Below are 72,089 nucleotides of genomic sequence, written 5' to 3'. Positions count from 1 at the left end.
CGAGTCAAAGTAGAACGAAGTTGAGTAAAGTTAGTAGAGTTTGTCAAGAACCGGCTTCTTCGGCTCGGCTCACCAAAAGGAACCGGCTCTTTCGGGTCCTAAACGGCTCTTCAGGTTGTTTTTGCTTCTTTAATCCCAACATGACCAAATATTATGTAAAACTATGCACAAAATGACTTAAAAGAAGGAGGGAATAGAACAAAAAAGAAAAAAAATACCAAAATGAAAAAGTAGTGAAAAGCCGGGAAAAAAAGAAACAAAAGGAAGAGAAAAAAAAGAAAGAAAAATTTAGAAAAAAGCCAGAAAAAAGAAAAGAAAGAAACGTAGTAAAAGAATAAATGGAGAACAAAAGAAAAAGTAACAGCTCGGAAAAAATAATCACAATGAGACTTTTTTTAAAGGTAGAAAAAAAACACGGAAAAAAGAAGAAAAAGTTTGTGTTGCATTTAAATAATTTCCAATTGTATCAAGTGAAACTTGTTGCCAACATTGTACTTCCACTCAAAAATGTGATTAAGTACAGTTCTGTATCTTACAACCGACTAAACAAGCCCCCAAAATGTTAATATTATGCGACAAAATATATCAGGAAAAAAAAATAAATGGATATCTTGTAAGATACAAACGACATTTGTAAGCCGTACAACCTTTGCAATAGTACATGAGTCAATTCATTCAAAAGAGAAAAATAATTTTGCATTGCCGGAAACTCAGCAAAATGTAACGTGATGTCAGGTTTTGGACATGTTTGATAATGACTAAGTTGCCACACTTGGGATTGCTGTTGCTCACTGTTGTTTCAAGCGTTGCTCACCGACTTTGTGTGAACGCTCAGACCCGTAAGGAAAATTACAGGGAACATTGATCACTGATATGCTTCACCTGTGCCTGTTCCATTGGCGCCAACTTCCTTGGACTCTGATTGACTCTCTGTCCCTATTCAAACCCACTCCGATCTGTCCTCTGTTGTCACTCCGTCTGCGAACCTCAGTTTACACTACGCAAGCCTTTTTTCGACCCTGACTCATTCCTGTTTTTGCTCCTGTCTGTTTCCCGGCTTCGACTCGTTTTTGATCTTGCCCACGTCTACTCTCCTCTCCTGGCTTCCGACTCGTTGCTGATCCCGACTACATTTTTTGCTCTCCTGTCCCGGCTACTGACCCGTTTTTTTGCATTCCCGACACCGCCATCGCTCGCCACGGAAGTCCCACTTCCGCGTTCAGAGCGACCTGCTCCCCACGACCAGCGATCACCGGATCGTGTGTGCCATCCTTTCCTTTCTTCCCAATAAAACTGAGAGAAACGTAACGCAAGTGGGTCCTGTCTCAGTTTTGGTCCTGACAAAAATAGACTCTAATCTAGATAGACCCTTGTTTATCTTTCTCATTTCAGGCGGGAAAAAAAAAGGGCCGCAACGCATGACAAAAATTTGCACTCTCAGCCCCTGCTCCCAGCAATAGTGGACTGGGGATAATGGATCGCGGCCAAAACAGAGCAGTTCATTTTGGGGCAGGGCACAATGACAAGCTTCAGCCAGACCGTAAAATAAAAGTCTTGTATGAGAACGTCACGCGTTTGGGTTCTGTTTCTGATACTGTCACTTCATTCCAAATTCACACACATTTCAAACCTTTCAAACATTTTCAAGGATTTAAAGCATCCCGTTTGTTAAATTTTTTGCTAAAAAGGTGAAGGATTTCATACATTTGAATATTAAGGATTTTATACGATTAAATACAAGTTACATTTGTTGAGTTTAATGCAAGATATTCACAGACTGGTTTTTTTTCAAGGTACATAAGAAGGTTAGGCTGTGTGGAATGCATCAGACGTATTTCTGATAACAGATTCCTGCGAGTGCTGACGGAGAAGGCCAGACGCACAAGGACAGACATTGTGACTTCCTTCGGCGAGGAGGTGATGAAGCCCAGGGGGGGCTTCACTGGCACGCCCATGGGAGGAGCCGGCGCGCCATTGTGCGGGTAGAAGATCGCAAATAAGAAGAAAGCTAAAGGACTTGAAGAGAGGCTTCACAGAGACTCGAGCAACACTAATTCAGCCATATTCGATGGAGTTCACTTAGTTAAATTGCTAAAGAAATTAAATCTGCCCCCGTGTGGAAATTCCGGTCTCTTGTTCATCTTTTCCATCAAGAAACGAGCTTGCATTGTTAGGTGAATGTAGGTTGTTTTCAGTTAATGGAGTCAGATAACTAATTCGAACAATTTGGTAAACGCTACATTTTAATATTTAATTCCTAACAAAGGCAACAAATCTCATCTCATCTCATTAGCTGCACCGCTTATCCTCAGTAGGGTGGCGGGGGGTTCTGGAGCCCATCCCAGCAATCAACGGGCAGTGGACACCCTGAACTGGTTGCCAGCCAATCGCAGGGCACACAGGGACAGACAACCCGCTCGCTCATTCACACCTAGGGACAATTTGGACCGGCCAATCCACCTGAAATGCATGTCTTTAGAAGGAAACCCACGCAAGCACGGGGAGAACATACAAACTCCGCACAGTAAGTCCGGTAGCTGGATTTGAACCCACACAGGAGGTTCCCAAGACCTTAGAACTGTGCCGCACACGCGCTGACCACTGCGCCGCCGTACTGCCCGGCAACAAATCAAATCACACAAAAATATGGAGCTAAAAGTAGGACAAAACCCGGCACGATAGGCTCAAAAGACTCTCCACTAATCCTGAAGTTGTTTCTCCCCATTTTGAGTTTGTTTCTTGGTGAACTTTTGAAGCTTTTCATCCACTTGGAAGGCTTCATTCCTCCTCATTTCCAACACACTCGAGCTCCTTCTCTGGACCTTCCGATGAGCGTCTCTAAGACATCGGCGGGGTCAAAATCCCCCCCTAATCGGATTTTTGTCCCCCCCCCCCGGGCCAATTGTGAAAATAAAGCCGCATCCCTCCCGATCAAGCCAATTTTACAGTCGGTGCTCGGCGCTCTACCGGCTCAGCGTCTAAATGCTTCGTCGTTATCTGCCATTTTTTTTTTCAGGATGTTGCGGAGAACCTCGTGGATGTCTCAGTGTGAGGTCCGTGCTAAGCTAATGCGGCTCAGCAGGGGGCGGAGGATAGAGAGGACGCTCCTTTCGGAAACGACAACTGTCTGCATCCGTGTTCATTCTCGGAAGTGGACCAAATAAAATCGGTAAAAAAATGTGATAATATGAAATTTCTCTCTAAATTTGAATCAGTCATAGATTTTAGGAGCAATGTGTTCAAGAAAGAAGGAAAATACCGTTTTTTTAATAGCAAACTACTTAGTTATCTCTACAGCAAGACTGCTAGCAAACTATCATTGAATGAATGGCATGGTGTCAGGACCAGGACAGAAACAGAACCCACTCGCGTAACGTGACTCACAGTTTATTGGGGAGAAGAGAAACGAGCTCACGCTCGATCCGGGGATCGTTGGTCGCGGGGAGTAGATTACTCGGAACAAGGAAGTGGTCAGAATCAAACAGATCGTGGCGAGAGAAAAACATGAGTAAAAACACAGGAAAAACCAGAGATTCACAGGGCTTGGCAAAACAAGAGCTAAAACACAGGAAAAACGGGCTGTCAAAACAGACTTCGCAGAAGCTCCGACACCAGGAGACTCACAGCACAGCGTTTAAGTAGTCACAGGGAGTAATCTGTCAACGGGTTTCAGCTGGTGTCCATGGGCGGGGCCAATTGGGCGCCCTGGCAACGATGACAGAAGCTGGCGCCACACGGCAGGGCCAATTGGGCGCCCTGGCAACCGTGACACATGGACTGTCCAGAGTCCGGATCTCAAGCAAAAAGAGACCCTCAGGAAAATCTTTGGTGACAGCGTTGTGGTCAAAAAACCCACTACAATTAATAAACTAAACAACTTGATGTTGCCAAAAGCCAGGTGCCTTTCACAAATGCTGTACTTGTATATGTATGTATCTCTCTCTCTCTCTCTCTCTCTCTCTCTCTCTCTCTCTCTCTCTCTCTCTCTCTCTCTCTCTCTTTTTTTTTGCTCTGGCTTTTTGCTCTCTCTCTCTCTTGCTTTTTGCTCTTTCCCTCACTCTCTTGCACCTTTTGCTCTCTCGCTCTCTCTCTTGCTCTCCCCTCACTCTCTCTTGCTTTCCCCTCTTGTTCTCCGCTCTTTCTTGCTTGCGTTTTGCTTTCTCTCTCTTGCTCTCGCTTTATGCTCCATCTCTCTCCCTCTTGCTTTTCGCTCTCTCTCATTCTCTCTCTCTCTCTTTGTTGCTTTTTGCTATTTCTCCCTCTCTCTCTCTCTCTCTCTCTAGCTCGCACTTTTTGCTCTCTCTCACTTTCCCCTCTCTCTCTCTAGTTTTATCCTCTCTCTCTAGCTTCATCCTCTCTCTCTCTCTCTCTCTCTCTCTCTCTTTTTTTTTTGCTCTGGCTTTTTGCTCTCTCTCTCTCTTGCTTTTTGCTCTTTCCCTCACTCTCTTGCACCTTTTGCTCTCTCGCTCTCTCTCTTGCTCTCCCCTCACTCTCCCTTGCTTTCCCCTCTTGTTCTCCGCTCTTTCTTGCTTGCGTTTTGCTTTCTCTCTCTTGCTCTCGCCTTATGCTCCATCTCTCTCCCTCTTGCTTTTCGCTCTCTCTTATTCTCTCTCTCTCTCTTTGTTGTTTTTTGCTATTTCTCTCTCTCTCTCTCTCTCTCTCGCACTTTTTGCTCTCCCTCTCACTTTCCCCTCTCTCTCTCTAGTTTTATCCTCTCTCTCTCTAGCTTCATCCTCTCGCTCTCTCTCTCTCGCTCTTGCTTTTCCCTTCTCCCTCTCTCTGCCCTTCTCTCTTTATCTCTAATCTAATAGTCAGGCCCCCGAGAGAATGTTCTATCGTGTGGCCCCAGAGTTAAAATGAGTTTGACACCCCTGGTCTTGATTATGTCTACGTGAATGCACAGAGTTGCCACCACGTGATTGGCTGTTCGGAAAGGAAGTGTTAACGAGAATTTGGACAGGCGTACCCAGGGTTGGGTAGGGTTACTTTAACTGGATTACTTTCAATGACTTTTGGATGACTCCAATACCAAATATGCTAATAAAAGACAAAAGAAAGTAAATATGAATCAAATGATGACTCACAACACGTGGTAAGCTTTCTCTCCTGGCTTTGATCTCTTTGATCTCCGGGAAAACTAACATAATGAAACAAAATGATGATCATTTTATTCACATTTAGTTTATTTTGTCTTTTATTAGCATAGTTGGTATCGGAGTAATCCAAAAGTAATTGAAAGTAATCCAGTTAAAGTAACCCTACCCAACCCTGGGCGTACCTAATAAAGTGTCTGCTGAGTGTATACCAGCAGTAAAACTTTGAGGTAGAGTGAGCACGGCAGCAGGTGAAGAAGAAGAATACGCTCGATCAACGAGGAGGAGCGCCTCATTATTCGACTCTGTAGCTGATTAACACCTGCAAAGGATGCAGGGGAAAAAAAAGCCGCAGACAGGTTTTAAGACGGCGAGTGAATCACAGGTTGCGTGCCGAGAAGCCATAAATAACTCGGCGCGAGTGCGAAATCATTAGCGTCGTTAGCGTCGGGGCGCTGTCCTTCAAAAAAAGCGCAAAAAAGTCTTTCCCTGACGGGGAAAAGGTCAGAAAACCACTGCTGTGAGGACAATGAGACCATTTGTCCACCCGAAATGTTCCAAGAGACTAGGGCAGTACTGGGCCGCACACAAAGAAAGAAAAACATCTATTTTCAGGCTTAAGCGTAAGATCTTATCTCTACTTTTTCAACCAATCATCCGAGTACCAATTTGTACAATGTTTTTTTGGGGGGGGCTGAACACTTTCCCATAATGCTTCATGAGTAAAAATAGTGTGATGATGAGATCAAATCAAGTGCCTTTTCTTATGTCACATACATTCGTAACAGTCAGGTGGTTAAGGATAAGGCTCCGTCACCGCCGCGATCCGGGCTCGCTTCCCGTTGCATCCAATGTTGGTCTGGTGATCACACTGTGGAAATAGGCTTCATTTTATGATTCTTATAGTCGTTATTACTAATTTCATTATTGGGCCGAGCCGGGAGAATATTGTCCGTGGTGGTCTAGGGTTAGGGTCTTCTAATGTGGGGCCCGCGGGTACCAGGGTGCCAGTTGAGCCGATCGCTGACCTGTACTGAAAACAGTGCTGGGTCATTGTTACTTTCTAGGAAAACAATTGTTTTTATTTGGTTGACTGAGTCTATTTAACTCTTGTTGGAGTAATTAACCTGGTATTAACATGATAACTTTTTACAAATTCAAATAAATAAATTCCAGTTCATGTGCATTATGGACCAAAAAAATCTATTTTAGTATTGATAATTATCTTTACGTAATTAAGAGAATAAAATGAGAATCTATACATAAGTTAAACACATTTATTCATTCATCTTTGTACTGATTTATTTTACTGGATTACAAGAAACTTAATTCCTATTTATGGGTTTTATAAAGCAAATGAGCTAAAAATGCAGTTTTTAGCTAACTATCTGGCGATCTATAATTTTCATAGCTAGCTATCTTCCTTTTTAGCTATTTAACAAGCTATCTAAGTAGCTTTTTACAATTATTGCATGCTATCTAGCTAAATATTGGCTTCTTATTTAGCTTTTTTAGCTAACTATAGCTTTACAGGTATCTATCTTCCCCTTAAGCTACTAAGCAAGCTATCTAGCTAGCTTTTTACATTATTGCATGCTATCTAGCTAACATTTCATCTTTTTTTGCTAGTTATCGAGCTAAATGTTGGCCTCCTATAAAGCTTTTTTAGCTAACTATTTGGCTACCTACAGCTTTATAGCTAACTATGTTCCTTTTTAGCTATTAAGCAAGCTATCTAACTAGCTTTTTACAATTATTGCCTGCTATCTAGCTAACATTTTTGATCTTGTTTTACTAATTATCAAGCTAAATGTTGGCCTCCGATCTATCTTTTTTTAGATAATGATCTGGCTACTTATAGCTTTATAGCTATCCATCTTCCTTTTTAGCTATTTAGCAAGCTATTTAGCTAGCTTTTTACATGTATTGCATGTTATCCAGCTAACATTTTTTATCTTGTTTTCCTAGTTATCTAGCTAAATGTTGGCCTCCTATCAGGCTTTTTTATTAGCTAACTATCTGGATACCTATAGCTTTATAGCTATCCATCTTCCTCTTTAGCTATTAAGTAAGCTATCTAGCTAGCTTTTTACTTTTATTGCACACTATCTAGCTAACATCTTTTATCTTGTTTTGCTTGTTATCTAGCTAAATGTCAGCCTCCTATCTAGCTTATTTTAAGCTAACTATCTGGCTACCTATAGTTTTATAGCTATCCATCTTCCTCTTTAGCTATTAGGCAAGCTATCTAGCTAGCTTTTAAAATGTATTGCATGCTATTTAGAGAACATATTGTATCTTGTTTTGCTAGTTATTTAGCTAAATGTCGGCCTCCTATCTACCTTATTTTAAGCTAATTATCCGGCTACCTTTAGCTTTATACCTATCCATCTTCCTTTTTAGCTATTAGGCAAGCTATCTAGCTAGCTTTTTACATTAATTGCACGGTATATATGCCAACATTTTCTATCTTGTTTTGCTAGTTGTCAAGCTAAATGTTGGCCTCCAATATTTTTTTAGCTAACTATCTGGCTACCTATAGCTTTATAGCTATCCATCTTCCCCTTTAGCTATTAAGCAAGCTATCTAGCTAGCTTTTTACATTTATTGCATACTATCTAGCTAACATCTTTTATCTTGTTTTGCTTGTTATCTAGCTAAATGTTGGCCTCCTATCAAGCTTTTTTATTCGCTAACTATCTGGCTACCTATAGCTTTCACATTTTATCGTGTTTTGATAGTTATCAAGCTAAATTTTGGCCTCCCATCCATCTCTTTTAGGTAACTATCTGGCTACCTATAGCTTTATAGCTATATATCTTCCTTTTAGCTATTAAGCAAGCCATCTAGCTAGCTTTTTACATTTATTGCATGCCATCTAGTTAACATTTTCTATCTTGTTTTGCTAGTTAACTAGCAAAATTTTGGCCTCCTATCTATTCTATCTGGCTACCTATAGTTTTATAGCTATCTACCTTTTTAGCTATTAGGCAAGCAATGCAGCTAGCTTTTTACATTTATCGCATGCTATCTAGCTAACATTTTATCTTGTTTTGCTAGTTATCAAGCTAAATTTTGGCCTCCTATCTAGTTTTTTAGCTTTCTGTTAGGCTATTTAATTGGAATTTAATTTTTTTAGCTAACTTTTAAGCTCCCTTTTAGTTTTTGTACCCGTGACTTTTTTAGCTAACCAGCAAGCTACCTTTTTAGCTATTTAGCAAGTCATATGGCTAAGTGGCTATTTTAGAAATTCATATCAAATTGGGTGCGAGGATTTGTAGCTCCACGCTTGAAAAGGTTGGAGACCCGGGCTGCCTCGCTTGAAGTTCTGAGTCGGAATTTCATCCCATTTGGCGAAAGTATTTTCGAAAGAACCAAAAACCTTCCAACGATGAATGATCGATCAGATCAAAGAAAGACGCTCGGGACCCTAAAAAGCATATTGGACGCGTTTGTCACCGGCTTGTGGGCATCGGAGGCAGTTGTTGCCATGGAAACCCGAGTCCATTTCGGCCCGTATTTCACACACCGCATCGGAATGTGGATGGATAGGATATTTTAAAACTGCTGAAGGGCATGTGAAGAAAAGGAGAAATACTTTTTCAGACTTGTATTATGTCACAGAAGTGAGTGCACCCCTCACATTTCTGCAGATCTTTCCTCATAATTGAACAACACTGAAGAAAGATTTCTTCGACACGTTGAAAGGTAGTCTGTGTAAAGCTTATATAGCATTGTCCATTTATTTTTCCCTTCAAAAAAACTCAAAATATAGCCATCAATAACTGAAACCCTGGAGACAAAAGTGAGTGCACCCTAAAGTGAAAGTTCCTGAAGTGTATGGTCTGAGTACCTCCAGACTGACAAACTTCCGTGGAAGAAAAATTATCCCAAAAACAGTGCACAGAAACAAAATCAACATTCAAAATATCCTCTAATATTCCATAATTTACATTTATTTTCATGTTTATCATGAGAATGCCCTCAGAAATGTTTACATTGCTGGCAATACCAACAAGGTACCCATTACATGCCGTCCAGCTTTCTTTCTTTCTGTCTTTCTTTTTCTCTTCCGTTTGCTTGATATTTAGCTAGGTATCAAGCTTAATGCGTAAAAAGGTGAAACATATTCAACAAAAACAAAAGACAGTGTATTGGGTAGCAAATCTAGTTAGCACCATGGCTAACAAGCAAGTTAGATAGCGTGATAAATAACTAGCCAGCTAATCAGCTCAATATATAGCGAGCTAGTTTTAAAGCTAGCAATATCATCATCTTAATAGCATGGTATGCTAGCTGAATAGATCACTAACCACCTTGACAGAGTGCGCAAGATAAAACCGGCTACTTTGCTAGCTAGCTAACCCGTTAGTTTGATAGTTAGCTAGATATCAAGCTCAATGCGTAAATAGAAGGTGAAACATCTTCAACAAAATCAAAAACAAAGTTTATTGGATGGCAACTGATCTAGTAAGCACAAGAGATACCAAACCCCAAAACTAGCTAGCAAGTCAGATAGCTTGAGAAATAACTAGCCAGCTAAACAGCTCAATTTATAGAAAGCTAGTTTTAGAGCTAGCAATAATAACTCGGTATGCTAGCTTAGTAGAACACTAATCAACTTTATAGAGAGCTTAAGATAAAACCGACTAGGTTGATAGCTAGCTAACCCATTAGCTTGATATAAAGCTCAATGAGTAAATAGAAGGTGAAACATCTTCTACAAAATCAAAAACACAGTTTCTTGGATAGCAAACGATCTAGTTAGCACCGGAGCTAGTAAGCCCCATAGCGTAACCAGCAAGCTTGATAGATCTTTTAAAATATAGCGAGCTAGGTTGATAGCTAGCAAGCTCATCATCTTAGCTAGCTAGCTAATTTATTTTGGTTTACAGCAGAAGCCCGATCTTTATCTTCCCCCAAGAACTGAGTTAAATAAAAATAACCGTACCCTTTAGCACGGCTGCCAATTTAGCTTTTTTGGCTATGCCCGCTTTTCAACAAGACAAAGATTATCTTTGAGCGCTTTGCCAAAATGTCGTGTATAGTGGTTAAAAAACATGAACCGTGTGGCTTGGCGAGAGAGAACGGTGGCTAAAATAAACACCAGCGCTCAGGGGATTTTAATCAAAGAGAATAACGGTGACTATCTCTACCGGCCAACAAAGACCGAGCGGTTAATTCATCTCTTGTCAGCCACATAAATAAATCTCTACGAACAAAAAGAACAACCCGATACTACTTTTTTTTCTCTATGCCTTTTTAATTGTAATGTACTAGGTTGTATTTTTAACAAATAGTCAGAATATTGGCTTGTTGAGAGTTTAAAAGACACATTAGCGTCATGCTAATCTAGGGCGAAATTCCAACTTTTTAAACCGACAAACATTTATTTAGAGGAAGGTTCATAAAACGATAATTGATTGCGAAATATTTTTAACCCCTTAACTGAAGGTATTCAAATTAGACTCCAAAATAAACGTGTGTAACGCCACTCTTGATTCATTCATTGAGAACTAGAAAGAGAAGTCAAACATTTATTATTCTTTCACAATGTCTAAAAAAATGGTCTGAGTAAAATGCATGGTTGCAAGGGTTTTTATGGCTGTAAAGTGGTCGTCTCCGAATGGCCATTTTTAGAGACGCTTTGACATATCGTTAGAAAAAATGTGTACGGTATTATACAATTTGTGTTTTTTTTTGACAAGGTACCAGGTAAGGCTTCAAGCAATTGTCTCATCTGTTTTTTTTTGCTAAGATGCCTATGTCACACTCATCTGCAGGCATTTGGTTGTAAAAAAAATCAGGTGAGAATTAACTTAAAATGTATAGCCAGTCCAAGATCATTTACAATAGCTTGTGGCTAACCATAGTGTCACGGTTGCCATTGCGCCCAATTGGCACCAGCTGCGGCTCATTAACAGATTGGCTTTCCTTCTATTTAAGCTCAGTACTCTCACTCACCCTTTGTCAGTCCGTCAACGGACCTTTGCAAGACGTGGGTTTTGACTCTGTCCGGTATCCCGTTTGTGTTAACTGTCCGGTTTCGATCCCATCTGTTTCATCCTGTTTTGATTTCGTTCTCCGGTCTCCAGTGTCTGGTATCGTGCCAGTCATTCTCATCCTGTCTGATATCTGTCTCCAGTCCCCTATATCTGTTATCGATCCTTTCAAACCCGTTCTGTCCGGTATCGACATTATCTGGTATCGCCTCGTGTAACTGGTATCGATCTCGTTGGTCTCTTGCTTTCTGTTGTTCCACGCCAGACGTCTTTCTTTTTTTGCCCAGCGATCGCCAAATTACTTGCGTTTTGTGTTATTGTGCATGACTGCCCCATTTCCCGTAAATTAAAAGCTTGCGTGAGAAACGTCACGCATTTGGGTTCTCCTCCTGTTCCGGTTCTAGACAATTAGGTGTTTAGTATATTTATTAATCAAGCAATCCGCCATTTTTGATTATCAGCCCCAGTCTGTGGATGGATAAAATAAAACTCTTAAATCGATTTTCAAGTGGCAAATTCATCCAAATAATTCAATTTGTCGCCCAGCCCTACACTCTAAAAACACTTGGGTTAAAATAACCCAACAAACGACCCAACGTTCTGTGTCGTTTTTGCAAAATGCGCCCACAAAATATGTGTAGGTTTACCTTTTTGTACAAGGGATTTGTGCAAAAAAACTAAATAATACAATAATAATAATAATAATGATAAAAATTATGTCATTTATACTCAACAATTAGGTCATTTTCTCTAGAAGAATCCACAAAATTGGGTCCTTTTTTGCAAAATGATCCAAAAAAGATGGGTCATACTGACCTAATTATTGGGTTGGGGCCAACTTAAAGCCAGTGTTTTTAGAGTGTATGCTAATGCAGGGTTACATGCAGTCATCATGGAAATACAAAGATATATTAAAATCGCTGAAAGTTAGCATTATAGTAAAAATCTTATTGAAAATATTAGTATGTAACAAATTCATGTGCTGATTGTTTGCATATACAGAGTGAGGCACGCAGTACTTCTGCCTCGTGGGAGCAAACAGTCCGATCTGGCGCATAGAATTTGTGATAGTATTGGTAAGCTAACTGCAAATCATGCTATCCACTCGTTTTTCTTGTTGCAAGGCCTTTTTTTCATAACGGAAGATTATCTATTCGTCGATTCTTTTCATATATAAGTTAAGGGAAAACAATCTAATGTTATTGTCACGGTTGCTGTGGCGCCCAATTGGCCCCGCCCGTGTAGTGCCAGCTACGGCTCGTTGACAGATTGGCTTTCCGTCTATTTAAGCTCAGTGCTCTCACTCTTCCTTTGTCAGTCCGTCAACAAACTTCTGCCCCGCAAGACTCGTTCCTGTTTCCTGTTGGTATTTCCTGTTCGGTATTGTTCTCGTTTATTTTGTCCTGTTTAATATCGGTTTCCAGTTTTATTCCTGTCTATTTTTGTCCTGTTTATTATTCTCTCCTGGTTCCGTTCCCATCCAGTTTGTCCTGTTTATTTTCGATATCCTGTTTTAATATCAATCCTGTCAGTCCTGTCCGGTATCGACCCCATCCGTCCGATATCTGCTCGGGCAATTGGTGTCGAGCTTGTCGGTCTCTGGCTTCCTTTCTTTCCACGCCAGACCGCTGCCTAACGTACACGACTCCCCATTTCCCGTAGAATAAAAGCTTGTGTGAGAAACGTCACGCATTTGGGTCCTGATCCTGTTACGGTTTATGACAGTTATTTTCTATTTTACAGTTGATATCTTGCCGTCATGCCTCGCCAGACACGAACCTCTCAGCACATCACTGCTAATGCGTATCTCCGCATCGCATCATACTTGATTAGCTAGCTAGGTGACGAATTGGATAATTAGTCGTTATGCTAACGGGGAAGGCCCCACTTGTGACAACTCCAAGATGCATCTTGTTATATTTGGGTATTTAATCTCCGCAGTAGCAAAACAAACAAAATGTTAGGCTGGATCACCATGCCCTAGAGCATGTGCTAGAAAAAAAGAAAACACCAGTAAATTAAATAAAAAGAGAGAAAGAAAGAGAGAGAGGGTGAAAAAGAGAAGGAAAGAGTGAGAGGGAACAAGGGAGAAAGAGACAGAGAAGACAAGAAAAAGATAAATAGGGAGGAAGAGAGAGAGCATTGTAGTGAAAGAGAAAAAAGGGAAGAGAAAAAAAGACAGAAAAAGAAAGAAGAGAGAGAGAGGTAGGGAGGGAAAAAAAGAGAGAGCAAAATAATGAGAGAACGATGGAGGACGGAAAAAGAAAGAAGAAAGAGAGAGACAGGGAGGGAAAAAAAGAGAGAGCAAAATAATAAGAGAGAACGATGGAGGACGGAAAAAGAAAGAAGAAAGAGGGACAGGGAGAGAAAAAGAGAGAGAGAGAGAGCAAAATAATAAGAGAACGATGGAAGACGGAAAAAGAAAGAGAAAGAGAGAGACAGGGAGAAAAAAATAGAGAGAGAGAGAGAGAGCGAAAGAGCAAAATAATCAGAAAAGAGAACGATAGAAAGAGAAAGAAAAAATGAGAGTAAGAAGAAAGGAAGAAACAAGTGAGAGAAAAAAGAAAGTTGAGGGAGGGAGAGTGAAAAGAGAGAAAGAATATGAAAAGGAAGAGAAAGAGAAACAGAAGTAAAAAGAGAGAAAAGGGAGAAAGATAACGAGACAGAGCACATTAGACAGAGAAAGACGGAAAAAAGAGAAAGAAAGAAATGGAAAAAGAGAGAAAGAAAGAGAAATACAGAAAGAAAGAGAGAAAGAAAGACAAAGGGAAAGCAAAAGAATGAGAGAAGAGTAAAAAGAGAGAAAGAGATAAAAAAAAGTGTGAGAAAAGAGAAAGAAAGAGTAAGGGAAAAAGTGAGAATAATAGAGAGAGAAAGACAGATTTGGGCTGGATTTTTTTAGGCCCAGTTCTACCTCTACTTCGTCCCCTCAGAAAGACCTCGCATAGGGTCCGAAGCCCTTAGTGTCCTTTTTTGTCATCGGCAGCGCTGGCTGACCTCCACCTTCCCCTCTGGCACCGGGTCAATAATTCACGGCGGCATAACCATGCCGGTGTCCCTCGTGAGATTCCCCGACAACCGGAGAGAGAAAAAAATGACTCCATTACCGTGGCTCTGCCCGGTGATGGATTTTATGCTGGCTCCAGTTGGAAAAACCTCAAGGTGACCTTGACAGCAAAGGCATCTCCAGCAGACTCCCGTGGGAATGTATCAAGGAGGGATGTCGGACTTGTTTGGTTATTGTTGGGTATTGATGTGCGCTCTGCCCCAAACAACCTTCAGCCTATGATTCCGCTGGAGAGGCGGCAAAAACGGGTCAGAATCGAAAAGGATAATAGATGGGTACTGTAGTTATTTGGGTATAACACGCATTGAAAGACCCAAATGCAGGACACAAGGAGACGTAAAACCGGGATGTGATCAACCCGGGCGTTTATTCAATTAAAAAAAGGAATTTACTAATGATAAGGGAGAATGGAACTAGGACTGCTCAGGAGGGAAAACTTGAGTAGATAAAAAGATAGAGAGATGGATAGAGAGAGGGATAGAGAGACAGACAGAGAGACAGACAGACAGAGCGAGAGACACAGACAGAGAGACAGAGAGACAGATGAAATGAAATGATCTGCATTTATATAGCGCTTTTCAAGTCAATGACTTCCCAAAGCGCTTTACATTGTGCTTCACATTTCCCAATAGCGGCCTTGCAGCCATGTAAGGCGCTAACCTGCTTATTGGGGGAAATTGGGGGTTCAATGTCTTACCCAAGGACACTTCGACATGTAACACGGACAAGCCGGGATTCGAACTGGGATCCCTTAATCCTAAGACGATCGCTCTACCTCCTGAGCTACTGCCGCCCCAGATGGAGAGAAAGAGATAGACAGAGAGAGAGACAGACAGAGAGAGAAAGATAGACAAAGAGATAGAGAGAGAGAGAGAGAGAGAGAGAGAGACAGACAGAGAGAAAGACAGAGAGACAGACAGACAGACAGAGAAAGATAGACACAGAGATAGATAGAGAGAGAGAGAGAGAGAGAGAGAGAGAGAGAGAGAGAGAGAGACAGACAGAGAGAGAGAGATGCAGACAGAGAGAGAGACAGAGAGACAGACAGACAGACATACAGACAGACAGACGGACAGAAAGAGATAGACAGAGAGATAGACAGAGACAGAGAGATAGACAGAGACAGAGACAGAGAAAGATAAAGAGAGAGATAGAGAGAGATGGACACAGAGATAGAGAGAGAGAGAAAGGGAGAGAGATAGAGAGAGATATGGAGACATGGAGACATGTAGAGATAGAGAGATAGATACTTTATTCATCCCTGTAGGGAAAATCACAAAGTCCCCAAGTATGACTAGAGAGGGAAACTTGAGAAGGGGTGTTGGGGTGGTAAGAATCTTGAAAAAGGGATTTGAGAATACCTTTAAGATGCTGGTTGGTGTAGGAGATCTTGGTACAAGGAGGGAGAACTTGAGAGGGAGAGTTATGAGGGAAACTTGAGAGGGGGTCTCGGGACAGTAAGAATCTTAAAACTAGATTTAAGAATACCTTCAAGAACATGGTTGGAGTGGCAGATCTTAGGACGAGGAGGGAAAACTTGAGAGAGAAATTTTAGGAGGAAACCTCAGGTGGCGAAAATCATGAGAAGATTTGGGAATACCTTTAAGAGTATGGTTGGTATGGGAGATCTCGGGACAAGGAGAGAACCGAAGAAGAGTCACGGAAGGAGCAGCTTGCCGTCTTGGTGAGTGTATGTCTTGAGCACCGTTGAAAACGATTCAGCAATGTAAGGTGGGAGCCTGGAGTATTTAAGGTAAAGGTTGGCCAATTTGTGGATTGGAAGCAGCTGAAATCGGATAATTGAGAGGGATATTGGAACATTGAGTGTCGCTACCATCTCTTGGAAAAGCGGAAGAGCTGCAAGTGTTGAACCATGACAGTACCTAAAGAAGAACTCAAGGTTTGGGTGCGCTTTACACAGGAGGTTTTACAGTTTGATCAGGGGAAAATATCGCTGACACCGATCGCAAAACGCAACAGCATCTCTCAACCCCTAAGAGACTTAGTTTATTTTTAATAACAACGTCCAAATGTCCAAAAAGGGTAAAACATTTGCGCATTAAAGGTTGCTGTGACAGCTCCACCACAGGGGTCCACGTCTCACCTTGCATGAGCAGCCTGACCAAGTCTCAGCTCAACAAGAGGCCAGAGAACCAATCAGCCAATCAGAAGCCTGCATCGAATAACAGGTCGTGCATTTGCATACCATTTTCTAAAGTACACGCACAGAGAACACAGGAAAAATGGAGAAGTGGTTAGGAATCAAGCCAAAACCTCAGCCCCAGAAGAAAGAAAGATTCAAAAGAAGCTAACAAAATTGATGACGCTACAAAACATGGCTGGGCAGGTAACTTTTCAGAGTTGCCCTGGTGTCCGCTAACTTTTTCTCATGACTTTCAGACACTGTTAGTATGTCTTGGTGTGGTTTATAAAGAGCATGAGATAAATATTGTAAATTTTAATTCGGTTTCGTGTATATAGTGACATAGTCCATAAATGTTTTTCCATCATAGCTGCACGTATTCACTGCTCAGGCGCCTTATACACAGGTGCGCCTTACAGGGTTGGGTAGGGTTACTTTAACTTAATTACTTTGTATTACTTTTGGATTACTCCAATACCAAATATGCTAATAAAAAGACAAAAGAAACTAAATGACTCACAACAGGTGGTAAGCTTTCTCTCCGGGCTTTGATCTCTTTGATCTCCGGCAAAACTTTCTATTCTTTTTTCCGTGTTTTTTTCTACTTTTTTGTTACTTTTTTCTTTTTGTTGTCTATTTACTTTTTTTCCTACATTTCTTTCTTTTCTTTTTTTCTGGCTCTTTTTCAAAATGTTTCCTTCTTTTTTTCTCTTCCTTTTGTTTCTTTTTTTCTCAGCTTTTCACTACTTTTTCACTTTGGTATTTTTTTCTTTTTTTGTTCTATTCCCCCCATCCTTTAAGTCATGTTGTGCATCATTTTACATAATATTTGGTCATGTTGGGATGAAAGAAGCAAAAACAACCTGAAGAGCCGTTTAGGACCCGAAAGAGCCGGTCCCTTTTAGTGAGCCGAAGAAGCCAGTTCTCTACTAACTTTACTCAACTTCGTTCTACTTTGACTCGACTTTAAAATACCGCATTTAGGACACAACGTCCGGGAACCCGTGTATTTTTACCTTCATGCACTGTAACTTTGACTTGAGTCGCTTCTTAATTAATAATTTTAAGCCCTCATTTTTGTGCGCTGGCTAGATTTTCTTGTGCGCTGAGAATATGCGAGCACGCACGCAGCTTAGAGGGAACACTGTATTGGAGTAATCCAAAAGTAATTGAAAGTAATCCAGTTAAAGTAACCCTACCCAACCCTGGCACCTTATACACAAACAAATACAGTATAGTTGAACCAGCCATATCTGGAACCTTTACTCAATCATCAACACTCAACGATTTACACCCGATTCAGGATTTGTCGCGGTACTAGAGAGCAACGTTGTCTTCTAGCTCCCTGCCGGTTCAGGCGGCATCTGCAGCCCTGAAGGCAGGATGGCAGCGGCACAGGGTAGCACCGGGGCAAGCTGTCGGGCCTGCTGTCCCATAATCCCTTCCAGGGCGGCGGCTGGGTTTAAAAACCCCGCGCGAACTTGCACTCGTGGTCATGGGACCCTAACCCGAACACGAGGTCGGACCTGTTCTCAGTCATCTATTCGCAAAATCAAAAGCTTAAACTAAGACGAGAAAGTTCGATTACAGTCCCTGACCTGCACTGACTCCCTGTCAGTTGAAGTTGTGATTTTAAGATTCTGTTGGTATTATACAAAATTTCCCACTATGTTCCCGGAAAATACTGGTCTACTAGTGATCCCAAGAGCCAAGAAGAAATCCGCAGGTTCTCTGCCCTCGGATATTCAACACCACCTTTTCTTACCAATCATGACACAAACGTTCAGAGGATATTTCACCAAAGTAAATATTTTCAACTTGCTCAAAAGGGATTTCTGTACGAATAAATTCCTCCCAAAAATGAGGTACAAAGTTGTTTTCGTGACTGTACTTTAGAGACGTATGTACGCTCCTGCTAAGGGGACCTTCGACAAGACACGGGTAATTAATAAAAACAGATGAAAACAAAAATTGCTCCAGACCTGAACCCAATCGAAAATTTTGGGAGGGAGCTCAAACTCCGTGTTTCTCAGCGACAGCCCTGAAACCTGACTGAGAAGATCTGTGTGGAGGAATGGGCCAAGATCCCTCCTGCATTGTTTACAAACCTGGTGAAAAACTACAGGAAACATTTGACCTCTGTAATAGCAAAAAAAGGCTACTGTACCAAATATTAACATTCATTTTCTCAGGTGTTCAAATACTTATGTGCAGCTGTATCACACAAATAAATCATAAAAAAACATGCATTGTGATTTCTGGATTTTTCTTTTTAGTTTATCTCTCTCACAGTGGACATGCACTTACGATGAAAATTTCAGACCCCTCCATGATTTCTTAGTGAGTGAACAAGCAAAACAGCAGGGTGTTCAAAGACTTACTTACTTCACTGTAAATGTTTTTCCTTTAAAGCATCTGTGGGGTTTTTTTGGCTGGTGCGACTTATACTCCGGAGCGACTTATAGTCGGAAAAATACGGTAATCATGTGCCCAGACAGAGTAGGTTGAAACAGAAACTTTAGAGTACGGAGATCTGATTCAATCGTCTGAGTGATTTATTCAGACACAAAGAGTGACTTTAATACTAGTGTTGAGTCTAGCTGTTTTTTTTGTTGTTCACATCTTGAAAAAGCGGTCATTTTTGGTAAAAATGACATGGCGTTTTTAACGTGGTGGTTTTGGGGAGTAGGCCTAAATCAGTTTTTCATACCTGATAAACCTGTACGTTTTTGCCGTGCAAAGTAGGTTTATTATTCATTTTAAGACGTGTACGACGTACCAGAAAATCCGTACGGAAAAACGCCAATTTGTCAATGATGGGTACCATCTGGTATACAACGACTATCACCAAAGGGCAAATCAATCAAGTCAGACAAGTTCGCCGCGGTAGCCTCTATCTCCGTATCGTTTTCTTTCGTTGCAAACGAAGCGAGCGGTTTGATGCTACTGTACGCATGCGTCTGCCACTGTAGTGCCTAATTTCAATTCCCCTGCAAAATCCTCCCCCCTCGCGTGAACGCTTATTCTGCTGCGCTTCTGACCATAGCAATCGTATTCTCAATAATAAGCTTATTAAAACAATAAAGCTATGGTCGGAAGCGCGTTCAGGTGAGTTGGGGAGGATTTTGCAGGGGAGTCAAAATCAGGCACTACATATCAATGGTTGATATTGTAGTTTGGTTTACAAAATAGAAATGCTAAATCATTTTTTCCTCCAAAAATATCTTTATTTACAAATTTAAATTTAAAGTGTTAATAATGGATATTTTAGTTACGCTGATAACAATTGTTCTTTATTTTTTATTTTTTTATTTTTTTATTATTAAGAGTATGTACAGAATGATATACCGCACAGGTGTCAAACAGGCGGCCCGCGGGCTAGATCAGGCCCGCTAAGGGATTGAATCCAGCCCGCGAGACAACACTCAGAGAAGCGCAAGAGAAAAACAAGCTGCAGGTTGAAATATGTCCACTTGATGTTGCCAAAGCCAGGTGCCTCAAACAAAGACACTGTACTTGTATGTATTTCTCTCTCTCTCTCTCTCTATCCCTCTCTCTTTCACGCTCTGTGTCTCTCTTTTTCTCTTATTCCTTTGTTGCTCTTTGTCTCTTTCTCTCTCTGTGTCTTTTAACCTATTTTGCTCTAACTTCCTTTTTTTCTTTTCTGTCTTTTCTCTTTCTCTCTTCCTACCCTTCACGCTTTCTTTTCTCTTCTTCTGTCTTTCTATTTCCCTTTGATTTCTTTCTTTCTCTCCCTTTCTTTTCCCCCTCTCTCTTTATCTTTTGTTTCTCACACTCTCTCTCTCTTTTCCACCCCTTTTCTCCCACTCACTGTCTCTGTCTCTTTCACTCTCTATGTCTCTCTTTTTCTCTTTTTTTGTTGCTCTTTGTCTCTTTCTCTCTGTCTTTTTAACTTCTTTTACTCTAACTTCCTATTTTCCCTTTCACTCTTTTCTCTTGCTCTATTCCTACCCTTCGCGCTTTCTTTTCTCTTTTTTCTCCTTCTGTCTTTCTATTTCTCTTTGGATTTTTTTCTTCCTCTCCCTTTCTTTTACCCTCTCTCACGACTTCTCTTTTCATCTCTTTCGTTTCTCACGCTCTCTCCCTTTTTTTTCTTTCTTTGTCCCGCCCTCTCTCCTTTTCCCTCCCTCTTTCTCTTATTTCTTTATCTCTCTTTTTCTTTCTCTTTAAGACAGAATGTGTGTTCTATCATGTGGCCCCAGAGTTAAAATGAGTTTGACACCTCTGATATAACGAAACACGTGTACAATATAACACGTTAAACTACATAAATAAACACGTTAAAAAAAAAAAATATGGCGTAAGATTATTTTGTATTTTGTAAGGGAAAATACGACAGTTTGTAAGGGAATGGAGCCCTGGAGCGCGACAGGTATGCTTTTTAGAAGCACAAAGGAAAGATAGGTTCCCGAGTGAAGCGGAGCTAGAAATCTAGTCGTTTTAGATGCCAGCTTGCAAACCCTGTCGTCTTCTTAAAGGGCCGGGCATCCTTTTGTCTTTGTGCGACCGAGCGTAAGCGCCAGGTCGCTTTGCCAGGGGACCGGCAAGGCGAGCCGGGCCCGCTTGAGGGACAGGTGAGATACGTGGCCAGGACAGGCGGCCATACCGAGGGCTTACCCTAACCGCGGCGGTTGGAGCGCCATTTGTTCGGTCCTGCCGGGGGGGCGGCGACAGCTGCCCCCAGCAGGCGGAGGCGATGGAGTGTGCAGTTCCAGTCTGCCGCTTCCTCCGACCCGACCGCTTCCCAGTCGCTACCGGGAACGCCAGCCGGACGGACGCCCCGCGCTCGCCTTTGTTCGGAAACTAAGCTGGATTTGACGGTTGGTATTTGGGGGAGGATTTACCTTAAAGCCGCATGCTCAAATTAAAGTTGTCGTCGGAAATTATGGAAATGTTCTACTCGCTGATGCCCTCTGCTGGCTTAGGTCATCATTCCAGCCTCTGTCCAGCGTCTCATGTTGGGCATGCAAGGTCGTGACTTTTTTAAACCCCGAAGGATTTTATACATTTGACTATAAAGGATTTTATCATATTGAATACAAGTTACATTTATTGAGTTTACTGCAAGATATTCACTGACTGGGCTTTAGTTCAATGACAGGTCACACTGTTCCAAATGCAGAATATTTTGACTAGGGAATTTTGAAAACAGGACTCTGACGGAGGACGGCAAGCGTTGTTTTGAGAACAAAGGCCCTGATGACGTAGAAACGCTCAGTGTTGTTTTGGTTGTTCCAGACATCGCGGCGCTCTTCTCCGAGGTGGTGGAGCCCAGGGGTTTTCATTAGCACGCCCATGGGAGGAGCCGGCACACCATCTTGCGGGAGGATGTGGTCCGATAAGGAGAGAGCTAGTGGACTTCAGAAGAAGGCTTCCCAGAAACTCCAATGACACTAATTTGTCCGTTTTCGATGGAGTACACTTAGCTAAATAGTTAATGAAATTAAATCTGCCCTTGTGTGAAAATGTCGGCTTTCTTGTTCATCTTTTCCATCAAGAAACGAGCGCGCATACATTTTTGGGTGAATGTAGGTTGTGTTTGGTTAATGGAGTCAGATAACTAATTCGAACAATTTGGTAAACGGTACATTTTAATATTTAATTCCTAACAACCTGCTCGAAAAAACTTCTCTTTCATCTTTTTATAGGTCAGGTTTTCATTTGGACTGTATTTAAAACAGTCCTTCTCTTACTTTCACCATTTTAATGCTAACAAAAAAGCACAGGGACAAGTATTAAATCACTCTTCACCCCCTCGCTCTCCCCTTCTTCCCTTCCCTGTTGCATGTGTTACCTATCCCAGAACACCTTAACATATCAATTCTATAACATAAAAATAGGTTTTTAGAAGGACTGTCCCTGAGAGCAAAAACGTAAAAATATATATTTTTTTGTTTTGTTAAAAAAAAATTAGAATATTATAATAGGTTTGGCACAGCTCGTCAGTAAGTTCCAAGCCCCTGGAAATGATTTCAGTATGCTAAATCCCCATTGGATGTCAGGAGTGGCTTTGATTAGATCTTTGTCCACACATCAAGGGAGTCCCTAATTCTTTGGGTTGCTTCCTTTATCCAGCAATTGAGAGTGTGTAGGTGGCCCATATGGCAAGTAGGCCTAATGAAGCAGTGTGATAGCGAAGATATGAATAAGGAGTTAACACTTCAGAAGAGCTTTTTCGCTTTCTAAAACAGATGATTAGGTGCTGCAGTCATGGTTGTTGCAGAGAGGGGCGACGTTTCGTGCATGTACGCAGCAAAGAAATAGCAACGGTGACAGATATCATCAGCTCTCGCATAAGTCCAATGTTCTTGCAAAAAAGTGTTATGAGAGTATAAGGGAATCGTCAAAATTGTTCCAAATAACACATAATAAAATATGTTTTATAATTAGATCATAGTATTCATAAAATGGAATATTGTTTTTTTAAAATGAGCTCATTATTCTTGTATTCAAAACAGGGTTAAGCGTAAAAGCGTGTCACCGCTTCTTTAATCGGATCATTCTATTGTTGTGGAAATGAAACGACCTTGACTTTTATGATTAATGACAAACACAGACAAGGATATTACGAGTGTTCGTCGTGACATTAACAGATGTGTCCATGAATCATAAGACACGAGCTTAAATTAGGCCCCATTCATTATTCCAAGATTAGAGGAGAAAGACCTTGTTGGGTCCGGTGATTAATAAGATGATTTTTGTGGAGAGTTAAATCTTTTATTTTGAAAAAAAAAATCGTTTTTAGAGTTCATTTGAATGGAAGGAACAAGCCGATAATCCACTTTAGTGATATCACATGCATGTGAAGGGTTTTAATACATATAGGTAATTTAACAGTTGCAGTGGTTGTAAAAGATGCTGTAAAATGCTTAACGTGCTCTAAAAATGTCACTGTTGCTAGCTTAAAGGGACAGTGTGTTATATTTAGTTGTACAATTTGAATACAAGGCGAAAATACCTGAATTTACACACCAATGTTAAATCGTAGGTCCAGAATTTCGTATTTCTTTTAACTAGTGGAATCCCTACATAAGGTCCTTGCTATGTTTGTCTGGCATCTTGCTGCTACGTTGTGCTCTGTGGCCCTGTTTTTCTGTTTCTTTAAGTTTTTTTTTTTTTTTTTTTTACCACTAGTAGTTGCGTTGCAGGGCAGCACGGCGGAGCAGTGGTTAGCGCGTGTGTGGCACAGTTCGAAGGTCTTGGGAACCTCCTGTGTGGGTTCAAATCCAGCTGCCGGACTTACTGTGCGGAGTTTGTATGTTCTCCCCGTGTTTGCGTGGGTTTCCTCCGGGCACTCCGGTTTCCTCCCACATTCCAAAGACATGCATTTCAAGTGAATTGGCCGGTCCAAATTGTCCCTAGGTGTGAATGAGCGAGCGAGTTGTCTGTCCCTGTGTGCCCTGCGATTGGCTGGCAACCAGTCCAGGGTGTCCCCTGCCCACTGTCCGAAGACAGCTGGGATGGGCTACAGCACCCCCGCGACCCTACCGAGAATAAGCGGTGCAGCTAATGAGGCGAGTTGCGTTGCAGTGTACGTGCACGAAACGTCGCCCCTCTATGCCCCCGACGATGACAACAGCATCTAATCATCAGCTTTAAACATACTTCTATAAAGCTTAAACATACAAAACATAGCACAGAAGCAACTTACGAACAATCACCCGAAACCTAACTCGATCGTAAGTAGGGCAGCGTCTGTATATCAAAAATTTAACATAGCTTTTTGATTAAAACTGTCTCTGCTGGACCAAAGCGGTACTACAATTCCCAGTGTCACAACGAATTTGCATTGCTTTAACGTTTTTGGTGGCTCATAAAGCACGTAAAACAACAAATCAATGATCTCGTTTGTTGCCAACGCTTTCATCATCGATTTTAATCGGTTTTGTCCATTTGTTTTTGCAGCACTAGCTATCTTACATTTTTTCATGTATTAGGGCAGCGTCTTTATAATATAAAATAGAAAATAAAATAATAAGGATGAACAAATTTCAATGGATGTTGCATTAACAAACGATACACAACAAAACAAGAAAGTGATCATGTACTGATATTCACAAAATACAATAAGATAATCCCATTTACAGAGTGACCCTGAATGCACCACAGGCCCCAGTGGCACTCAAAGTGCCTTGAATAAACAATGAGGGTACGAATTTCAAGTCAAGACAAGGCAAGTCATGTTATTCGTTTGGCCCTTAATCACAAGGAGATTCAATGGGCTGCGCAGACTACAGACTATTATGACACCATCCCCTGATCTAAAACCTTCATGAGGGCAAGGAAAAACTCAAAAACCTCAAGTCAGGCCATGTTGATTTGTGACTCCCTTAATCACAAGGAGTCTCAAAGGGCTGCATAGACCACAAATTATTGCGAACCAAAGACTATGATTACACCATCCCCTGATCTAAAACCTACATGAGGGCAAGGGAAAACTCATAAACCTCAAGTCAAGTTATGTTTATTTGTGACGCCCTTGATCACAAAGAGTCTCAAAGGGCTGCACAGACCACAGACTATTGCAAACCAAAGACAACGATTACACCATCCTCTGATCTAAAACCTACATGAGGGCAAGGAAAAACTCAAAAACCTCAAGTCAAGCCATGTTTATTTGTGACGCCCTTAATCACAAGGAGTCTCAAAGGGCGGCACAGACCACAGATTATTGCAAACCAAAGACTTTGATTACACCATCCCCTGATCTAAAACCTACATGAAGGCAAGGAAAAACTCAAAAACCTCAAGTCAAGCCATGTTTATTTGTGACTCCCTTAATCACAAGGAGTCTCAAAGGGCTGCATAGACCACAAATTATTGCGAACCAAAGACTATGATTACACCATCCCCTGATCTAAAACCTACATGAGGGCAAGGGAAAACTCATAAACCTCAAGTCAAGTTATGTTTATTTGTGACGCCCTTGATCACAAAGAGTCTCAAAGGGCTGCACAGACCGCAGACTATTGCTAACTACAGACTAGTATGACACCATCCCCTGATCTAAAACCCACATGAGGGCAAGGAAAAACTCAAAAAACCTCAACGTGAGGAAAAATGAAGAAACCTTTGGAAGGGACCGCACATGACGTAACAATACTTGTCACAAGAGGAAATAAAATACAAAAATGAAACTGCTTTACTAATTGACGAGCAAAAGTATCTCATAAAAAATTATTAAAGAGACTTATAGTCCAGAAAATACGCCATATAGTAGAATATATCGAAAAGGAAAACAATAATAATGGGCGACTAATTCAAGATCCCACTTCCTCCTAACTATGATAGACATGACCTGCACTCTATTTCCATTTTGCATGAAAGGCCAACGAGGTTTCATTAATGAACTTGGGTGTGACGGCATTTAAAGGGATTACAGCCGCTCATAACTTTGAAAGGTTGTTCTCAAGTCCGGATAAATGCCAGCAAACGTTTTGGAGATGCTGGACGCTGACATTTGAGAAAGGGTTCAAAACGGAGGGAAAGACGGGCCCCACCGAGAAGACGGATCAGTTATTTATTAGGAGATAAGGCTCTGCTGCCAATGCACTGCGTTTCCATTCAAAATCATGTTCTAGCTCCTGAGCCCTATCTTAACATATGTCCTTGACACATAGTCCTGCACCAAAGGACTTCTTTTTTACTCGAAAACCACCAAAAATTATGTTAAAGAACAACAAAAATTATACAAGTGTTTCGTATTAAAGAATAGCATATTTTGTATTTTATTTTCAGTGGACCCAAACGCTAATGATGGCAAATGGAAGCCCTGCAGGGAAATGCTTGACACACACGTAGGGGGTTTCTTTCAAGAGGATTCATTTTCTTGACTACGTGGACAAAATATGCATAACACGCTCGTATATCGTGCTATGAATAAATATATATATATATATATATATATATATATATATATATATATTTCAATTTATTAAAGGAGTTTTTAACATGAACTGTTACTTTGTCTATGTTTGTGTTTGTACAACAGGTAATAATGTGAAATAAGGTAAAATAAAGCGCTTATTCGTTTGTATTAAAAAACAAAATTATGTCAAAAATCTTTTTTTTTGTGAGTATTTCACCTGCTATTGAAAATAAATCTTGATACTGATGAAGTAAGAGTGCATAAATATGAGATAGCAAGTTTGTATCAAATTGGGAGCGTATATTTCCGTGATTTCCAGTACTGAAGGGGACTTTCAACTCTGGGGATGATACTTTTGCACCTCGACTGTGGCATTTGCCGTGATATATGTGGTTCTTGGTTGGTGAATTGAGGTATCAAAACGATGTCCGAGTGGCGTTCCACAGGGCTCTGTTCTTGGCCCCCTTTTTAGTATGTATATGCTTCGGCTTGGTGATTTTTTCCGCAGGTATTAGTTCCCATTGCTATGCAGATGACACTATCTGCCACTAGAGATAACTGCTTTGTTAAGTTGTAGAAATGTGGAGGCCTGTATTACTGAGATACAAAGCTGGATGTCACTTAATATTTTGTGCCTTAACCCAGAGAAATATGAGATATTATTTGTTGGTCCAGCACATTGGGATTTTTTCATTAACACTGCTCTGAACCTTGACAAATGTAATACCATCGTATTGTAAGGCCCCTTCTAAAGGTTTCTTTTTTTCTTCGTGTTGAGGTTTTGAGTTTTCCCTTGCCCGGATGTTGGTTTAAGATCAGGGGATGGTGTCATTGTGACCTGTGCAGTCCTTTGAGACATTTTGTGATTATGGGAGTCACAAACAATTGTGACTTGAATCAAAACAATACCACAGTTTGCTTCATAGAGAAGGGCAATCCATAACATTTTGTTGGCGTTATTAATTTAAATTATACTCAAACGTAGCAAATCAGCTTTTGAATCAGTCACTTCGCGGGGCTTCAAATGTCACCGCGTACGTCATCAACACTCGCACTGACTCGCGTTTCATGGATTCGAGCCGAGAAGCACTAACCAACGCAGGAAAGCATTGCAGGGTTCTCAAAAATTTTGGAATTGAATCACACACAAATCAACAACTTCATAAAGAAATGGTCAACGAACAAAAAAACTATCCAAACAAGAAAACAAAAAACAAACCTCCGACAACAGGTAGAAACTGGAAAAAGGAGATGGCGGCACAGAAGGTGAATAACGGATTTTGACCCAACAACAGGTTCTGTCCAAAATGTCCTTATGAAGGCTTCAAGTCATGAGGGACAGGTGCGTGGAAATTGGAAACACATGTCCCAATTCCAAACCTATAGGGCACTCTCTGGTTAAGGAGGAAACACTAGAAATTTAAAGAAAAATGAAGAAAAAAGAAAAATCAAGAAAAAACAGAAATATTAACAGAGTAAAAAATAAAGAACAGGAAAAACAAAGAAAAAAAGGAAAGAAAAAAGGTAAAGGAAGAAAAACGGCATAGGTGAAAAACAGAAAAGAGAAAAGGGAAAAAGAAACAAAATGAAAAAATAGGGGAAAAAGCAGGAGTAAAAGAAAATAAGACAGTCTTTTTGTTTTTTGGGTGTAATGTAGCAGCAAGATGACGGATAAATATGTCAGCTCCCATTAGTTTTTAAAAAAAAAAAGCAAATATATCAACTTACGAATGTTTGAAAATGCTTGTTTAGATGAAAGGTCATTTTATTTATTATTTTAATCAATATTGATGTTTTTTTTAACAAATTAAGTTACTTTTTTCACTGTCCCTTTAACCAATTCAGAGATTTCAGATTCAGATATACTTCATTGTCATTCTTGTACACGTGTATACAGAACGAAATGTCGATACATCTGACCCGCACAGTTTCCTTGAATCTACTGATATAAATAAAATGTTGTATTGAGTTGGAGTATTAAAGTACTAATAATGTACTAAATAATTATAGCTATGTATAGTATTATACAGTAGTGCAAAGAGTGCAAGAGGAGCAGCGAACCAGATGTGCAAAATGGGCAGTCAGGTAAACAAGTCACTATACAATAACAATAACACTGGAGTACGATAGAGCAGAGGAGAACAGATGGGCAAAGGAGTGGCTAGGTATAAGAGAATATAACCATTCACAGCATCAAAAGCACTATATTTTCAGACGCTGCCGAGGGGCTTTTCTCCTCGCCTGCCGTGACAGGAACCAAGCGCGGCCGAGGGGTTTTCTCCCCGCCGCCGGGACAAAGATCTGGTAGCCGTCCCCTGGGTCCTTTAGTGGTCTGTCATTTTCATTTTCACCATTACGCCAGACGTGTTTGTGTTTGTTTCAGGTTTCTTTGTACAATGGAACCTCGGTTTTCGAACGCCTCTCAGTTCGGACAAATCGGAGTCCGACCAAAAATTTCGAGAAATTCTTGCTACGCTGTTCGGTCAAAAAATCGGAGTTCGAACGCCGGTACGCTAGGGTGCGATGCTGAGCGGCGTACGGGTGTTTTAGCCCCTAATTATGCCTCCGAAGAAGGTCAGTGCAAGCAGGACAGGTGAAAAAAAAAACCAAGTTGTTCGTCCAACTATTGCCTTTAAGAAAGACATAATAGCTAAATATGAAAGAGGTGTACGAATTTCCGATCTTGCTAGTGAATACAGCATGGCTAAATCTACTATCAGTACGCTAGTAAAGAATAAGGAGGCTGTGAAATCGAGTGATGCGGCGAAGGAAGTTAGCGCTATAAACAAGCAACTGCCGCAAGTTTTGGAAGAGGTTGAAAAACTTTTGAGGATTTTTCTCTCCCACCGTCCACCAAAGGTAAGAAATCCTATTCATAATTCTTTTTTTATTTTTACACGTTCATGTACGAAAGATTACGCTAAGGCGAACGTACGATTAGCCCGGGTTAGCTTCATGTTTACGTTCATGGTAAACATTCAGGGTGTTGGAACGGGTTAAAACTATTTTACATTACTTTTACAGGAAAAACTATTTTCGGTGATCGACCAAATCGGTTTTCGAACAGGGTTCTGGAACCGATTATGGTCGAGAACAGAGGTTCCACTGTAACTTTGCTCCTTGCCTAATCCATTTCCATTTTTGTTCTTTGTTTCCGATTTAGACTTTTTCTGTTTGCATTTCCTTGTTTTACAAACGTATATTCGTTTGTCACTTTGTACCTGCTTTTGTAATCAAATGCAATCCCTTCCTCAGTTCCTGTTTCTCCCATAGGGTTCCCTCCCAGCAAAACCCGAACAACTTATTTCCTCGTCAACAAGTTGGCACCAAAGCCCTACTTTTTTACTCAAGATGTGAGCACCTCCTCTAAACGTAACATATCTCCTTGTCGCCACTTCGGCACCAAAGCACCTCTTTTCCCAAGAATCTCCTCCGGCAGAGGTAATTAATTAGCTATTTTTAACTAGCCCCTCCTCGTCAGCGCTATTGACAAGGGCCATAAAGCAAAGCCGAATTCAGCCCGGTGCCATTAATCCCGACAGAACCCCAGGCCTGACCGGGTCGGTGCAGGCAGCCACTCCTGGAAAAAAAAAACATGAGGGATGAGACAAGAGAGAAGACAAGGAGGCCAATTTACGTGCTAGCCCCCCCAGGAGCTGCACTAGCAGCAGGACGGGCGGCCACTTAATTCTGCAAGCGCATCATTATATGCACCATTTACCAGATGCCCATTTAACATGGAAGAATTGGATCAACCGACCTAAAAAAAAAGGATAAAGGGTGCCTAAAGAGGGTCCCTGTCATGACATTTCGAAGCCCTGCACATACTCAAGGTCACTCGAGAGAATACCTTAAAAAGATATATCGTAAATTCCGGACTATAGAGCGCACCCGATTATAAGCCGCACCCACCACATTTTAAGAGGATAACCGCTTTTATACTTACACAAGGCGCACCTGTATATCAGCCGCATGCGCCCACATTAAAACATGTAACACAATCACAAATTTAACCCAAACCCGACTTTGAGTCTCGCGATTGTAACTGAATATAAAGTACACAGTCCAAAAACCACAGCCGGTAAAATGAACGGGAAATGATACCGGTACTTAAGGTTTGATGCAGACCTGCAGAATCCAGGTCCCGTTGAAAATAATCCAAGGGAAAAAATGTATATTTCCAAAGGCAAAGGTGGGAAAAATATATATCCACTATTGTCCGCTGCGTCCACAAACACGTCTCACCTTTACTCCACTTCCCGTCAGCCCCCGTTGTTTTCGCCCCTTCTTTTTGATTCGTCCGTGGAAAACATATCAGAATAAGTCTCTAAAATAAAGACATTACAAAAATATACAGTTGCAAATACATATTATACATGGTTACACATATTTACAAAGAAAAACGGTACACCGAGTTTTCAAAGCTTTAATAATAATATTATAACTTTCATCCCAAACCGTGCCTGTGAAGGGTAGCAAAACGCTACTAGCAACACGCTCGCTACACAGTAAACGACTCTGTTAAAAAAACATACCGTACTTGTAGTAATCACGGTAAACTGTCCTCATTTTCCTCCTTATAACTGACGTCATTAAAGTCGTCTTCCCCAGTATGGGAAAGAGACTATGTCATATAGACGTCGTCCCACGCTCCCTTATTCAAAAACACGCTAGCAACACGCTTGCAAAGTAAAGTTTACGTGCATTAGCTCTATTTCCTTCTTTATCGGATTGCTCGATTGCTTTTAGCTTGAAAGCTGCGTCATGTGCCTTTCTTTTTGCAATTTGCATGGTGAGGATATTTCTACGCTAATTTAATTTGTGCACAAGCTAAGAAGTTGCAGTCTTCCTCGGCGCATATATTCCACCGGTCTAAATCTTACCTTTTGTGCTCGAGCGCCGCTGGCGGCTGTAAGAAAAATGACATAAATTGGCCGCATCACTGAATAAGCCGCAGGGTTGAACGTTTGGGAAAAAAAGTGGCGGCTTATAGTCCAGAATTTACGGTACAGTGGGACAGACATTTTAAGTATTGCCCCTCCCAAGAACTGAGAGCTAAAAAAATTAAAATGTTTTCTAAGAATCAGAAACCGGTCAGACACAATTGTGAAGTGGAACCAAATTATTTTACATTTGATATCACAGTTATTAGGGAAAAAATGAAAAATAGGTGTTGCAAAAATATTGGCTCTCTGTTCTCTCGGTCCATGAATTCTGAATAATCACATGTTGATCTAAATGACCAGTGTGTCATTAAATGCACCGAAACAGACAGCATTATGACAGCATCCCGAAGACCAAAGAACACACCAGGCAGGTCTGGGATAAAGTTATGAAAAAGTTCAAAGCAGGAATGGGATACAAGAAGATTTTGCAACATTTACACATCTCCCAGAGCTCTGTAAGAGGAATAATAGAGAAAGCATAAAACCGCTGCAAACCTACCAAAAGCTGGCCATCAGCCCAGACAAAGAGCAAACTAATCATAGAAGCAACCAAGAGACCCATGATCACATTACATGACCTGCATGCAGCTGAAGTGGGACAATCAGTGCATAAAACAACTATAAGTCGTACTTTGCATAAATCTGCCCTTCATGAAAGAGTGGCAAAAAGGCCCTTTCTGAAAGAATACCATGAAAAAGCCAGTTTGGTGTTTTCAAGAAGCCAAATGGGATACAAAAATACCACGTAGAACAAGGTACGCTGGTCAAATGAGACCAAAATTAAACGGTTTGAGTTGAATGCAACGTGTTTGGCTATAGAGTAACACTCCGCATCACTCTGAAAACACCATCAACTCTGTCAAACATGGTGGTGGCAGCATCCTGCTCTGGGGTTACTTTTCTTCAGCAGGAACTGGGAAGATCATGAAAGTAGATGGGAAGATGGATGGAGCCAAACACAGGGTGATTCTGGCAGAATATCGTTTGGAGTGTGCAAGAAACTTGATAATGGTCCACCTTCAAAAAGGGCAACGACCTTAAACATAAAGCTATATCTACAATAGAATCGGGGAAAATGTACAAGCTAAAGTGCAGACCTCAGCCCAATAGAGCATTTGTGGAAAGATCTGTAAAATGCAGTGCACAGTTCCACCAAAAATCTAAAGGAACTTGAGCTGTTTTGTAAAAAAGAATGAGAAAATATTTCTGTGTGCAAAACTTATGAGGCTCTTTAACTCCACCCGGGGGAGTAAAAGCCCACATTAAACCCCACCCCAACATTTGCATATTACCCCATTTTTATTTCAGTGTGTATTTTCGTAGCATTATTTAAATACCTTATATCAACACGTTATATTGGGTATTTTTTTATTATATATCTTTTATTTTATTATCTTATTTTCCAACACAAGGATACAGCTGGAAGTGTGTATTTCCCTACGGAGATGAATAAAGTATATATCTATCTATCTATACTGTAAAATGTCGAACCAATTGGACAAAAGCGAGGGCAGCACGGCGACGTAGTGGTTAGCGTGTGTGCGGCACAGTTCTGAGGTCATGGGTTCAAATCCAGCTACCGGACTTCCTGTGCGGAGTTTGTATGTTCTCCCCGTGCTTGCGTGGGTTTCTTCCGGGCACTCCGGTTTCCTCCCACATTCCAAAGACATGCATTTCAGGTGGATTGGCCGATCCAAATTGTCCCTAGGTGTGAATGAGCAAGCGAGTTGTCTGTCCCTGTGTAACCTGCGATTGGCTGGCAACCAGTTCAGGGTGTCCCCTGCCCACTGCCCGAAGATGGCTGGGATGGGCTCCAGCGCCCCTGCGACCCTACTGGGGATAAGCAGTGCAGATAACGGATGGATGGATGGATAAAAGCGATAATTCAAAGCGGCGCCGCCACCGAGCGGCTGCCTTTCCAGCAGCTCCCCTGTTATCGCTCACTTTTTGTGATTTTTTGTTTTATTGTCTGCTTCTATCTTCGGTGTTTTTCTTCCCGTTTTCACAACTACACTATGGATTACTTCTATCCTATGGACATGGGTTTTAGCGCACAAAAATGCGTTTATTCAAGGAATCAACTCCTTGCCCTGAAGAATTCTCGTGCCGGCGTGATGAAGGGGCCTACCGTGGAAGAAGAGCCAGAGCTAGCTAACCGGCTAGCGGCGTTATAAGTCTTCGGTACCATCCGTAATCATGGTAAATGTGAACTCACTACCAAATAAGACCAAAGAGTGCTGGTGGAAAACATCGAAGCGCACAGGGAGCGCAGTTGCTGTGTTTTGCGGAAACGTGGCTCACGTTTAGCATTCCGGACGCTAACGTGTAGCCACCCGGAGCTACCCGGAGCTATCCGGCTACAGCGCCGCTATACAGAGACACGGAAGCCTGCGGGAATCGGAGAGGAGGTGGACTTGCTAACACGAGGTGGTGTATCCCTGGACACAAAGAAAAAGATTTCCATCTGCCGCAGGGATGTCAAACTTTTGGACTAGCGTGTGACGTCATCCACTCCGCTACAAGCACCCCTAGGGCATCATGTTAATCTGTCAATAAACAACAGGGTAGACTGCTGGAAGTGTGAATTTCCCTACGGGGATGAATAAAGTATCTATCTATCTATCTAATTTGTCCTGCGACTGATGACACGTTTGTGGGATTTCTCTTGCAGCTTTAAAAGATTCCCCAAGAACCAACCCTCAGGTCGTAAACGACGGCGGTCCGTGGCGTCCCCTCGGGCCATTTAACGCCTCGGGCGGCGCTCGTCCCCGGAGATAACCGTCCCGCTATGGCGACAATGCACGTACACAACACCGCACACGTTTCCGCGGCGGAGTCGGGAGCCGATGATGACCTATTTGGCTTTACACCGCTCATAAATTACGCCATTAAAGGCTCCTCGAAGGCGGCGAGGGATCCGACATCTGCTCCTCAAGGCCGGCCGAGCGCGCCGTCTTCGGACCATCGGCGACTATACCGGAGCGCCGTACTTCCTTTATTATCCCCGGACGCCGTGCGGCGCTTGATGGACTGGTAAAAGAGTTCCCCGGGAAAAAAAAGAAATGAAACGGATGGACGCTGTTAAAAGCGAGATGGTCGCCCCCGCCGCCGGGGAATGGAGGCTGCTAGCGGACATAAAAGTCCCGCGGCGGAACCTTACCTATCGCACGTAAAAGGGAAAGATGATGTCTGCTGAGGGAAGAATGGAAAACTGACCGTTATTTTAATGAGCGTGGAATCGGTCGATTGTTTTTTGGGATTAACCCGTTCAATGCCGGACGCAAATGGGTGCCGGCCCATTTTAGCCATCATTTCTCATTTTTGAAGACCTACAAAAATGTAGTTGTGAAGTTATATAGCCAAAGGACATATCATAAGGAAGCTTCAAGAACAACTTTCACTTCGGTGCTTTTTGTGATACCTCCAATATCCACCTTATACAGTGGAACCTCGGTTCTCGACCATAATCCGTTCCAGAACCCTGTTCGAAAACCAATTTATTCAAACACCGAAATCATTTTTCCCATTAAAAATAATGTAAATCGTTTTAATCCGTTCCAACACCCTGAATGTTTACCTTCAATGTTGAACGTAAACACAAAGCTAACCCAGGCTAATCGTACGTCCGCGTTATCGTAATCTTCCGTACGAAAGATTACGCTAACATGAACGTGTGAAAATAAAAAAATCAGGTCGTTTAAAACTCATTTAGCACCCGGGTCTCCACAAAAAGTGGTGAGCGGTTCATTGGAAAGGGGGCTCCGTTCCAACACCCTGAATGTTGGGCTCCGTTCCAACACCCTGAATGTTTACCTTGAATGTTTAACGTAAACATGAAGCTAACCCAGGCTAATCGTACGTTCGCGTTATCGTAATCTTCCGAACGAAAGATTACGCTAACATGATTGTGTAAAAATAAAAAAAAGGATAAAGAAAAGAATTATGAATAGGATTTCTTACCTATGTGGTGGTCAGCAGAAGGCGCAGGTGGACGGTGGGGTATTCCCTAGCAAGATCAGACACTCGCACACCTCCTTCATATTTTGCCATTATTTTTTTCTTAAATGCAATAGTTGTACGCACTACTTCTCTTTTTTCACCTACAACTTTGCTGCTTCCACTGACTTTCTTCGGAGGCATAATAAGGGGCTAAAACACCCGTACGCCGCTCAGCATGGCACCCTAGCGTACGCACTCACGCATTACCGGCGTTCGAACTCCGATTTTTTGACCGTACAGCGAAGCAAAAATTTCTCTAAATTTTTGGTCGGACTCCGATTTGTCCGAACTGAGAGGCGTTCGAAAACCGAGGTTCCACTGTATATTACTTTGCTTGATTTATGAGCGTTTCAAAACCAATTTGTTGAAAAAAATCTTAAGTCTAAAATCGCCCTGACTGTTCACTTATGGTGTTCCTGTCTCTGGCAGTGAAACCAAGTAAAACGTCCAACATTGGGGTTTTAGGTGCGCCCCACACTGAAATTTTGGTCGTAGATGCATGTCCACTGTAAGAGATAAACTAAAAAGAAAAATCCAGAAATTGCAATGCATGATTTTTTAACAATTTGTGAAAGTTTCAGTTCGCCTCCATGATTTCTAAGTGGCAGAAAAAGCAAAATCGCAGGCTGTTCAAATACTAATTTTCTTCACTGTGTATTCCAGAAAATGTGGTATGCTAGTTTTTAAGGAGACATCCAACAACACACCCCACCTTTAAGTCACTTTAACTGATAGTTTTGACTCTAAAGTCAGCCTGACTGTGGGCTAATAGCAATAGCGTTCCTGTCTCTGGCAGTACAACCAAGGCAACATCCGACATTGGCTTTTTAAAATTCGCCTTATATTCCAAAAACTACAGTAATCTCCTTTTTAAGGACACATCCAACAACACATTCCATCTTTAAGTCACATTTAGTGAAAGTTTTGAGTCTAAGATCCGCCTGATTGTGCACCTATAGTAATAGTGTTCATCTCTCTGGCAGTGAAACCAAGGTAATACGTCATTGGGGTTTTCGGTGCGCCTTATACTCCACAAAATACAGTTTTCTACTTTTAAGAACACCCTGAATGACTCACGCCACCTTTATGTCACATTTACTAATAGTTTTGGGTCTAAAATCGGTCTGACTGTGCGCTAATAGCGCCCGTGTTCCCGTCTGTAGCAGTGAAACCAAGGCGACCTCTGTCATTGCAGTTTTTAGGTGCGCCTTATAGTCCAGAAAATACAGTTTCCTACTTTTAAGAACACCTCAACTGACACACGCCACCTTTAGGTCACACGTACTGATAGTTTTGAGTCTAAAATCGGTCTGACTGTGCGCTAATAGCGTTCGTGTTCCCGTCTATAGCAGTGAAACCAAGGCAACCTCCGTCATTGCGGTTTTTAGGTGCGCCTTATAGTCCAGAAAATACAGTTTTCTACTTTTAAGAACACCTCAACTGACACACGCCACCTTTAGGTCACACGTACTGATAGTTTTGAGTCTAAAATCGGTCTGACTGTGCGCTTACAGCGTTCGTGTTCCCGTCTGTAGCAGTGAAACCAAGACAACCTCCGTCATTGGGGTTTTTTAGGTGCGCCTTATAGTCCAGAAAATAGAGTTTTCTACTTTTAAGAACACCCCGAATGACACACACCACCTTTAAGTCACATTTACTAATAGTTTTGGGTCTAAAATCGGTCTGACTGTGCGCTAATAGCGCTGGTGTTCCCATCTGTAGCAGTAAAACCAAGGCAACCTCCATCATTGGGGTTTTTAGGTGCGCTTTATAGTCCAGAAAATACGTTTTCTAGTTTTAAGGACACCTCTAATGACACATGCAACCTTATGTCACATTTACTGATAGTTTGAGTCTAAAATCGGTCTGACTTTGTGCTAATTGCGTTCGTGTTCCCGTCTGTAGCAGTGAAACCAAGGCAAACTCCGTCATTGGTGGCATCCGCCGTTAGTGTCAAGCCGAGATGATGAAGCCATTTAATAATTGAAGGGACCTTTATTAGAAGGTCCTGGTCCTGACTCCGGGAAATTGCCATCGGACGGCGGGATCACTGAACAAACTACCTTCAACTATAATTAAAAGGTGAAGGCGCCTGCGTGTGTACATGCAGAATAATGAATGAACGCCATCAATGAGCAGTGGTGTCTAAATTGAGGCCCTGGGGCCATTTTGCTGCCCTCAAACTATATTTCAATGGCCTTTACACGGAGTAATCAACACTGCTCAAAGTATGGTTGCTCTCTGCCCAGTCCAGAGGATTTTTCCGGCTGGTGATACCGTAGCAGAGACATCAACATTGTAAAAGACAATTCCCACCCTGACCACCCCCTCCAGGTGCATCAAAATTAAGACGAAAAGGCTCAAAGAGAGATTCTTCCACAGGGACATAAATGAGCACACAAAACTGTGAAAATATATCTCGCGACAGATTTTGATTTATTTATTTTTGCTTTTTGGTTGCTGCTAAATGATATTGTGAATATATATATATATATATATATACTATTGCACAGAACAGTGAAAATATATACTGTAAAGCCCCTCGATGTGATCCATGATTAAGTCTCGTCGCCAATTGAATAACAAAATAACAGGCGGTATGAACATTCACACAAGAGCTACTGTTGGTCGTTACTCACACCGTTCCGTGTGCACACACAGACCGACCTTAAAGCACAAAACTTCAGCATGTATGGCCTCCGGCTCTCTTGCGACACGTCCCATCTTAAAGGGTCCATGCGTAAACACAAACAGCAGCGACTGAGGTTACAGACATTACAAGACCTGGTGAGTTATTTTGTCTTTTTTGTTGTTGCTAAATTATATTGCACTTTTTTTCATTGCACTATTCTTACAATGCAATAGTATTATTAGTATTATTTCAGCAAGCGCTACAGGTCACACAAAACAAAACAAAAACAGACTCAGAGACAGTTTCTTCCCAAGAGCCATTACCACCCTAAACACACACCACACAAAAAAACTGAAAAACTCTTGCAAAAAACACTACATCAGACGAACGTAGATGGTACTCATGTCTATGTTTCTTGCAAAATGTTGACTGCACTAAGTTTACTGCTCACCTTGCACAACGTTGACTAGCTTTTAGCACTATGATGACTGTTTTTGCACCAAATGCATGTTGACCATTTTTTGCACCATGATGACTATTTTGCACCAAATGCATATTGCACAACCCTACGATACCAAACTGTATGTAACATCCTATATGCCGACATTTCTTGGGTACATTTTGTGTAAATTATAACTATAACCTTATCCTCTTTCTTTTATAACCTTATCTTCTCTGTTCCTTTGTCTTCTTGGGTTTTTTACCTCACTGTGAATGTGTGAAACTGGAGTGTCATGCCCAATTTCGTTGTCACAATATGTTAACCCATTTTGTAACAATGACAATAAAGGTCTATTCTATTCTATTCTTTTATACCTTAGGCCAGCTTCTAAGCATGTTTTAGATATTTCTTTCTGCTTTTCATCCCGATAGTCCTTTCTCTTTTTTTTCTTTTTAAAGTCTTTTTTACATTTTTACCCTGGAGTGACATGTCTAATCTCGTTGCATACAAATGTTTCACAATGTTGATATTAATCACATTGTATACAGTTGAATTCAATTAAGTAAATTATATAACATGCATTTCAGGTGGATTGGCCGGTCCAAATTGTCCCTAGGTGTGACTGAGCGAGTGAGTTGTCTGTCCCCGTGTGCCCTGCGATTGGCTGGCAACCAGTCCAGGGTGTCCCCGGCCCACTGGCCCGATGATTGCTGGGATGGGCACCAGCATCCCCGCGACCCTACTGAGGATAAGCGGTGCAGCTGATGAGATGAGATGAGATTTTTAAAATTGTGCTTTTTACATTTTCTACCTTTAGTAAAAAGATCAAAAGACGCAAATTTACAATTTTAAAAACGGACTTATTGCCATTGACTGGAATAGACGTCAAATTTGGCATACTATAAACAAAATGTTCACATTTTCGTAACTTCTCCCCAAAAAAAAAAATTGTATTTCTAAACAAAAAATACTAAAAATAGATTCTGGTATGTACATTTTTCTGTATACCTCCAAAGTAAATCGTTTGGAAAGCCTTAATTTATGATAACTATTTTCATTCCTTCAAATATATTTTATACACGGAATGCTGTTTAACAAGGAAGACTTTGCGAATTATTTAAATAATTAATTCTTCCTGTATTTATGTATTTGTTTATCAATTTCATTATTTATTGGGGTGTATGTATGGGCTTTAAGGTTCATTTTAAGGCAAAAACATTTTCAATCGATTGTTCTAGCTCAGGGGTAGGCAAACTACGGCCCACAGGCCGATTACAGTCCATCAGGCTTTTTAATCAGGCCTGGCAGAAAAAAATAGCGTGAACATTTTACAATAATATGTATAAAATAGCTGATTGATGTAATATTTTTGCTCATTCGAAGTATCTTTTTCTTGTTTTAAGAAGAGGCAGGCTTCTTAGAATTTTCATGGTAAAATTAAAGCAGTTTTTAAGGACTTTTATTGCCAATTTTCCTCTATCTGTAGTACGATTATTAGTCTTCAATCAATCAATATTACGAAGCCATGTCCCCCTAGTGGGAGGTGGCTAGAGTCGCACTTCCCAACATGACACCGAAAATTAATCCCTCAGCACAACAAGGGGTGAGTTGCTGTGCCATGCAACCCTTCATAAGGCCCGACGGCATACGCTGGTTTACCCCCTCTGCATCATATGCGATGATATCAGTCATTCTTAACTATGCTTCGCCAGTCACATACATTCCAAGCACACGCTCTTGCATCCATAAACTAATTGACCTCAGAGTACGTTTCACCCCATCGATTACATTGTCGTTACATTACATTGTCGTTACCATTATTATTATTGATCCCACCACCACTATTGCCGTATATACAGTGAGTTCAAGCCACCATCGTTTACAGGAGCTGTACAGATTTTTGGTTACTCTCTCCTGCCATCTCCTGGCTTGTGTCAACATTGCAGCCTCAGTCAGCTCATCCATGATGTGAGTTCTGAGCTCATGAGATCGAACCTCCTGTGTGGAGTTTGCATGCTCTCCCCGTGCTTGCGTGGGTTTCCTCCGGGCACTCCGGTTTCCTCCCACGTTCCAAAAACATGCATGTCGGATACATTTCTTTTATCGTCTTTCATTTTTAAGCAGACACATTTGATTTCCCTTTGTTTAATGCGTGGTGTATTGAGTAAGACTGCCGAGAAACCCGGCAGCAAGTTCAAGCATTTACAAAGACTTTACCAAATATTCAAGCACTTTTCAAGGACTCGTATGAAACCTGATGAGAGTGTATAAGGAAAAACATTATTCAAGTAAGCAAAACTATCTTTTGGTAGATGATTTTGCAATACAACTGACCCCCAATATCCCTTCCTGTGTATTGCGCTCAACATGCAAATATAGCTGACCAAGCTTTTCTGCTATTCATTTAATCATTTTTTGATTTTTATCTATCAATATATTTAAATTCCTGAGCTAGCGCTATTACATTTTCCTTCATTTGTCGTATTTTTGAAAGTGCCCAGAGTTAAAGGTTCCCCATCTTTCAGGAGCAACCTTGTAGAGCAAACAAAAGACGCTAACTTACGCATTAGCCACAACAAATCACATCCACGACCATTTATTTACATTAGCGCGGCTTTAAAGTAGATTGTGCGGAAGACAAATGAAGACAAACACGCCACACTCCACTTAACTTGCGCTGCATGGCCTCTAAATTGTACATGTAATGGATAATAACTTCCAGATTTTTCTTATTAAGATTCAAGCTTTGTCCAATAATGAATTAAGATCGAGTCCCCATACACAATGGAACGAAGAACAAATGGCGAGTGTTAATTTCATAGCTGAGGGAAGACTGAAAAGGCCAAAAAGATTGAAATGGTATGAATATGGAAAGCATTTGGTTGCATTTCTTGGTTCCATTTAAAATATTCTTTAATCCGTACAGCAATGCTAAGATTCCTGGAAAATACAGGGAAATATTTATGCATGATTCCTTTATGTTCTTGGTCCGGTTTTTCAAATTGCAACTCGTGGCAATATCAAATTTTAACTAGTAATTAACCGATTATTAATAAAACACATAATGAATATCGTACATTATTCAGGTCCCAAATTGTTTTCAATATTAACCCCTTAACGTTCCTGTAAAATTTGCCTCAGATCCCAAAATAAATTGAATGCTGTTATTGAACCGTTTAGAGAAGAAAGACACTTTCGTTCTCTTTTGAAAGGTAACAAACTGAATTTTTGTCCAGAACTGAAATAATCCCTGCAAGTGCGACTCACATTGAGTACCGTAAATTCCGGACTATAAGCCGCTACGGTTTACCATAATTACTACAAGCACGGTATGTTTTCTTAACAGAGCTGTTTACTATTATGCGAGCGTGTTGCTAGTAGCGTTTTGCTACCCTTCACAGGCATGGTTTGGGGTGAACGGGTCAGGTGCAATCGACATTTCGTTCTGTGTACATTGTTACACAGAATGACAATACAAGGAAATTATTATTATTATTATTATTATTAAGTTATAATATTATTGTTAAAGCTTTGAAAACTCTCTCGGTGTACCGTCTTTCTTTGTAAATATGTGTAACCATGTATAATATGTATTTGCAACTGTATATTTTTGTAATGTATTATTTTAGAAACGTATTCTGATATGTTTTGTACGAGCAAATGAGAAAGAAGGGGTGGGGCTAACGTGGGCTGACGGGAAGTGGAGTAAAGGTGAGACGTGTTTGTGGACGCGGCAGACAATAGTGGATAGAAATTTTTTCCCACCCTTACCTTTGAAAATATAGACTTTTTTCCTTGGATTACTTTCAACGGGCACCCAGACTCTGCAGGTCTGCATTAAATCTTAAGTACTGGTATCATTTTCCCTTCATTTTGCCGGCTGTGTTCTTTGGACTGTATCGGGTATGGGTTAATTTCGTGTTTGTATTGCGTTTTTTCAATATGGGCGCATGCGGCTAATATGTAGGTGCGGCTTGTGTATGTACAAAATCGGTTTTCCTCCCGAAATGTGGTGGGTGCGGCTTATAATCAGGTAGGCTCTATAGTCCGGAATTTACGGTAATCTAAGTTGGAACACACAAAAATGAAAGGGTTTTATTCTCGTCTGAATAAATTTTTTTGTCAGGACCAGAACAGAGACAGGACCCACTTACGTTATGTTTCGCTCAGTTTTATTGGAAGAAAGGAAAGGGTTGCTCCCACGATCCGGTGATCGCTGAGCACGGGAAGCAGGTCGCTCTAAACGCGGAAGTGGGACTTCCATGGTGACCAATGGCGGTGTTGGGAACGGAAAAACGGGTCAGTAGCCGGGACAGGAGAGCAAAAACGTGGTCGGGGTCGGAAGCGAGTCAAAAGAGTAGACATGGTCAGGATCAAAAACGGGTCGAAGCCGGGGTACAGACAGGAGCAAAAAACAGGTTGGAGTCAGGGTCAAAAAAAAAAAGGCTTGCCTATTGTAAACTGATTTTTGCAGACGGACTGACAAAAGGGGACAAATAGGAGTGGGTTTAAATAGGGACAGGGAGCCAATCAGAGTCCGAGGCAGTTGGCGAGAAAGGAGCGGGCACAGCTGAGTCACATCAGTATTCAGGACATTTTTGCAATCAAAGGCCTTCAAAAGAGTGAAACATGAGCATTTTAGCTAGAAAAAAATAGCTTGAAGCCTTACCTGGTACCTTGTCAAATTTTATCACAATCTGATAAACTAAACATTGTATTTTACACATTTTTCTAAGGGTAGGTGTTGGCGTTTATAAAAGTAGCCATTTGGAGACGACTAAAACCGCTGCAACTGTGTATTTTAGTTTTGCTAATTTATTTAGACATTTTTCAACAGTTGTAAATGTTTGACTTCTATTTCCAGAAGTCAGTCAATGATTGTGGCACACTTGCACGTAAAATGGTGCATTAAAATGTATCACGAGTGGCGTTACGGACATTTATTTTAGGGTGGGCATCAACTACAACATCTTTCTCTGCACCTACATGGCCATTCATAAGCTTGCCCCTGCCTAACTTTCACGACCTCATTCACATTCCCACACCATCACACCTCAGATTGTCCTCCTCCTTCCATTTCAGTATACCCGCTGCCCCATCAGGAGCAGAGCTTTCAGCCGCTCTGCCCCCGAGCTATTGGAACTCATTGCCGCCTGACCCGACCCAATACAAATTTCAAGCTGGGTCAGGTTCAAAATGTCAATAATTACGTTAGGGTCGGGCCAAGCTTCTCTCTCACTGACTTTTTTTCTCCTTATTCACCTGTCATTGTTCATTGTCTCGGTTTATACAGTCTTGTTTAATTCAAATTACGTTGCAAAAGACAGGCTTTATGTGCTGCAGAAGCGAGTGTGAAGCAGGAGTCGTCCAAAAGTCACCCCTGTTCGATTCCTCGCAAATAAAATAGCAAATTTCACTTACAAGCGGGATCCAGTATGCGCACGAACGACACATCCTTAAGTCAGAGTGGAACTGAGGGCCAAAGTGTTAAATGCACGGCCTCCCACTGCTTAAATTGTATCAAACCCAATGTAGCCAGATACAATTGTATTTTATGAACTGATTCGACCAGAATCAACATGAACACAGTCCTTAGATCGAATCACACTCAATGTGTCTGCACTCGAACACAGTAAGAAAATCACAATTTCAAAATAAAATAAATCAGGAACATTTCATTTAAACGTTGAACTTCCTTGTGAATAAAATGCTAGAGCTAAATCGGAGCTGAGCATATGGCAAGAGCAGGTCCACTGCACCAAAGGGTCCCATCACTTGAAAATGGGCTCCATTAGGAACTCTCAGTGGGTAAACTCGCTAACACAAGTTAAAAAAAAAAAAAATAGCTTTTGTTGTGCCACACCTCCTCCCCCTGTGGCGACGTTCTGATTTACATACAAATTGATCTTGAGGTAAATCAGATGTCATTTTTTTTCCCCGGGTCACGGAGAACACGACGAGATAATGAAATCAGAGTCCGCTGAGTGCTACACTCGCAAAGTCACCAGATGGGTTGCTCCCTTTCTATCAGCGTGACTTGAACACGGACGAATGAACACCGTCGCAAATTGTCAAAATTGATATAACCCGCACGGCCGTTTTCTTCGCGTACTCGACACTCTTCGGATTGCTCGGTGGTCAAAATCTGAGTTTTGAAGTCGTCTTTGAGGTCGCAGTTTCGGTTTTGAGGTTTGCTTTTGATTCCCAATATGAACTCTACGTGCTTACTGTGTTGTTCCACTGTTAAATTTATAGTAGAAAAGTTTGAACAGATGTTGTCATGGTTGCAGTCCCTCACCTTCTCAAAGACCTGGCAGAATGACCTCATTTTCCAGTCCCCTTCACAATTCCTCTCCCCAGGTGCTTCCAATCAGACAATTAGCCACCTCTACCATATATGCTCCAGGCTCTTAACTCATGTTGTCGAATCGTTTTGATACTAGGAGACATTTACTTTCCAAGACGACAAACTTCCCCTCCCACGATTTTCGTCTTAAGTTCCCTCCTTGCTCAAGTTCATCCACTCAAAGATCTTCCAATTCAGCCATCTTCTTAAAGGTACTCCAAAATCTTCCTTTCAAGATTTTTGTCACCACGAGACCCCTCTCTCAAGTTTACTCTCAAGGTTCTATCCCAAGTCTTCCCTCCTTGCCAGTTCACCTCTTCCTCCTAGAACCCTCTTCACCGGCCATCTTCTTCTTTTGTCCCAAATCTTCTTTCCAAGGACTTCACTAACCCAGTCTTACCTTCCTAAGTTTCCCACCCAAGTTATCCCTCCTCATCAGTCCCCTACTTTTTAAAGGTATTACTAATTCTCCTGGGGCAGCACGGTGGCGCAGTGGTTAGCGCGTGTGCGGCACAGTTCTAAGGTCTTGGGAACCTCCTGTGTGGGTTCAAATCCAGCTACCGGACTTCCTGTGCGGAGTTTGTATTGTCTCCGCCTGCTTGCGTGGGTTTCTTCCCGGCACTCCACACACTCCCACATTCCAAAGACATGCATTTCAGGTGGATTGGCCGGTCCAAATTGTCCCTAGGTGTGAATGAGCGAGCGAGTTGTCTGTCCCTGTGTGCCCTGCGATTGGCTGGCAACCAGTTCAGGGTGTCCCCTGCCCACTGCCCGATGATTGCTGGGATGGGCTCCAGCACCCCCTCGACCCTACTGAGGATAAGCGGTGCAACTAATGAGATGAGATGAGACTAATTCTCCTTTTCAAAGATTTTCACCACCCCAAGACCCCCTCTCAAGTCTTCCTCCCAAGTTTCAATCCCAGGTCTCCCCTCTACAGCAGTCTCCTCCTCGCCCGAAAGCCTGCCTCACCAGCCATCTTCTTTATGGTAGTGACAAATCTTCTTTCCAATACCTTCAACAAACCAAGAACCACCTTCCTAAGTTTGTCTTCCAAGGCTTCCCTCCTCGGCAGTCCCCTGCTCATCTCAAGACCTTCCTCACCAGCCGGTACTACCAAATCTCCTCCACCAGACTTTGGCCACCCCAAGGTTCCTGCGCAGGTTTCCCCAACATAGCAGTCCAGATTCCACTCTACCTGAACTTGAGTGAATTCCTTTTTTTGTTCATTGAATAAACGCCCCTTTTTAAGGTTTGATCCCATCTCTGTTTTACGTCTCCTTGATTTCTGCATTTGGGTCTGTCCGACATGCCGTGACAGATGTAGCTGGTTAACAATTATTCAATTTAGACCCCTATTAAGCCATTAGGGGCCACCGGGACTCTTTGACCATTTTTTTTTACAATGAATGAAAGACATTTATGATACCGGAGGGTTCAGACCCTTGCAGTGTCACTCTTGCTGATTGAGTTACCGGACCACCAACCCCTCGCCTGCATCTTGGACCACGATGGTCGCCTCGCCCTCTAACCTTCTGTGTACGAAACCCTGTCTGAATAAAGACCTCCGATACTAACTCTGTGTTTCTTTTTTTAAAAGAAAAAAACCTCTGTCTGTACTGCTTCACTACCTACACATCGGCCACATTTTGAAGTAGTGCCATGTCTTGGAATCACTGGAAAAATAATAGTTATCGACAAAGATAGCAGTAACCTATAGCAAAACTCAAAAATAACTAGAAATTAATTTTGCTATCAACAATCTATTTTCCTGTAAGAGTCCTGATTTTTTTATCTATAAAATTTGCTCACCTCATTTTAGACTCCATCTATAAGTAGGAATACAGAATCCCACAGTTTTTGCGGTTAATGGGGATTAGATTCACCCGCGAAAGAGAAAATCCGCGAAGTAAATGGTAAAAGGTCTGAATTTATATAGCGCTTTTCAGGTCAATGAAGACCTCCCAAAGTGCTTTATAATGTGCTTCACACTTACCCATTCACACGAACACTCACACACCCATAGGGAGTCAGCCATGCAAGGCGCCTACCTGCTTATTGGGGGCATTGGGGATTCAGCGTCTTGCCCAAAGACACTTCAACATATAACACAGAGGAGCCGGGAATCGAACCTGCGACGAGCGCTCTATCTCCTGAGCTAATGCTCAAAAAGTAGCATCACACCCTCGTATAAGCCCCCGAAGGGTTGAACTAACGTCAAAATTACATCTTTACCGACTTAAGAGTGTCAGACTTTAACAAAATAACAACAATAGATCTACAAATAATAAAAAAACACACAATTGCAGTTAAATGGATGGTTTTATTGTCGTTATACAGACTACAACGAAATTGGAACGCTTCTCCTTTCAGGAGTAAGAGAGCGATTTAGAGAGTGGCCGGCTAGCTGCGCGCTATTATCGGGTGTCTTCAATTTGAGCCAAGTCTTTATGTTGCAGTTTCGGACGAGTTGTAGCTCCAGATCATTTATTTCATGGTTAATGGATCTGGTGTTGCTGAAATATAAGCTTTGCAGAGGTAGCTTGTGAGGTCTGTAGAAGTAGGCCAGACCTTCAGCCTCGCTATCGCTTTCTGTCCCAACATCGCCTCAGTCGCTTCCCGGAACCGATAACAATCTATGGAGCACCCGGTGGTGATCAGCCGTTTCTTTGCGCTCTTTTGACTTTCATTAGAGTCCGATTTAATTGCGGAATTTCTTTTCAAGGAAATGAACCGCTAAAAGCTAGCTGAAGCTGTACCACGAGTTTTTTTTTTTGGGATTCGGAGATGTAGACTATGCATGCACACCAAGGCTGTTTAACTGACAGCGTACACCAGCCTATCACAGTCGCTCACGTAGTCACGTCCACCCAATACATGCACACACAATCTACCCCATGTGCTCTCTCTGACCGCAATGAATCTTACATTGATATCAGTGACAATAGTCAAATCATGTTTATTTGTATAGCACAAGGAGTCTCAAAGAACTGCACAGACCAAAGACTTTTACAGACTTCAGACCATTACTACCCTATCCCCTGATCTAAAACCTACATGAGGCAATAATCGTGGTCGAGGATGCCGGCGAGGGGTCAGTATTCCAGCGAATCCAAATAAGAGAGGGCGAAAGTCAAAGAGTTCATTTGGCAGTACTCGCGATCCAGAAAGACAGGCAAGGGGTTCGATACACTGGAATGAGAAAATGCTAGGTCAAGAGTGCTTAGATGGTGACATGAAGACAATAAACTAGCACAGACCAAAGAGAACAAAAGTGTTCAAACAGTGAAGAGGGAGAGGTGTGATTTGAGGGTAGTCAGGACAGGTGACAAGCGGGGTGTAAATTAGAGCTAGGAAGCACGTGACCAAATAAGGTCAGGGCAAGCGGGATGGAGAGAGGGGAAGAAGGAACGAGAAAAACAAACCCGAGTACAGGACTGTGACAGATCGAAAACCCATCCTGAATTCACCTTTTTTTTTTTTTTTTTTACACAACGATGAATAATGTTATTTTTAATGAGTTGTTCAAGATGACAAGACAAAGTCTTTTGAATTTGCTGTGGTTTCGTGGACTGAAATCTTTGAAAACCGACAGTCCTTTAAGTACTGATGAAATTCAATTCAAATCAGATTTACAAACCATGTTGGTCAATTTGATGCATAAATAACCACCTTGTAATTGAAAACACTCTCAGTTTAAACATTTGTAGACACTAAAAAAAGAAGAAGACATCAATGAATTTCAAACTTGTACGGACCAGGAGAGGAGTATTTACATAAGAGAATTCCATCCCGTCCTACAGCCGTCCCCCTTGAGGCACCTCTTTTTATGAAATCTTTTATGATACAAAAACAGATCAGCCCTAAGAGGTGTGGAATTCAAACAACAGCAACATGATTAATAGCGACAATTATGTATTATTGAAAATTGAGGCTGCAACAACTAATCCAAAAATCGATTAAAAGCGTCGGCAACCATTCAGATCACCGATTCGTTGTGTCACGTGATTAATGATTCACTAAGTGCGTTAAATCAATTCAAATAAGAGTGCACATGATTCCATTGTGATGCTAAATTACCACTTAAGATGGCGTCAAGACCTTTTTTATAAAGACACTTCTGTATATGAAAGGCCAGGGTTGGGTAGGGTTACTTTAACTTGATTACTTTCAATGACTTTTGGATGACTCCAATACCAAATACGCGAATAAAAGACAAAAGAAACTAAATATGAATAAAATGATGACTCACAACACGTGGTAAGCTTTCTCTCCTGGCTTTGATCTCTTTGATCTCCGGCAAAACTAAGATGAAATGCCACAGAAACAAAATGAAAATAAATCCAAACAGCTTGCCAACATCATTTTTGCCGTTCCATGTATTCCGTTACTCCCCAAGCCTGCACAAAATTTAGTCATTTTATTCATATTTAGTTTCTTTTGTCTTTTATGAGCGTATTTGGTATTGGAGTCATCCAAAAGTCATTGAAAGTAATCCAGTTAAAGTAACCCTACCCAACCCTGTGAAACGCACACACACATAAAGTCCTTCAGCCAAGGGTTCAATTTCCGAACGACAAAAGCTCCTGACGAACGACGGAGCCGTAGGGGCCACAATTAGAAGGACGGGAAAGTGATGGAGCGTCATATCCCATTATTGTCTAGGGATGAAGTGAAAAAGCTACGGAACATACCCTTACCCTCCGACGACTGACAGCTGATTAGCATTAAGAAAAGACCTCACATTTATCACTCACTCATTTTTTTACCAGCAGGCACACTAGGTCTCTTGGTTCTTTAAGGCCCTCAAATGCAGGCAAGGGGGGCCACAATGGAGATGCATATTAGACCCCCAGGATACGGCATACCTGCCTTACCACGTTTTCATTTTACGGTATACCGTGGGTCTCAAACTCAATTGAGTCAGGGGCCGCTGAAGCTAGGACCCAGGTGAGGTTGGGGCAAATGTGCTTTCCCACAAAAACAGCGCTGAGAAAAACATTCCGCTGTTCTTAAAGCGACAGTGTTTTATATTTGTCCACTAGATGTCGCTGTGATAAGAAGTGCAACTGAAAATGAGTCCAAGGAAGACTGCAAACTATGGGGAATGAAAGAACCATTTTTTTACCCAGCCTCTTTCAAAGAAAGACAAAAAGAAGGGGAAAGGAATTTTTTAAAGGATTAAAAATAGGGAAGAAGAAATAAGGAAAAAAAGCAAAAAAAAAAGGAATACATGACTAATAAGAACGGTAGGGGAAAAATAAGAATAAAAGCAAAAGCGATAAAAAGAAAGAAAAAAAGAGAAAAGTAAGGATTTAAAGAGAAAAAAAACTCTTTTTTATCGTTACTTATTTTTAAAGTTTTCCTTTACTTCGGTTTTCTCTTCTTTTTTTGACATTTCTTTCTTTTTTTCTTATATTTCTTTAATTTTCTCTTTTATTTCCCTTATTCTCTTCTTTTCAAAAGTAATAAGTTGCATTTTAGTCACATTGAGTCTCCGTATTTTGTTTTTTTCCGTTGTGCTTTTAAGCACTTGTTTTTGTTGGCACGACAGAATACAGAGATAACTGGTGGGAAAATAATACACTGTCCCTTTAACTTTCATATTAAGGCAGGAGCCTCAAACTATCATCATGGGGGCCGCAATTGGCCCCCGGGACGGAATTTGAGCCCCTTGTTCTGTACGGCATTTTTTTCACTATACGACATTAATAATGTTTGGTATGGGTCGATAGAAAATTTTGTTTGCTATTGATTTTCAGCATGGTATTATGGGAATGCCAATATGCTATTGGCTGAACTACGTCCCACAATACCTTTCTTTTAATTTAGTCCAGAATCTGGGGAGCTTTGTAAAGATTTTGCCATTTTTGTGCATTACTACCAGTGTCAGGAATACCGCCGTTATGAATAACTCCATGACGTAAAGGCATTTCTTTAGTAGTATTGTAATATACATAATTAGTTTTTCTGCCGTTACCGTTACTGACGGTCAAAAGAGGTGCTTGAAGTATGTTTTTCTGCATGTTTCCTTTTTTTCTGTTTCTATGTAAGTTTTTTTTTGCGTGCCTTTACATACGTTTTTGGGTGTATTTATGTACGTTTTGTGTGCTCACGTACATTTTTGTGCAGGTTTACGTACGTTTTTGCGTGTGCTTATGTACGTTTAAGACCATCGGAAAAGAAGAAACATCAAACATGACAATGCAGCAGCTTCTCTTCTCAGGTGAATAGTTGAGTGGTTCACAAGGTGATAAAACTCTTTGAAGCAAGGAAAACATTTTACCCAAACGTTGGAACCCTATAGATAATTAAGACAATTCTAGTTCCAATTCAAATTCTAACATCGTAGTAAATGAATAATAAATGTATTTACAATCATCCCATCAACCGGTTAATGATAAACTGATTTTTCATCCTATTGCACAGACATTAATCAAGGTAGCGCCCCCTGCCGATCGCCATCATGTTTTCAGTGGGATCGCCGTACGGCAGGAAGCCATTCCGTGAATACAAGAGTTATTTAAGTAAAGCAGCATGCGGCCCAGGTAGAGGTGGAGACAGCTCCATTGTTCCATTTCAAAGCTGTCAGTCTGACGAATGACTTGGGGGCCCGGCATCATTCCTCACTTTCATTTTGCTTGTATTTAGGATTTGAAAGAGAGGAATTACGACGCAGACAATCTGCTACGTTTTACGTCGGGATCATCTTCCCCCCGTCGGCTTCAGGTAGGTCGTGTGAATTTTCACGCTATTGTTAGTCGCTTTGTGCACGGTTAATCCATTTATCATGCTTATTCAACTCACGAGTTCAGGTGCAAGGATTTAAAGACGTGTTCTCGCATCCTGGTATATTATATACGACGTTCCAGTGCTTTATACAAACCGGATTCCGCTTGTCGGGCTTTTTAAAGAGGCAGAATACAGAACTGACTGAGACTTGTTGTGTAATAAAGCGCAAATAAATAAGACCTGAGGTTGTCGTTCCTGTTATAAAGACAGAAAAACTTTTGCGACTGAAAAGTTTACAGATCCGTTAACTCATTCAATGACATGACGCATAAATAGAGAAAATGCTTCTGAAAACTTAATTGACCATTGGACGGTAGGAATGGCTTGCATCGGAGTTTTGTCCACACATCGAGAAATACCCCGCTTGTTAGTGTCACTTCCTGTATTCAACAATTGAGAGTGTGTAGGCGACCCTATGTGGCGAGTAGTGGTGAAGCAGTTTGATGAGCAAAGCAAACATATGGAAAAATCCAGACAGTTAACGCTTCAACAGAGTTTTTTTCTTTTTAAAAAAGATAAAGGCGTTATTGTTGAGGCAGAGAGGGATGATGATTCGTACACATTTGCAGGAACACATCGTCGGAGAGCGCAATCGCCATGGTGACTGAAATCGTGTGATCGCATCACCGTTCATGTTCAGTGTTGTTGCAAAAGCTAGTTTTTTCTCGTTATTTAGATTTTCATACTCATTTCTGAATGAAATATTGTAGTATAACTATTTTTCTATCCTAAAATTAGAAAAAGTATCCTTATAATTAGCAAAAGTTCATTGTATTGAAGATAATAATTCTTTGAATTGTATTTTCAGTATTTTCATTGCTTAAGTACCAGGGTTGGGTAGGGTTACTTTAACTGGATTATTTCAATTACTTTTGGATGACTCCAATACCAAATATGCTAATAAAAGACAAAAGAAACTAAACATGAATAAAATTATGACTCGCACTACGTGGTTAGCTTTCTCTCCTGGCTTTGATCTCTTTGATCTCCGGCAAAACGAACATCAAATGCGACAGAAACAAAATGAAAATAAATCCAAACAGCTTGCCAACATCGTTTTTGCCGTTCCATGTATTCCGTTACTTCCCAAGCCTGCACAAAATTTAGTCATTTTATTCATATTTGGTTTCTTTTGTCTTTTATTAGCATATTTGGTATTGGAGTCATCCCAAAGTAATTGAAAGTAATCAAGTAACCCTACCCTGCGTATAACTGACAAAAAATGTGATCAATTGTTTTTAGATTCAAATAAATATTAAAATGATTACGTTTATTCTGTCTCTTTGCGCAACGTCGCTACCAACAAACATGGAGGACAAGAGTCATGTCTTTCTTGTTGAAACATTACCATAAAAATTGTCCGTAGAGTCAATAACAGTTTCATTCTAGTGCCGTGTCCTGTTCCAGACCCTAAACCTGCGCAAATCCAATGTATTGATCATTTTCGCACCGTTCGGCGTCCAATGAGTCGTTCCATCTTCCTTCTTCACGATATTGCCGTGAGCGGACAAGGGAGCTCATAATGGCCGAGTACATTATCCTCCTCTCGGTGGGCACTCTCTCCGGTCTCCGACCACTCCTGGCCACGATAGGGCGTATAAATCAAAAGACCAATAACAAAAAAGGAGCGTCGAGCTTCAACGGGGCCGAGCAGGTGCCGCCGGACCAATGGCGGCTCGGCCCCTCCGTCATAAATCGAGCGCAGATTGCAGGGCTCGATTGGGTTTGTGATCTGTGGACTTGAGTGTAAAGAGCCTCCAGTAACGAGGTCTGGCAAATGGAACATGCTGATTTCCAGCGCCGCTTAATGCGGTTATAAAGATCGGAGGCCGGAGGGTGTCGAGGGAAAGTCGGTAGCCTGGGAGGAGGGGCCATTCCGCACGGCTCTCGTGATAAAAGTATGGGAATGGATTGATAAGTTCAGATGAATACGATCAACATGTCATGAAAGCAATGCACGTTTTCTTTTTTTTCAACAAAAAAAAAAATGGCACATTAATAAGTTATTATAAGAATAGATTGATGATTGGTTGGATGATCTGATGCATGGATGGTCGGGTTAAAGGTCTGATGGATATATGAGTATGTATGTACGGATGGGTAGTTGGATGGACAGTTTGGTGGATGAATGCAAGATGGATGGATGGATGTATAGATGAATAGTTGGATGGACAGTTTGGTGGATGAATGCAAGATGGATGATTGGGTGGATAAATGGATGGATTGATGGAGGGATGGATCAAGAGATGGATGGATTGATGGAGGGATGGATCAAGGGATGGATGGATGTATATTTGGATGGACAGTTTGGTGGATGAATGCAAGATAGATTGCTGATTGGATGGATGGATGGATGAATTGTTAAATGGACAGTTTGGTGGATGAAGGCAAGATGGATGTTTGGTTGATGAATGGATTGATTGATGGAGGGATGGATCAAGAGATGGATGGATTGATGGAGGGATGGATCAAGGGATGGATGGATTGATGGAGGGATGGATCAAGGGATGGATAGATGGATGTATATTTGGATGGACAGTTTGGTAGATGAATGAAAGATAGATTGCTGATTGGATGGATGGATGGATGAATTGTTAAATAGACAGTTTGGTGAATGAATGCAAGATGGATTACTGATTGGAAGGATGGATGGGTGGAAGGATGGATGAATTGTTAAATGGACAGTTTGGTGGATGAATGCAAGATAGATTGCTGATTGGATGGATGGATGGATGAATTGTTAAATGGAAAGTTTGGTGGATGAAGGCAAGATGGATGTTTGGTTGATGAATGGATGGATTGATGGAGGGATGGATCAAGAGATGGATGGATTGATGGAGGGATGGATCAAGGGATGGATGGAGGGATGGATGGATGTATATTTGGATGGACAGTTTGGTAGATGAATGAAAGATAGATTGCTGATTGGATGGATGGATGGATGGATGGATGAATTGTTAAATAGACAGTTTGGTGAATGAATGCAAGATGGATTACTAATTGGAAGGATGGATGGGTGGAAGGATGGATGAATTGTTAAATGGACAGTTTGGTGGATGAATGGATGGATTGATGGAGGAATGGGTCAAGGGATGCATGGATGTGTAGTTGGATGGACAGTTTAGTGGATGAATGCAAGATAGATTGCTGATTGGATGGATGGATGGATGGATGAATTGTTAAATGGACAGTTTGGTGGATGAAGGCAAGCTGGATGTTTGGGTGGATGGATGGATGGATTGATGGAGGGATGGATCAAGGGATGGATGGATTGATGGAGGGATGGATCAAGGGATGGATGGAGGGATGGATCAAGGGATGGATGGAGGGATGGATGGATGTATATTTGGATGGATAATTTGGTGGATGAATGCAAGATAGATTGCTGATTGGATGGATGGATGAATTGTTAAATAGACAGTTTGGTGGATGAATGCAAGATGGATGTTTGGGTGGATGAATGGATGGATGGATTGATTGATGGAGGGATCTAGGGATGGATGGAGGGATGGATCAAGGGATGGATGGAGGGATGGATCAAGGGATGGAGGTAGAGGTGGATGGATGTATAGTAGGATGGACAGTTTACTGCATGAATACAAGATAGATTGCTGATTGGATGGTTGGATGGATGGAGGGATGGATGGATGTATATTTGGATGGACAGTTTGGTGGATGAATGCAAGATAGATTGCTGATTGGATGGATGGATGAATTGTTAAATAGACAGTTTGGTGGATGAATGCAAGATGGATGTTTGGGTGGATGAATGGATGGATGGATTGATTGATTGATGGAGGGATCTAGGGATGGATGGAGGGATGGATCAAGGGATGGAGGTAGAGGTGGATGGATGTATAGTTGGATGGACAGTTTAGTGCATGAATACAAGATAGATTGCTGATTGGATGGTTGGATGGATGGATGTATATTTGGATTGACAGTTTAATGGATGAATGCAAGATAGATTGCTGATTGGATGGAGGGATGGACGGATGATTGGATGGATGATGTGAGGGATGGATGAGTCAAATGTACTAGAATGCCTAAATCTTAATTACCCAATTCTTCCATTTGGGGCAGTATAGCTCAATCAAGAAATATAATCAAACAAAGAAGAGTGTGTTAGACCTCCCTTTTTAATACTTTAAGACTTTTTCAATGTGTTTTCCTATTCTCCGCCCTGCGCAACCAAATAATGTGTACACAATTTCAAAGTTTTTTTTTTAAAGTAAATTAAAAGGTATTTGTGTCTGGTTATTGTATAAAAATGAATTGGTTTTAATTTTGGGGGTTTTGCTTATTTTTAGTGTTTAAGTTATTCATCTAGGACTACAGTTATACGCTTGTTTTCAGAACATATTGGCGATTTTTTTTTTTTAGGGTTGGCGTTCGCCAGAGGGTTTTTCGACAACGCCATCACGATTCCATATGATGCTAATTAACCTCTTCAGTGAACATGTTTGGGTTGCACAATTCCCCCGCGTGGGGGAGTGAAGGTCATTCGGCGCCCCCTCCCCTCTATTTGGCAGAACTCGCCATAAATCACAGAGGAATTGGCATGATGGGTATTCATGAAGGCAGTTTCTGCCTCCTGGTCTTTCCCGCAATTGCCCCCCCCTCTCTGCCTTTCACCGCAACTTCCCGATGTGTCCGATAAATAACCACAGCGGAGGGAGGACGTCGTCTGTTACGGAGCGCCGGTAGTACATCTGACACGTCTTCATTTTTCTCAAACGGACGTTTTTTGGACGGTTTAATGAAGTCAGCCGAAGTACGGCGACGCCTTCGGTTATATGGAGAATTGTCTGGCGAGGAAAATGTTTTACCGATTCTTGTAAAAGAAATCATGGAAAATAAGTTTTATGGTAAAGAAAGAAATAGTCGCATTGAGCACCTGATTACTATTCTGAATGTCAGGACCCAAACAGGACCCAATTGCGTACGTTTCTCACAAGTTTTATTGAAGGAAGAGAAAGGTTGCTCTGAACGCGGAAATGGGACTTCCGTGGCGAGCGATGGCGGTGTCGGGAACGGAAAAACGGGTGAGTAGCCAGGACGGAAGAGCAAAAACGTGGTCGGGGTCGTTAGCAATGTTCCCTGTAATTTTGCAGGGGTCTGAGCGTTCACACAAAGTCGGTGAGCAACGCCTGAAACAACAGTGAGCAACCATAATCCCAAGTGTGGCAAGATAATTCATTATCAAACAGGTCCAAAACTTCTTTTCTTTTTTTTTCTGTGTTTGTTTGTACTTTTTTTTTTTTTAAATCCTTTAAAAAAAATCTCATTGTGTTTTTTTTTCCAAGCTGTTACTTTTTGGTTTTTGTTACTTTTTTCCTACATTTCTTTCTTTTCTTTTTTTCTGGCTTTTTTCTCTATTTTTCCTTCTTTTTTTCTCTTTCTTTTGTTTCTTTTTTTTCTCAGCTTTTCACTACTTTTTTTATTTTGGTATTTTTTTTCTTTTTTGACATTAGATTACGCTAACATGAATGTGTAAAAATTTAAAAAAAGGATAAAGAAAAGAGTTATGAATAGGATTTTTTACCTTTGTGGTGGTCAGCAGAAGGCGCAGGTGGGCGGTGGTGCTATTATTTCTTTCTTAAATGCAATAGTTGTATGCACTACTTTTCTTTTTTCACCCGTAGCAACTTTGCGGCTTGCACTGACTTTCTTCGGAGGCATAAGTAGGGGCTAAAAGACTTCATACACCTATATTAAAAGAGAAAGCAAAACGAAGCACGTCCGCACGCGATAACAGTCGGTCACGAAAAGAGCGATCTCCACCCGTACGCCGCTCAGCATCGCACCCTAGCGTACGCACTCACGCATTACCGGCGTTGGAACTCCGATTTTTTGACCGAAAAGCGAAGCAAGAATTTCTCGAAATTTTTGGTCGGACTCCGATTCGTTCGAACTGAGAGGCGTTCGAAAACCGAGGTTCCACTGTACAAATGTATGGACTGGCACTTCAATGGCTGGATGCATTTGGCCACATTGCAACTTTGGATCAACTGAGTTCAATATTCCGCTCAACAAAAGCTGAACGGCATCAACCCCCTCAGCTGTCGTGCACACGCGTGTGCGCACCTTTGCACACGCTTCCATCTGTCTGTGTCAATAACTTTATGCCGGCGGAGGCGGCACCGGCGATAGAGGCGGCTCGGGTCCCCGAGGCGATGACAAAACGATCAAAGTCTATGTGTCAGATATAAATTGCTTTGACCTTTTTTTCCCCCCTTTTTTTTTCTCCATGCTGACGTCGGCCTCTGATATGGCAAAATATAGCGAGGGGGCTCTAAAATGATAAAAGGGAAACAAACTTCTTAACGCTTTATGTAACAAAATTAGGAGCCAACAGTGCCAGGCCACGAGGGCCTGCAAGGCCTCTGCTGCTGGCCCAAAAAAATAACATGAATCATGTTATGTTAATTATATTTTGACCATGAATAATTCCAAAATATCAGTTTCCTTTTATCGCTTCTGCCCGGTTGCGCACCTTCCAGATGTGTTCTTTCGTATTCAAGCAATTAACCAACCACATTTCAGGATTACTTGTTGTTAGGCACATAAGTCTACCTGGAGGCCTTCACAAAAAATCCTGAATGAAATGATCTGCATTTATATAGCACTTTTCAAGTCAATGACTTCCCAAAGCGCTTTACAATGTGCTCCACATTTCCCAATAGCGGCCTTGCAGCCATTTAAGGCGCTAACCTGCTTATTGGGGGTAATAGGGGTTCAGTGTCTTACCCAAGGACACTTCGACATGTAACACGGACGAGCCGGGATTCGAACTGGGATCCCTTGATCCCAAGACGAGCGCTCTACCTCCTCAGCTACTGCCGCCCGAAGGCCGTTTCCCATAATATAAGCCTTGGAAAAGGTTCAGCCAATCAGATTCTGAGATGGTGTCTGAATGCCAGATAGCTGGCGTCGAGAAACATCACAAACTATAATCAGCTAGGGGGCGATAGTACACCAAAGTGATTGTGAGAAGAGCAGCACAAGGAAAAACGGTATACTGTGTTCAAGCCTTTGAAAGCAGAAAAAAAATGTTGTCCGCCACTTTCAGCCCAGAGGTAAGATCTTAGCTCGACCCAATCGGAGGTTCAGGCCAGATTGGTAAGTATTTGATCAAACTAAGCTTCTCTCTCTCTTCTCCCTCTCTCTCTGACTTTCTTGTTTTCTATCCGTTATAGTTCATTGTTGTTTAACTTAGATTTCAGGACAAAATACATCCTTTTTGTGCCAAACGTATTTATTTAAAAACCAATATAAAAAGAAATATAAATGTAGTGTCCTGCATGTATATTTATTCATAAATGAAAACATTGGATAGGTTTTCAGCGACTCCAAGTAGTTAGCCACCCCTGAGTATGGTATTGCTAGTACTGTATATGAGTAAAAGTATGAATGTTTACTGTTCCTCAGCAGTGTTTTTTTACCTCATGTTTCTTGAAAAACTGATCCAATGACATCTGCTTTCGCCAGCTTTGGACGATCGTTCGTAAATGCAGGCAGACGTCATCATAATGAGCGATCGCCCGACTTGTCATCACTTTTTCTGGGTGATTCCTTTCCACAAATTCCACGATTCATGGAATTTTGCCAAAAACTCCACGGTGGTGTGTGTTTTCATACCTTTCTATTATATCTTGCTGGGTTTCGGTGGCCAGAAAAAGTCTCTCCCTCCTTTGTCCTTGTCCTTTTTTCTGCATGTCTTTGGCTCGGTCTATTGCAAATGCAAGCTTTTCGTAGCTGTACCGTTAGGTAAACTGTTTACAAAGCGGGAATCAGACACGAAGAGCATGCCGGGATTCCCGCTTAGAACGCTGGCTGCACGTACAGTATTTTTGACTTCGTATCTAGAAACGCTATCGTAACTAGAGGTAATATCTTCGTGTTCAGGTAATCCGTAACCTGAAACTTTCGTATGTAGAGACCTCCCTAAGTAGAGGTACTATTGTAAATGAATAAATGAAAACATGTAAGCTAACTAGTGCTGCAAGAGCAAATGGACAAAACCGATTAAAATCGATGATGAAAGGAGTTGGCAACTGATAAGATCATCGATTCGTTGTTTTACGTGTTTTTTGAGCCACTAAAACATTAAATCAATGCAAATTAGAGTGCACACCATTTCGTTGTGATGCTGGCAATTGTAGTACCACTTTGGTCCGGCAGAGGGCGCCAAGACAATTTTCATCAAAAAGCTATGTGAAATTTTTGATATACTGCCCTACTTAGGATCGAGTTAGGTTCTGGACGATCGTTCGTGAGTTGAATTTGTTCTTAAGTTGCTTCAGTGCTATATTTTGAATATTTAAGGCTCATACAAGTATATTTAAGGCCTATATAAGTCACCTGTATTGTTTTGTACTGAAAAAGAAACATTTCATAAAATAATATGCTCTATACAGAAAAATAAAGTCGAGTTTAACTTACTTTTGGAAGATGCGCTTCAAGAGGTCCTCCTCCGTGTAAGTGTGGCTGAAAAATAGCAACCAAATCATTTTCTCAACCGCATCAAGCTTTCTTATTCCACTTTAATATTTGAACAAATGGGAGGGAAATTAGAAATCAGATTCATCGATTATGAAATGAATCGTTAGTTGCGGCCCCAAAGATAACCATATGAAATGGCTTCCATTAACCCCGCCTTTTTCCCGAAGAGCTTCGGGAGCAATTCCACAGGTCACCGGTGTTAATTCAGGTGTAAGCGAGCGAGCCACTCATGACGTCTCCCACTATTCGTTACGCTTCATCTGCCCATTAACCAAAGTGGCCAATTTGGCGTCCGAGCTCTCCACGGTGACACTCTTGACCGCTTAAATACATTTCGCTTCTTGATGGCCTCTTAAGCGGTCATCATCTCGGGGCCGTCGTCCGAGACCATCTGCCGTCCGTAAAAGGACCCCCCGCCCCTAATAACGGTCGGGTGACGCTGTTCTTCCTTTCTTCCGCCACGGCTAATTGAAATTTCTCAAGCGCGCTGTGTTTAATAAGGGAATTTGTTGCCCGTGTATAGCGCGTGAGATCGAACATGGAGGCGCCTTGTGAGGACATAAACTTACGGAGGTGAGATACGTGACCACCCGTAGCCTCAACAATTGTGCTGTATTATAATACAGTGGAACCTCGGTTCTCGACCAAAATCCGTTCCAGAACCCTGTTCGAAAAGCGATTTGTTCGAACACCGAAATCATTTTTCCCATTGCAAATAATGTACCGTAAAATCCGGACTATAGAGTGCACCTGATTATAAGCCGCACCCACCACTTTTTAAGTGATTTGCCACTTTTGTACTTACACAAGTCGCACCTCTGTACAAGCCGCGTGCGCACGCAATATTACTCGTGACACAATCACAACTTTAACCCAGACCAGGCTGTAAGTTCCACAATTGTAACTTTTTTTGGTTTGAACAAATTTATTGACACTAATAACAGAAAACAATACAATCTCAACAGCAATCAAGCACATTCACAATATTATATTTCAATATGACGTTTAACAGCAAACACAATGTGAGGTTTGAACAACCCTTCTCGAAAATCTTAATAGCAATCAAGCATATTCACAATTTCGTTATATAACATCTTTGTTAGTGTCAATAGATCCGTCCAGGCCAAAGTCCACAATAGTAACTAAATAAATAGTAGACAATCTTAGAACCACAATCAGCATCATGAATTGAAAATGATTCCCGTAATTAACGTGTGATGCAGACCTGCAGAGTCCGGGTCCCGTTGAAAGTAATCCAAGGAAACAAAATGTATATTTCCAAAGTTAAGGGTGGGAAAAATATATATATCCACTATTGTCCGCTGCGACAACAGACAGATCTACCGGTAACTCAGCTTTACCCCACTTTCCATCAGCCCGCGTTTGCCCCGCCCCTTCTTTTTGATTCGCTCTTAGAGCACATAACAGAATAAATCTCTAAAATAAATACATTGAGTCAAGTCAAGTCAAGTCATTTTTATTTGTATAGCCCTTATCACAAAGAGTCTCAAAGGGCTTCACAGGTTTTTACACGGACTATTTTTTCAGACTATTATTACACCATCCCCTGATCTGGAACCAACATGAGGGCAAGGTAAAACTCAAAAACCTCAATATGAGGAAAATGAAGAAACCTTGAGAAGGGACCGCACATGTGGCATCCCCCTTTCAGGATTACCAAACAGCAAAGGATGTTGCAATCACAAATAATACACAATTATTGTCCAAGAAAAGGATATAGTATATATGAATAAAGAAAGGTTATTCATATGCTATAGAGTAGAAACTGTTGATTTGTTATTTAAAAATAGATATTTGGAGCGTTAAATGAAAATCTCAAGAGTTTGCATTAAGTTAGGGTTTTAAGTTAAGGTATTGTTTGGATTTAAACTCTGGCTTTTTGTTTGGATATAGTTCCAAATTAAGGTGTTGGAAGAGATCAGGTGTTACAAGCAGAATTTAACAATTTTATTTGTTGATTAAAAATAGAGTTTCCGGGGTATCTAGTGAAAGTCTCAAGCAATTTGTTTGTATGATTTATTTTTGGGTTTCAAGTTAGGGTATTGATTCGTGTTACGAAGAAAGATGGTACACCGAGAGAATTTTCAAAGCTTTAATAATAATAATGTAACTTTCATCCCAAACCGTTCCTTTGCAAAGTACCAACACGCTAGTAGGATCACGCTCGCAATGCATTAAACGTGTCTCTCAAAAGAAAGCATCCTGTAATTGTGAAATTCACGGTAGATTGTTCTCGACTTTCTCCTCATAACTATCGCCATCATGGGCGTCTTCCTCATTATCGGAACGTACCTTTCCCTTACAGACAATGTATGCATAAACTTAGAGGTTGCAGTCTTTCTTGGCGCACATGTTCTTCTGGTCTTAATCTTACCTTTTATACTCCAACGCCACTGGTGGCCGTTAGAAAAATTACATAAATTGGCCGCTTCACTGAATAAGCCGCAGGGCTGAACATTTGGGGAAAAAAGTAGCGGCTAATAGTCTGGAATTTACGGTAAATCGTTTTAATCCGTTCCGACACCCCGAATGTTTACCTTTGTTTACCTTTAAGACACAAATAACAAACATAAATGTAATCTTATCGTAATCTTCCGTACGAAAGATTACGCTAACATGAACTTGTAAAAATAAAAAAAAGGATAAAGAAAAGAATTATGAATAGGATTTTTGACCTTTGTGGTGGTCAGCAGAAGGCGCAGGTGGACGGTGGAAAGGGATGGAGGAGGAAGGAAAATGATTGTTTGGAAGGAGAGTCCCTTTCCATAAAAACTTCGGGGAGCTCTTCTGTCTGAGGGGTGCTCACACGTTCAAATCTCTTTGCTACGGATGACTCGGCTACAGGATGTTCTTTTCTCTTAAAATATCTATCCAATGACACTTTTCGGAAGTGGTTCATGACAGTGTCGTTAAAGTCACTGATGACTCTGGTGGCTGCGGCTTCATCGGGGTGGTGGAGTTCGACGAAATTCTGTAACTCGCCCCATTTGCTACACACTTGTTTAATCTCGGACGTCCCCTAGTGTATTGGAGGTGCAATTGCACCTGAGAAAATTAAAAGGAGTAAAAAAAAAAAAAAAATGTAATGTGAAACATCCACCCCGAGACGGTACCACTGCACTACAGTTAGCCATAGCTGTATCGCGGAATACTTAACGTGGTTTTGCGACTTCACGTATTTTCATTACCCGTACGCCGCTCAGCAACGCGTCGTACCAGCGTTCGAACTCCGATTTTTGTTCGAACTGTGAGTCGTTGGAAAACCGAGGTTCCACTGTATTGTGTATTCGATGTATGTTTTTTTCTGTAAAAGCCCTTCTGGGGACAGACGTTGAGGTTTTATTTAAATGAATTTTTACACCACACTAATGAATAAAATTAATCTAATAATCATAACAAATTCAATCATGATTCATGATAAAATAAAAATACAATCTAGTACAGGGGTGTCAAACTCATTTGAACTCGGGGGCCACAAGATAGAACGGACATTCTGTCGGTTGCCGGACTAGTAGATTAAAGACAAAGAAAAAGAGAAAGAAATAAGAGAAAGAAGGAGAGAAAAGTAGAGAGAGGGCGGGACAAAGAAAGAGAGGGAGAGAACGTGAGAAACAAAAGAGATAAAAAGAGAAGTTGTGAGACAGGGGGAAAGAAAGGGAGCGGAAGAAAGAAATCCAAAGAGAAATAGAAAGACAGGAGAGAAAAGAGACACAGAGAGTGAAAGAGACAGAGAGTGGGAGAAAAGGGGTGGAGGAGAGAGAGAGAAAGAGAGCGAAAGAGAGAGAAAGGGGGTGAAAGAGAGGGAGAGAGAGAAAGAGAGAGAGAAAAGGGGTGGAAGAGAGGGAGAGAGAGAGAGAGAGAGAGAAAATGGGTCGAAAAGAGAGAGAGAGGGAGAGAGAGAAAATGGGTCGAAGAGAGAGAGAGAGGGAGAGAGAGAGAGAAAATGGGTCGAAGAGAGAGAGAGAGAGAGGGGGAGAGAGAGAGAGAGAGAGAGAAGGGGTGGAAGAGAGAGAGAGAAAGCGAGAGAGAGAGAGAAAATGGGTGGAAGAAAGGGAGAGAGAGAGAGAGAGAGAGAGAGAGAGAGAGAGAGAAAAGGGGTGGCAGAGAGATAGAGAGAGAAAAGGGGTGGAAGAGAGAGAGAGAGAGAAATAAATACAAGTACAGTGTCTTTGTTCGAGGCACCTGGCTTTGGCAACATCAAGTTGACATATTTCAACCTGCAGCTTATTTTTCTCTTGTGCTTCTCTGAGTGTTGTCTCGCGGGCCGGATTCAATCCCTTAGCGGACCTGATCTGGCCTGCGGGCCGCCTGTTCGACACCTGTGATCTAGTATGTACCAGTTAAAATCACTTTATTTTATTCCAGAAAAATGATAAAACGTTTTTAAAAATACACTTAAAATAAATCCGTTTTGAAACCCGTGGGATAACATTGTGTTTTATGTGTGAACTATAAAATGTGACTCTCTTGTAGATGAAAACGTGTTTCATTCCCTGATTCGCCATCGTTAAAGACGCGTCCGTTTTGTGGAGAAACACACTTAATTCCAATGTAGAAAGGCATGTCAATTCGCCATTCGGTGAAACGAAGCAAAACCAGGCGCCTGCCGCAAATTCATTTGCCAAGAAGGCGTCAAAGACTTCATTAATAGTCTTTCTTTGCCAGGGGGAGGCGTCATCCAAGCTACGATGGTGCTCGGCAGACATTTTCACCGATGAAATGGGCGGTGAGTGTCAAAATACGGCACGCGGGTCGAGAGATCGGGTAGGGTCTGGGAGTCGACGCTGAGGGAAGTACAGGAGAAAAACAAGCCGTGCTTTTTAATACGGTCACTCAGTGGGGGCGGCAGTAGCTCAGGAGGTAGAGCGCTCGTCTTGGGATCAAGGGATCCCGGTTCGAATTCCGGCTCGTCCGTGTTACATGTCGAAGTGTCCTTGGGTAAGACACTGAACCGCTAATACCCCCGATAAGCAGGTTAGCGCCTTACATGGCTGCAAGGCCGCTGTTGGGAAATGTGGAGCACATTGTAAAGCGCTATATAAATGCAGATCATTTCATTTCAGTGCTGGGCACCACTCGCAATGCAACTGGAAGTGGATTCTTTCTTTCTCTCTCGATCTTTCTCTTTCTGTTTTTTCTCCTTCTCTCTCTAGCTCTGGGTCTCGCTTTCTTTAGCTTTCCCTCACTCTTGATTTTTTGCTTTTCTCTTTCTCTCTTTTTCTCCTTCTCTCTCTCTGCGTCTTGCTTCTTTTTTCTTTCTTCCACTCTTATATTTCTCACTCTTTATCTTCTCTCATTGGTGTTCTCTCTCTTTTTCTTTTCTTTCTTCTTTTTTCTGTCTTTCTTTCTCTACCTCTTGCTCTTTGTGTCACTTTTACTCTCACTTTCTCCCTTTTCCCTCTCTCTCTCTCCCTTTTATTTCTTTCCCTCTCTTTCTTCCTTTCTCTATATATTTCTTTCTGATTTGTCTCTGAGTCTTATCTTACACTTTCTTTCACTCTATCTCTCTTCCCTTTTTTCTTACCCTCTCGCTTTCTCTGTGTCTATCACTCCTTTTTTAATGTCCCTCCTTTTCACTTCTCGCTCTACCTCTTTCTTTCCCTCCCTCTCGCTCTGTGTGTCTCTTTTTCTCTGCTTCTCCACTTTCTCTCTCTCTCTCTCACTTTCATTTCTTTCCCTCTCTTCCTTTCGCTATATCTTTCTCTTCTTTCTGATTTCTCTCTCTCTCTCTCTCTCTCTGAGCCTTCTCTAACACTATTTCTTCTCTCACTCCCTCTCTCTTCCCCTTTTTCTTTCCCTCTCTTTTTCTCTGTGTCTTTCTTTCTCTATCACTCTTATTTTCTGTCTCTCCTTTTCTCTCTCTTCCTCTTTCTCTCCCTCTTGTCTCTCTCTATTTTACTATATCTTTTTCTTTCTTTCCTCCACTCTCTCTCCGTATCTAACTTTTTTTTTCTCGCCATTTCTTACTCTTTCTCCCTCTTTTTCATCCACTCTTTGTTTTTCCTTTTTCTTTCTTTCTCTTACTCTCCCCCTCTCTTCCCCCTTAATCTACTAGTCCAGCCCTCGTGAAAGGTTGTTTTTTTCCTACCGTGTGGCCCCTGAGCTGAAATGCGTTTGTCAAGCTGTCAAACAGCCACAGAAGAAGCACTGCTGAGGATTTTTTTTTCCATCAAAAAACGAAAAAAAAAATCAGGTCGGAATTAAAGAAGCGGAAGCGAAGAACTGATTACACCTCTTTATATGTCAAGTACATTTCCATTTAAAGTGCTCGCTTAAACGGCCATGAAAGGCGACCTCCGGTTGCTGTGTGCGCACTGCGAAATAAACGAGACTCCCCCCCTTCTTTCCAGAAGCCCCTCGGGCGGCTCAATTGTTAGATTAAAGGAGACCAAAGGGACAGCGGCTGTCAATAGAGCTACTAAAAGGATAACGTTGGAGATGCGGAGATCTTTGCTCGCTTCATTTCCTCTTCAAGAGATGAGAGGAGGACTTTAGTCAGTACATGACTTTGGATTTCAAGTCATAAACGTAGAAAAGAGAATACAGTTATCCCTTGTTTTTCGCCTTCCCAAAAAAGAAACATTTATCTAAGAAGAACAGAGTAGCCTGAGGACAGGTTCTAAAGACTAGCTCACCAGTAATGAGTCATTACAATTTTCTAGTCGTGCAGCACGGCAGCGCAGTGGTTAGCGCATGTGCGGCACAGTTCATGTCTTGGGAACCTCCTGCGTGGGTTCAAATCCAGCTCCAGACTTCCTGTGCGGAGTTTGTATGTTCTCCCCGTGCTTGCGTGGGTTTCCTCCGGGCACTCCAGTTTCCTCCCACATTCCAAAAACATGCATCTCAGGTGAATTGGTCGGTTCAAATTGTCCCAAGGTGTAAATGAGCGAGTGAGTTGTCTGTCCCCGTGTGCCCTGCGATTGGCTGGCAACCAGTTCAGGGTGTCCCCTGCCCACTGCCCGATGATTACTGGGATGGGCTCCAGCACCCCCGTGACCCTACTGAGGATAAGCGGTGTAGCTAATGAGATTAGATGAGTCAATGGAATTTCCATACCCGTCGACCAGTGTTGGGTAGGGTTACTTTAACTTGATTACTTTCAATTACTTTTGGATTACTCCAATACCAACTATGCTAATAAAAGACAAGAGAAACTAAATATGAATAAAATGACTCAATTTTGTGCAGGCTTGGGGGAGTAACGGAATACACGCGAAATGTTGTGGGCACAGAGCTGGACAGCCTGACAACAGTAGCTGAGAGACGGGCACTGAAAAAGCTGCGGTCAATCATGGACAATTCATCACGTCCACTACACAGCATTATATCCAGACAGAAGAGCAGCTTCAGCGACAGACTGCTGTCACTGTCTTGTACCACGGACAGACTGAAGAGATCTTTTCTTCCTCATGCCATGAGGCTCTTTAACTCCACCCGGCGGAGTAAAGGCCCACATTAAACCACACCCCCTACATTGCATATTACTTTTATTGCAGTGTGTATTTTATGTAGCACTATTTAAATACTCTATACAACACGCTACAGTGGTTATTAGCACGTCACATTGGGTATTTGTATATTGTATTCCTTTGGCTTTATTATTGTATTGTTCTCAGCGAAGGGATGCTGCTGGAAATGTGAATTTCCCTGCAGGTATGAATAAAGTATCTATCTATCTATCTATCTACATGGAACGGCAAAAATGATGTTGGCAAGCTGTTTGGATTTCTTTTCATTTTGTTTCTGTCGCATTTTATGTTCGTTTTGCCGGAGATCAAAGAGATCAAAGCCAGGAGAGAAAGCTTACCACGTGTTGTGAGTCATCATTTTATTCATATTTAGTTTCTTTTGTCTTTTATTAGCATATTTGGTATTGGAGTCATCCAAAAGTAATTGAAAGTAATCAAGTTAAAGTAACCCAACCCAACCCTGCCGTCGACCTGTACGTTTTTGCCGTACAAAGTACGTTTATTGTGCATTTTAAGACGAGTACGATGTACAAGAAAATCTGTTCGGAAAAACGCAAATTTGTCAATTATGGGTACCATCGGTATACACAGACAATCACAAAACGGCAAATCAATCAAGTCAAAGGAGTTCGCCGCGGTAGCCTCTATCTCGGTTTCGTTGTTTTCGTTGCAAACGAAGCGAGCGGTTTGATGCTACTGTGCGCATGTGTCTGCCGCCTGGGGATTTCCCATCATGCATCATTCCCATCACGCGTGAACAAAGCGAAAGCAGAGCAGTAGGCCTACATTACAACATAGTTTTGTAAACGCTGTATGTCATTCTGATCTGAAACAACAGGCGGGGTTGATTGAGTCAATTTGAAATACATGTGGTCTTAAAAAACATCGGATTTCATGTGGTGTTGTGTAATGAAAGGAAGTCCGTCTCTTTTCTAGAGAACCGGCTTTTTTGGCTCAACTCATTAAAGAGAGCCGGCTCTCCAACGGCTCACTTGCTTTGATGCATTATATTACAAATTATTATGTTGTAAAGAAAATAAGAAAAAAAGGAAGTATAAAAGGAGAAAATGAAAAAAAGACGTTTGTGGTGACCACAAACGCAACGTTATCCCACGGGTTTCAAAACGGATTTATTTTAAGTATATTTTTTAAAACGTTTTATCCTTTTACTGGAATAAAATAAAGTTATTTTATCTAGGACATACTAGATCACAGGTGTCAAACAGGCGGCTGCGGGCCAGATCAGGTCCACTAAGGGATTGAATCCGGCCCGCGAGACAACACTCAGAGAAGCACAAGAGACCCTTTAAACAGTATATCACCAACAATAATTTAATACAAGAAAATGAATTCCTAATTTGAATAAGAAAATTTGTTATTCTACTTAATTCTATTCGCATGTATTTTTTCCTTCTACAGTGAACGTCCAAGCGACTTCATTTTTGAACTTTTTTTATAATAAACCTCGTTCATGTCGAGCAACTCAGTATCTCACAACAAAATGATAATTAACAATATATATGATATAAAGAAACACATGTACAATATAACATGTACATAAATAAACACGTTTGGAAATAAATATATGGTGTAAGATTATTTTGTATTTTGTAAGGGAAAATAAGTTTGTAAGGGCATGGAGCAGTGGAGGTTGACAGGTATAAATTTCTAACTACCGTGAAATAGTAGAATTAACTTCTAATAATTACAAAACTGGTAAACCAGAGGAACAACACATTAACAACGTTTTGGGGTTAAGAGTTTTACAAATAAATATGACTAGAAATATATATACTAATACCTCCGGTGCCACCTTTGGAACCACGGATTTGATCGACAGCTTTCTGTTACCAAGGACTCTGCGTTTAATGGCATTCCAAATGAGGAAAAACTGAAAATACACACACAAATGTATTACAATATGTACATCCGGGACGCCATTTTGACGAGCTCCGTGTTCGTCAGTAATTAGCATATTGTATTACAAACCGATACAAATTCGAATTAGAAACAACAAACGTAAATACAAAATCACAACAAACTTGGTTACACACAAGTAAGTGAAACTTACCGGCGATTGAACCTCAAAATGACAAAATCTGCGATGACGGTAGAAAATGGCGTACTGTCTTCCGTCTCGTACCTACTGAAAACCTAACTTCCGTTTTTTTCAATATGACCGCACGAAAAGCTGCAGTGACATAGATGAACCTCTAGATGGTGCTAAAAACATGCGATAAAACCGAACCATAAATGAATTCACAAATCAACATTAAGTCAAGTCAATGGTAAATGGTCTGCATTTCTATGGCGTTTTTCAAGTCAATGAAGAGCTCCCAAAGCAATGTGCTTCACACTTACCCATTCACACACACACTCACACACCAATAGCGGTCAAGTCAAGTCGAGTCATGTTTATTTGTGACGCCCTTAATCACAAGAAGTCTCAAAGGGCTGTACATACTAGTAGAGACTACAGACAATTATTACACTATCCCCTGATCTAAAACCAACATGAGGGCTGGGAAAAACTCAAAACCTTGGCATGAGGAAAATATAACCCCAAAAAAAAAGTTTCTATGAAAAAGTCACCCCAAATGTGTTCATTTTGTTGAAAAAATAAACAAAAATCTGGTTCAACAACCTCAAAACCTGGATCCTTGTATTCAAACATGTTTTGTTCTTTTTAAAATCCAGAATGTTGGTTTATTTTTTTGAATTATTATTAATTTAGTTAACCGCTGCTTAAAAACAACCCAAACTGGGTCATTTTGTCCAGAAAAACTCAAAAAATGTTGGATTTTCCCATACAAAACAACCCCAAAACATTGTATTTAATCAATCCAATATTTTTTAATTCATTTTGCAATTATTAATTAATTCAGTTCACCCACAAAATTTCACCGAAAAAAACAAAAAACAAAAAACAAAACAAAAAAAGAAAGGTGTCTACAAAAACTCAAAAGATTTTTTTCCCCTACAAAACGACCCTTAAAATGTAATTAATTTTATTAATCCAAGTCATAGATTAGTCTGTTTTTAAATTTCTTTTGCAGTTATTGATTAATTTAGTTAACTCCTTCAAATTACAATAATGTCTTCAAAACAACATTACAGGATAGAAAAACGTCGGTTATCGCGGGGCAAAACGTGAAAATCATTGATTCATTTATTACTTGAGAACAAACCCAGTTTACAGGTTGAAGTATTTATTTCACAAATAAAAGTACAGTACTTTAGAACTTTTTTTGTACCGTCAAATTACAATTAAAAAAAGGATTTTTCCATTTTATTGCACAATTTTATAAATTTAGGACCCGATCTGCTTCACTTTATATAATACCGCCATCGAGTGGATATTATGGAAAATTTCCGGTTCAGTCTACAGAAAGTAAAGATGTTTGCAAGAAGCTCCAGAGACCCACTAGGGAGCGCCAAAGACATGCATGTGGCTCCTGAGCAGGTTTAGTGGGTGGAGATGTCCAACTTTGCTGGCGATAGAAAGCTTCTTCCTCTGTTTAGCCAATCAGAATGCAGAATACAATGCACAATAAAATCGTCAAAGTTTTTAGGGCGCTAGAGATACAGTGCAGTGTGTATGCACAGAAACCAGGAAGTAAAAGGCGGATTTCTTCTTCGGGGTGGATGCTGGGTGACCATTCACAGCGCCAAACGCCGGTAGTGGCAGAAAGAAGCACTAAAATAATGTCCTGTACATGGAAAAAGGTGCACACAATATAAAATCTTACTTTAAGCAATGTCTGGATAGTTTTCAACATCCCGAAAAAATGTTCCTATCTACAGTTTTTCGTAAGTAGAATGGTCATAAGCAGTGTTCCCTCTAAGCTGCGCGCGTGCGCAATCACGCACTGCTCGCACATTCACAGTGCAAAAGAAAATCTAGCCAGCGCACAAAAATCAGGGCTCAAAATTACTAATTAAGAAGCGATTTAAGTCAAAGTTACAGTGCATGAAAGTAAAAATACACGGGTTTCCCTGACGTTGTGTCCTAAATGCGGTATTTTGAAGTCGAGTCAAAGGAGAACGAAGTTGAGTAAAGTTAGTAGAGTATGTCGAGAACCGGCTTCTTCGGCTCAGCTCACTAAAAGGACCCGCCTCTTTTGGGTCCCAAACGGCTCTTCAGGTTGTTTTTGCTTTTTTAATCCCAACATGACCAAATATTATGTAAAATGATGCACAAAATGACTGAAAGGAAGGGGGTAATAGAACAAAAAAGATAAAAATACCAAAATGAAAAAGTAGTGAAAAGCTGAGAAAAAAAGAAACAAAAGGAAGAGAAAAAAGAAGGAAAAATATAGAAAAAAAGAAAAGAAAGAAAATTATTATTAGTAAATAGTGAACAAAAAGAAAAAAGTAACAGCTGGGAAAAAAAAAAACACTTTTTTTAAAGGAATTTTAAAAAAGTAGAAAACAAACACGGGAAAACAAAGAAAAAGTTTGTGTTGCATTCAAATAATTTCCAATGATATCAAGTCAATCTTGTTGCCAACATTGTACTTCCACTCAAAAATGTGATTAAGTACAGTTCTGTATCTTACAACTGTCGAAATAAGCCCCCAAAAATGTTAATATTATGCGAAAAAATATATCAGGAAAAAAAAAGAAATGGATATCTTGTGAAAGAATTGTAAGAAGAAACGACGTTTGTAGGCCGTACAACCTTTGCAATAGTACATGAGTCAATTCATTCAAAAGAGAAAAATCATTTTGCATTGCCGGAAA

General features: G+C 41.2%; 1 protein-coding gene across 1 annotated transcript; it reads right to left on the bottom strand.

Annotated features, from left to right (window-relative positions):
- Window positions 1-17,642: 17,642 nt before the first annotated feature.
- Window positions 17,643-69,479, bottom strand: LOC148350109 (uncharacterized). The gene is made up of 5 exons (XM_088319988.1): window positions 69,418-69,479; window positions 69,148-69,237; window positions 59,797-59,841; window positions 21,488-21,684; window positions 17,643-17,761 (listed from the first exon to the last, which is right to left on the bottom strand). The coding sequence occupies exons 2-5, from the start codon at window positions 69,219-69,221 to the stop codon at window positions 17,643-17,645; spliced, it is 435 nt and encodes a 144-aa protein (XP_088176114.1). The 5' UTR covers window positions 69,222-69,237; window positions 69,418-69,479.
- Window positions 69,480-72,089: the final 2,610 nt, after the last annotated feature.

Source organism: Urocampus carinirostris, chromosome 16, assembly GCF_059441175.1.
Source record: "Urocampus carinirostris isolate Australia breed hairy pipefish chromosome 16, RoL_Ucar_1.0, whole genome shotgun sequence".
NCBI lineage: Eukaryota > Metazoa > Chordata > Actinopteri > Syngnathiformes > Syngnathidae > Urocampus > Urocampus carinirostris.
The sequence above is the reverse complement of the archived record's forward strand: the minus strand, read 5'-3'. Positions and strand labels throughout refer to the sequence as shown.

Bases quoted from the DNA above. Each gene is read 5' to 3' on its own strand.
- LOC148350109 (XM_088319988.1), bottom strand. From the start codon at position 69,221: ATGCCATTAAACGCAGAGTCCTTGGTAACAGAAAGCTGTCGATCAAAT. The intron at 59,842-69,147 runs GTATTAGTATAT...GCTATTTTTCAG, and splicing joins TTCCAAAGGTGGCACCGGAG to CCACACTTACACGGAGGAGG. The intron at 17,762-21,487 runs GTCAGAGTCCTG...TTTTAAACCCAG, and splicing joins AACAACGCTTGCCGTCCTCC to CCGCCGCCCTGGAAGGGATT.